At 41.7% G+C, this 72,089-nt stretch overlaps 1 protein-coding gene across 1 annotated transcript; it reads left to right on the forward strand.

Moving 5' to 3' along the window:
- The first annotated feature begins 2,388 nt into the window (after positions 1–2,388).
- On the forward strand, positions 2,389–38,621 carry CRABP1 (cellular retinoic acid binding protein 1). The gene is made up of 4 exons (XM_082252669.1): positions 2,389–2,599; positions 5,294–5,472; positions 17,905–18,018; positions 38,272–38,621. Exons 1-4 carry the CDS (start codon positions 2,530–2,532, stop codon positions 38,320–38,322), a joined length of 414 nt encoding a protein of 137 aa, XP_082108795.1. The 5' UTR covers positions 2,389–2,529; the 3' UTR covers positions 38,323–38,621.
- Positions 38,622–72,089: the final 33,468 nt, after the last annotated feature.

A 72,089-nucleotide genomic window follows, 5' to 3' on the forward strand; every position in this document is an offset into this window, starting at 1 on the left:
GCCTTGTCTCGTTCTTGGGGGGATTCACTGTATGCTGTTGGAGACTGATTGCTAGGAGAGTAAACTGATGTATGCTTTTCCTGTTCGTCTGCTAGCAGCTATTCGTGAGGTTCCAGGTTGGGGTGCTATTTTGTATCCAGTTCGGGAGTTTGGTGTCCTGCAAGTAGCTGTGCCTGTAGCTCAGAAAGGGGCATATCGCCTAAACGGATTTTAACCCCTTGTCTGCTGAAACGGTCCGTTACAGTGTGCACCCCACTTTCCAATGTGGAGGAACATCTGTCTGCCAACACTTTGACGACTAGCTTCTTGGGTGCAGGAGGTGGTTTCCAGAGGCTACAAGCTAGAATTTTACTTCCAGACAATTCCTAAGTTTATTATTTTTAACCTGTTTGACCGCACAGATTACCAGTTCTCCATTTGGCCCTAACAGATCATCTGGAGCAGGGGATTATTGCCCCAGTCCCTATGTTGGAGCTGTTCATGGGTTCTAATCAAACCACACCACAGTTCCCAAAGCAAAAGGAACACCTACTTCATCCTGGATCACAAGGCCCTAAATGTCTTTATTAAGGCCCAGAACTTTCACATGGAATACACCCGGTCTGTCATAGGGAGGCTTTCTGGCCTCTGTGAACTTCAAAAACATGCATCTGCTCAAGTCCCTTACATTTGTGACCCTTCCCTTCTCTGTGGGATGAATCCTGGCCTTTTTTCAAGTGGGCCTGGACCAGCATTTTCCCCATATCAAGGGCCATGTCTCTTTCCACTGGCTTCCATGCTTTCAAGAATTTTGCACAGGGTGTCTCCCATGTGGCTCAACCTGTGCACTCCTTGTGATAAAAATGCAGTTATCCTGGTGCTCCAGAAATCATTGTTTGGACCAGTCAGGAAAATTCCTGTCTACTCTCACGTTGTGTTCCTTGTTGCCACTGAGCTGGCAGTCCTATCCTCTTAACCATGGGTGCTCAATCTGTGGCCCTCAAGCTGTTGCGGAACTACAATTCCCATGAGGAATTTCAAACCGCTGACAGTTACATGACTCCCAAAGGCAGAGGCATAATGGGAATTGTAGTTCTGTAACAGCTGGAGGGCCACAGGTTGATCACCCATGCTATAAACAATCCTTTCTGGTCTTACATAAGAATAAGGTAGTGTCAATGCCCAGATCCTCCTTCCTTTCTAGGACAGTTTTAGCCTTGCAACTCAAACATCAAACCGCTCTTCTATCCTTCTGTCTGGCTCCAGTTGATTGGAAGGAGATGTCCATATATTGCCTGTGTGTACTTGGTGTTGTGGGGGTTTTCTTCACTATTAGAAAAATTGTTTTTCCCTTTGTCATTGCTGATGGTCTTTGTGGAGTGGGAATCAGCTTCATGTTCCACCATTTCTGAATGGCTCAGATAAACCATCAATTAAAGCTTATGGGTCCACCCCTTCCTGTCAAGGCACACTCTACTAGGCTTGTGAGTGCTTCTTAGTCTTTTTGGCATTAGACAAGGGTATTTCAGCATTGCAAATTTTTCACCTTGTCTTCTGTTCACATACCCTGGAAGTTATAATAGGTGGATGTTCAGAACACATTTTTTTTTTTTTTTCAAAATTCAGAACACATTTTAATCTGACTTTTGACATAAAGTCCTTTAGGTGTCCTTCAATGGACAAAAAGAAAATGGAATTTTTATACTTACTGTAAAATCAATTTTTTGAAGCCCATTGAGGGACACCTCCCACTGTGTTTATTAGCATGCTATCAGAACAGCATTTTACAAAATTAAGGCATACTGGGAGTATAATGGGTTATACCGGGCTGACCCACAATTTTTTTTCAATTGCCAGTGTGCAGTCCTCCCGTAGGCAGCAGTACAACCCAAAAGTCTCTAAATTCCTGTGTCCCTCAAGGGACAAAAATCCTATTTATTTAGGATGTCACTTGTCATAGGGGAACTTAATAGTTATATACAAGGTGCACATACTGTATGTGTATACCTTTTTATACAAATACATACAATTTTTTTGGTACATCTTTCACAGGGTTGTCTAAATGTCAAAGTTTTTCCCATTTGTAAAGGACAAAACAAATACAATAAGGCACAATCTGTGCAGCTGTAATGTTTTTTAAACTCTCTAGAAGCAATAAATATTCTTTGAAATATGTTTTTTTTTATATCCAGGAAGATACTTCCTCTCTCAAATGGGAATAAGTATCATCCATTACATTGTAGACCTATAGATAGACCTATAGATAAACAGAAATGTAGTAGTGTCCATTATTCATATAACAGGAATATATCCTGGTAAGGTACTTATGTTCCGAATGAAAAACTGACATTTCAGAAAGGGGGCAGAGGAGAGGGCAGAAGGAGGGGCACCCATTCTCTCCTCCATCAAGATGACACACATGAGAGAATAAGACAGGACTCATTTAGACGTCTGGCTGGAATCAGACCGTCCTCTCAGGGTGAGCCTTTCTGTTCCTTCAATCCTGCCCTTCTCACTGCCAACGCCTGCCAGGGAATTAGCACAGATACCATGCCGGATTTTGCAGGAATCTGGAAAATGAAAAGCAGTGAGAATTTTGATGAACTTCTGAAAACCCTTGGTAAGACTGGCAGACCACTAATTGTGTAGGAAATCAGCATCTTAATCTTATGCTTATGGTTTTGCACTCTAGCATTATATTAGTTATCCTTGTCTATTACCTGTCTTTAATTTTTACACTGTACTTGGGAAATTAATTGCTAACTTTTCAGAGGATTCCAAAGTTACTGCCTTTATTTTGTTTTTTTATGAGATTGCACTATAGCTACTCAGAAATATCGGTTTGCACCTTTTGTTGATAGATAGATAGATAGATAGATAGATAGATAGATAGATAGATAGATAGATAGATAGATAGATAGATAGATAGATAGATAAACAGAAATGTAGTAGTGTCCATTATCCATATAACAGGAAATGTTTAAGGGATGGATAGAGGCTCTGTAATTTCAAGAATCAGTTTGTGAATGGGGAAAGATAACGTTACTTATAGAAATGTACTTTCCTCTAACAGGCTAACATCTACAGGTTGGGGGCCTGGCAGGTTTAGTATTTTTGCAAAAGTGTTTTATGGGTTGGTTATTTGCCAAAAGAAAAGTAAACTATGGGAATTATATGAAAAGGATATAGGTTATATGTATAAAAAGCAGAGACATATATATATTATTTAGCAATCACTCATTGCAATTGTATCTTTTTGGTGCATGTGTTTTAAATGACAGTAATTGATTCACATGCAGTAAATATTTAGTTAATGTCACATTTACTGCTTATAAATATATACGTGTTAAAGGGATGCAATGTATAGTAACTCTAAGGAATTCCTCTGCCAGGCAGCATATGCGTTAAAATGTTACATAAAGTTTAAAGGAAGAAGGTATTTGGTAAATGAACTGCTTTTGCTCAAACAAAAGTTCCTGTTTCTTATTCCCCTGTGCAGGTGTAAAAGTTTAGAATACAGGCGCATTTCTCCAGCAGAAAAAAAAAAAACTCTTTGGCTATTTCAGTAATGTGATGTGAAAATGAGAAGAAACTGTATAATTTCACATGTGTAATATAGCAATGTCAGAAAAAATGAAAAAGACTCAACCAATAATGCTTTGATTCCTAAAATAGCAAAATCAGTATATTTTATGATTTACCCAAGATCCAATAAATATTGGTGATATTATGCTGAGTCAGAATATTTTAAACTCAAAATATAGACTGAATCAAAGTAATGTGATTAGAACATACATAATTCTTCATAAACACATAATATTATTAATAAAAATAAATCAGTGAAAACACTGATTTGGCTGTCATTCTGAACCTTTTGTAAACCACTGTATGTATAAGCAGCAATTTAAACATATGACTTTGATTAACAAGGCATACCAATGCGTTAAGATTGTTTCTTGTGTTTTATTTATATGGCACATTTATTGGCTATTAGATATGTTCCTGCATTATTTAAATTTTCACTAAGATAAAAACAATGCTTAAGATCAGTTTAAAAAAAATTACATCTCAATGATTTTTTGACATCAGCTAATTTGAGCTCTATATAAGTCAACAAAAAAAACATCTCTACAAGCCTATTTTTGGACGCAGGTCTCCTGGTATTGTGTCTCCAATGCTTTAAAATATTTATCAATAGCAGAAGATTGCAGTTTCACCCTCTCATGTAAATGTTGGGTGGTTAAGAAAAGGTATTTGGAGAGTCTGATTGTTTCTTATGTTAAAGAAAATTAGACCACAGGACACGAATTGGTATAGGCAACTACTATAATTACTGGATTTTTGCTAAAAATGTTCTACATTAATTCAACCCACCACAATTAGAGTTTTTTTTTTTTCAGCTTTTGGAATTTATTATTTATTGAATATCATCTTTCTAATGAATTACTCTGAGGTGGTTAATGTCTAAAATATACATTTAAAATTGGGTGTGTCAAACACAGAAATAAGCTTAATTGTATCTAAACCCCAAACCCTAAATTTTATATAATGCATGCCAGTCTTTAGATGTGGTTGCATTTGTTTTCTTTTTTCAGGCTTTTTTTTATTTCACTTTGTAACCCTACAAGTAACACTTATTAGCTATACCAACTCTTATGTCTATACTCATTTCTTTATTATATCTATGGCGGCAGCCATTGTTGTCATACAAGCTGTACTTCAAACATGTCTACCTTTCTTAATCTCATTACCTGATGGATTGATAGGACTAGTAGTTCACAAAATAAAATCTGCTTTCTTTTAAGCTCACAGGAATTGACAAGAACATTGCATTTCTGGCAAGATCAGTAGACATTTTCTGTACTTGCTGAAAGTATTCCTAGCCTAAGAAATAAAGCAAATGCAACCACCACATCTAAGGATTGTCAAGCTGCAGTAGATTCAACTTTTAATTTTAGGTTCAGATATACATTAAAGGAAGCCTTAACATGAATCTTACAAGTAAAGTTCAATATTTTCTGATTCACTGACCCAGAACCAAAAATGCTGTAGTCAAGTGCATTATGATGCATATATTCTACAGAACATAATTACATCATGTATGGCTATTACATTGTGTACTACTGAAACTAATATCTGTAGAGCAATTAAGGAGGGTTTGGCAATAGTATGGGAGGATCCTAGAAGAGCCTTGAACTAAACCAAACATTTAGGCTACTTCTAAAATAGGTCATTAGTTGCATAGGACCATTTAAATCTCAAAATGGATGATAATTATTTATTGGGTCTATTCTCAATTAATTCAACAACACAGGTGTGAATGCTATGCTCAGGAAAGTGGCAGTGGCCGCAGCTTCTAAACCTCATGTTGAGATCCGTCAGAATGGAGACCAGTTTTATATTAAGACATCTACCACGGTTAGAACTACAGAGATTCAGTTCACAGTTGGAGAAGAGTTTGATGAGGAGACTGTGGATGGCAGAAAATGCAAGGTAGTTATTCTTTATATATTAATATACCATGACACTCTGATACCATTTTTGTGAGAGATGGCTTAGCTAAATGTGTTTAGGACACTTCAATGTATCCTAAAGTCTTACTGATCAAGAGAAAGGTATAGTGTTAATGACTTTGGTTACAACTAGAAAGTGTTGCAATTTCACAACTCCAGTCCTTAAGTACATCACTTATGTGATAACTTTGATCAGTAATAAATACTAGTAATTCTCACTGAGAGACCTAATTGAGGTACCAGGGGAATGACGTTGAAAAACAACTTTTTAAATTTACATTCTCCTAAGGTGAACTTGCAGCCAAAACATTTTTCTTTAAATATTGGATAGCATGGGGAAGGGGTAAAGCCTTTATCAGGATTATACAGTTTTCTATGTCTCACTGAGAAAGTGGCCCTTACTTCCTGTCCCAGAACACAAGGTGCAGGAAATCCCCCCACAGAGACAGCCAATACATCCTGATAGAGCGTTCAATTATTCCACAATGTATATTAGTCCCACACCACATATTATTGTACATATCCCCTATTTTGCCCCCAGTGACTACCTGTCACCAGAATAGAAAGAGGGAGACAATCTTCTCTAAGGGGACACAAACAATAACCAATAACAGAGCTTGTAACATTTACCTCCTCTGTTTAAACCAAAAAGAAAATGTTTTGGTTGAAGTTTACTTTATAGATTACAGTTTGTTGCATGTTGAAAGAGAAGCGTTCAATATTTGATCTGTTAAGAGGCTAATGAAGGGTGGAATTCCTCTTTGAAAAATTGAACTGGTACACACAATCCAGTAATGAATATCATATAATTGATTTGTGCTTAGGTGTTTATCTGTGTCTGAATCTGTATATGCTTATTAAAAAAAAAAAATGCTGTGCTCATAAGGAGTTAGGATAGTAGCAGGAAATGAAGCACAACACCTCTACTTGCTTATAATGTGGTTATGAGTAAGCGATCCTCTGCATCACGAAACGCGTTAACCTGTCGCTTGTCCCGATGATGCACTGTCTGTATTGATCCTTCATGAGGAATAAAGGATACTTCTAATATCATTTACTCCTGAGTGCGGTCCATTTTCCTTTTGGTTTATCACCTCTACTTGCTTATACACATACAATAATTTGGTGCTGCTTGTGCCTTATTGGGGAAGCGGATGAATGAGATCGCATTTATGGTTCCCTCTTATACAACAAAAAAAATAACAGTTACTGTTCACAAATAGATATTAAAAATCTATTATGGAAGAAGTTGCAGATATGGTAGAAAACACTGTGGCAGAAATGCCTCCTGAGATATAGTACATGCTCAGGAGGCATTTCTATATGTGTCTATATGGAATTAGCTTTCGTAAAGATGAGCCAATGTTTAGATATTTCTCTGTTTTGTAAAGCTCTGCCAAGCATTCATAAATGTGTCCTAATTCTCCATATCCTGTTGTGTGATTTGTTTATAATTTCATAAAATTGCCCTTCACCAAGACTAATAATTTGACACTTGGTACACTATTACAAAAGAAACCACTGAGACCCTTATTAAAACAAAATTATGAAAAATATTCAAAGATATTTATTTTATGAAACTTGTTATCATCCTGAATTATTAAAGTAGTACTTCTACAATGCCCTGTGTTCTTTTCAGATTCCCAACCAGATTCAATGGAATAAAAAAAGATTGTGGTAAATGCGGGGAAAAATATTTCTTTAGTAAATGACCCCCAGGAGCTTACTTATTAAGGGAAAGAAGGGAAAGTTGTATGTATAAACCAATAATCATATCAGTGGAGTTCAGCTTTAAGGTACAGGAAAAGACCAAAGACAGTGAAGTCTGTGCATAATGGTAATCCTTGGCTATATGAGACACACTTTCCACCAACCAGCACACAGTGTCCATACTCACCATATCATAAGACATCATACGGTGAGGTCTATATACGCCTATTTTCATACCCAAGGCTAAAGAAGGGCAGTCTTCCTTTATATGGCTCTGAATTGACTCCGCTCCTAAAAACATGGTATTACTCTGTACTTCACTTTACAGGAGGAAAGACTTCAGTGCAATATCGTAAAAAACCTTATTAAAATCAAAGCAACTGAATAAAATCAGCCAGAGCTAATACAACTTACAGTGGAAGTTGCCAGGTGTCTCCTCAGCAGCGTGTAACATTAGTCCGTAAGCTTTGCCCAATGCATTTCATCCAATGGTACGCCTTTATCCCGATGAACTCAATGCCTAAAATTCCTCCATTAGTCTATTAATCTAAAACATTACTATCAAAACTACCAGAGCAAACGTGACATGGGATTTTTGTATTCGTCATAAAATCCATTGAGGGACACAAGAAACCTTGCTCTACCTTTCTAGACCAGCCCAAGGTAACACCTTCTACATGCCTCAATTTCTGCCCCTTATTGAATTTTAAGAAAAGGATTTTACACTGAGTACAATATCCTATTTTCTTTATCATTCATTGTGGGACACAGGAAGACTTTCTCCTTTGGGACGCCCAAAAGCAGTCCGTCTGATAGGCAGGCAACAAAAAAACACTAAGAGGCCTAAGAAACAACCACAGGGAATTGGAGGTTGCCTGTAACTTTAACGGCTACCTTAAGGGTCTCATGCCCAAAGATGACATCAGCTGAGTTGCTTGATGACAAAAGGCTCAAGAAGCATTCACAGAGCTAGTAGAGTGCACAGGAAAGGGTGGGACCTGATCCCTAAAACTATACGTTCGGTCTGTCTGAACCACCTATAAATGGTGGAAAGAGAAGCAGGAGCATCCTTTCAGGGTCCATCCAGGACGACTCTCACAGCTTGAACCACATCCAATGGAGGAAAATTCCCTTTGGGTTAACTGAAGCAGGACAGAAGAATGATCTTGTTTAGGTTTAAGTGAAAGGCAGAAACTAACTTAAGAAAGAACGAAGCCTCAGGCCTCAAAGCCACCTTATCCCTATGGAAAACTAGATAAGGTGTCTTTTAAGATAGGCCACCAGTTCAGATACTCACCTTGTTAAAGGGGGATAGCTACAAGGATGATATCTTGTAGGTAGGGTTAGAGAGAAGAATGTCTGTCAGGTTCTGAAGTGCAGACAGAACCAGATTAAAATCCTACGGTGTAACAGGGGAACAAACAAGGGGAACTACATGAGGGACTTCCTGTGCTAACTATCCTAATTAAAGAGTGAGAGGCCAATAGTCTCAGAAAAAAAATATAAAACAACAGAGACTGTGACGAAGAATGGTAAATCAGTTCTTGAAATCCTGATGATCTGAGCAATAGAGTGTTCACCAGAGGTTTTACCAGGTCAGTGTGCCAAATCTGAGAATCACCAGGATGCCCTCTATTTCAATCCTGTAACACAAACAAGGTAGGAGTTTTAAGGGAGGAAAGGCATAGATTAGGGTGTACTGATGCCACGGAATCCCCAGGGGATCCACTGCTAGTGATAGAGGTAGAGGATTCCTGTACCTAGAGATAAACCCGTCCAATATGTCAATTAAACTGGAAGCCAAGAGGTCCGCATTGTCTGGCTGAATACAGATCAGATGATCTTTCAGGATCAATGTCAGGACAATGAAAGCCATGTTGTCCAAAAGAGCATGTGCTGACTATTCTCCCAACAGAAGTATATCTACAGTAAAAACCTTAAAATGGGTATGCCTCGAGATTGCAGCTGAGCTAATACTAAGACCAGTACTTTGGGGAACAGGTCAAGGTGCAGACAAAAGACTGAAGGGCAGGGCTACTGATTGGTATTGTAGAGGCCCCAAACAAAGCATAGGAAACACATAGGTGCTGTAAAGATCAGGACATAGAGGTATGCATTCTAGATGTCCACTTAAGCTAGAGGGTGTCCATGGTGAAAAAAGGTGTAAACAGACTTAGTGGATTCCATACAGAATTTCTGAGCGTGAATAAAGACATTTAGTGCTTTTAGATCAAAGATGAGGTGAGTGCCCCTTTTGGATTTGGGAACAGTGAACAGGTTGGAGTAAATCCCCTGAAACTGTTCTGCCACAGGAACTAGAGCAACAACACCTTAATCTAGAAGACCTGGGAGGGCTCAATGGAGATCTGTTAATCTGTGCAGTGACAAAGGTTGGAAGTGAGAATTTCACCTTCCACACCCAGGCATCAGCGATGCAAGCACACCAAGTGTCTTAAAATGTTAACAAACGTCCCTCCACTCTGGAAAGTGGGGGTACACCTTTATGCTGAGGAAGGTTTGTCAAGCAATGGGATTCAAGCTTGAGGGGTTTAGACATGAATGGTGCAGGAGTATAGAAGCGAAGGGGATGTTTCTTAGCCAATTGAAAAGGAAAAATAAGTGTGTTCCTTAGGCTTCTTATGGAGGAAGAAGGGTTATTTTGGCACCCATAGCATCCTTGAAGATCAAAAGTGGATATGAAGAGAAATTGCCCCTTGAAGGCAATGCTGATCAAACAGTTCTTAGACGCGGGTTCCACGCTACAGCAATGTGTATAGACAGGACACCAGGAGATTCATGCAGGAGATGAAACAGGAAGCCTCTAGCAGTCCCTCAAACCAATATTTATATATATTGTGTGTGTATATATATATATATATATATATATATATATTTGTACACAAAGTTTTATAAACAAATATTAAAAACACATATGAAACCATATCCTATATTATAACAAAAAGGATTAACATACTGCTACTGTGAAAAGGTTTTAGATAAATAAAAAACCTATACAGTAAAAAAAAATGCTGTAAATTAAGAATGTTTTTGGAAATAGAAGTGTTAATAGTTCATTTTTAGTTTTATTTTTATCAATTAACAAAATGGAGAGTAAATGAACAGGAGATAAATCCAAGCCAAATCAATATTTGGTGTTACCACTCTTTGCCTTCAAAACACAATCAATTCTTCTAGGTACACTTTCACACAGTTTTTGAAGGAACCCAGCAGGTAGGTTGTTCCAAACATCTTGGAGAACTAACCACAGATCTTCTGTGGATATAGGATGCTTCAAATCCTTCTCTCTTATTATGTAATCCCAGACAGACTCGATAATGCTGAGATTAGGACTCTGTGGGAACCAAACCATCGTTTCCAGAATTCTTTGTTCTTCTTAATGCTGAAGATAGTTCCTAATGACATTGGCTTCATGTTTGGGGTAATTTTCCTGCTGCAAAATACATTTGGGGCCAATCACACTCCTCTCTGATGGTATAGCAGGATGGATAAGTATCTGTTTGTATTTCTCAGCATTAAGGACACCATTGATCCTGACCAAACTTCCAACTCCATTTGCAGAAATGCAGGCCCAAACTTGCAAGGAACCTCCACCACGCTTTACTGTTGCCTGCAGACACTCATTATTGTACTGCTCTCCAGCCCTTCCATGAACAAACTGCCTCCAGCTACAGCCAAATATTTCAAATTTTGACTTATCAGTCCAAAGCACCTGCTGCCATTTTTCTGCACCCCAGTTCCAATGTTTTTGTACATAGTTCAGTTGCTTAGCCCTGTTTCCATGTCAGAGGTTTTGGCTTTTTGGCCACAATTCTTCCATGAAGCACTTCTGGCCAGACTTCCCTGGACATTCAACTGGTATACCTGGGTCCTACTGGTTTCCACCAGTTTTGTGCTGATGGCTCCACTGGACATCTTCAGAAGTCGAAGGAAAGTCTACAGTCCTCAACATTTCTGATTACTTTGTGCTTCTTCAAAAGAGCTTGAACAGCACATCTTGAAACCTCAAATTGCTTTAAAATATTTCCCTGGAAGGGACCTTGCTGATGCGGTATTACTATCTTGTTGCTGTGCTCACTTTTGCCATGGTGTATGACCTGTGACATGAAACTGTCTTCCACAACCTCATCTTAGTAGCAGAGTTTGACTATTCCTCACTCAGCTTTAGGCCGTTTTTGTTTCAGGTAATGACTGTGTCTCAACCTATATATACTGTAAAATTGATTATCATTAGCCCCAGCTTGGTATAATTGGTTAATCATACACTCTAATCCTACAAAATCCCGAATTTGTTCAAGCGTACAAATTGTGCAAGTGTAAGAATTAATACTGGTTTGATGCCAACAGTAGTCACACCAAATATTGATTTGATTTTTCTTCTGTTTGCTCACTTTTCAATTTGCAAATTGATAAAAATAAACAATTAAAATATTTATTTTTGAAAACATTCTTACTTTACAGCATTTCTTCACATCTGCCTAAAACCTTTGCACACTATATGGTAGAGGACATCATGTGACATCTCAGCTGAACATGATTCGAATAATCAAATCTTCATCATGAAAAAATGTTAATGAAATCTGAAAAAAATATAACACATAATTATAAAGTACAGTATATAGCTACCTCTCAAAGTACAATGAATGATGATAGTACATATCCTATATCTATGTGGTACATTCTTTTAGATTTCATCCACATTTGCTCCTAATAAAGATCTGATTTTTTGAAACACATTGTGCTGAGATGTGGCATGATGTCCTCTTCCATATAGTTATGCAAAATATATATGTTAACCCTTTGGTACAATATTGGATATTGTTTCATATGTGTTTTTAATACTGTATATGAATAAAAAAACTTTGTATATTTTTATAAATTATTTTTTTTCTCTGTATAGTGCCATAAGGTATATGTCCTTTAAAGTCCTTTGCTACAAAAATTGTTAATCTTTAGTATGCTCTTTTAAGGAACTTTGAATAGTTAGTCAAAGTTTGGCAAAGTAAAGTCACAGCCAAGATGGAGTAAACTGTATGACCTGCAAGCGAAAACAGAACTCTAGAGAGGGCTTCCTACTGTTAATTGCCTAGGTTCTTAAAGACAAGTATGGTAGTCGCTTTGTTAGGGTGGACACTGCCGGATCCACAGTGGGGGCAGACCACTTTTTAACAGAGCCCTCTTCAAACAAGTCCAAGGCTAACAAGCACTTGGGGGAGGGGGAGCAAAACACTTTGTCAGGGTGTTTCCAATCTTCATAGAGGAAATCTTGTAACTGTGGACGCACTGTGAATGTCTTTGCAGTATTAGAGCTGTAACTGAACCAAGACTGGGAACAGTACTGACAAAGGAAACAAGCTGATCCTCTAGTTTCAGAGTAGTGCAATTGGGTCGGTCCATTAAAGAATACCATATGTGGTATTTCTATTATGGTCTAATATTTTTTTTTTTTTATTTCAAATAGTTTTTTATTTTTCCTTGTACATTTTCATGTACAAATTAGTTGAATTTGTAATATTGATTTTGTTTTATATGTAAAAGTTCATTCACAAAAACAACTGCATGTGTTTTCTTTCCTTATTAACTGCTAACTTCTGACTAGCGATAAATGTGAGGTTCTGTGGAGGGTCTATAGACGAGAGCAGAAAATGGAGTTAATAAGGGTGCAGGTAAAATAATGTTTTAGGGTTTAAAAAAAAATACTGATTCATAAAAAATAAAGGCTTGCAACGAATAAATAAGTATTTCATGGATAGGATGAATAATGATTGCACACATATGCAATATTTTTGTATGTGAAATAAAAACTTTGGAGAGGAAATAACTTTTATGAATGCAATGAAAAAAAAAAGAAAAAAAAAAAAAAAACAAGCAAAGATAAAGTAGTTCAAACTTCTTAGTGAAGTAATCATACTGTATTGTTATTTGAATTGGGAATCTCTAATAATGTATAAAGGATGATATGGTGACCTTTTTAATACGTAAAAAGCAAAACTGGTCAAATTGTTTGTGATTCAGAAATACTGTCCAAGTCCAGATTGGCATATAAATTTGCAAGCTTAAGTTAACCCTTTGTGTTTTATTTTTCTCCTATAAACATACAAGTATTATAGGCCTGTTTAGTTGATTGAACATCGTGTCAGGAACTCTGGATTCGGTCAGTAAACTGGTATTGCATCAGCTCCAAAGTACTAAAGGAAAACATGAAACTCAGTCATATTTATGCTAATTTAATAGTTATATATCTATGGCTCAATTTTTTATACATTTATAGGCCTGTAGTATGAAATTAAGAAGATTAGAGACAATTTCCAAATGACAGCCCTTCATTACAGGATCTACTGCTAATTGCTTAAAAAACAAAATGATCAATATAAAATAACATAGCACGTAACCAAGAATGCAGTGCAGTACCCAGAGCTATTTAAATGTGTAACCTACCATAAAGACAGAAACCTCATTTTAATTATAAAGATAAGCCACATAAAAATAACCATAAAATAATATATTCCCCACTTAAGTGCTGAAAGTGTAAGTGCTTTAATTTAACACAATGACGGCAGAGTGAGTGAAATAGCTGGACACGTTACAGCTGTCAGTGGAAGTACATTAGTGTAACAGATGATACGCATAATGGGCTACAATGCGCTATATATTTCTTTGGCTGTCACACTGAACGTGAATTGGCTACATGATTATATCCCAGACGTTACACAGACCACACGATGTACAGTTTATTAATCCTGACATGGCACAGCATGAAGCCATGATTTATATGGCCGCCTCACATCTGCCCTTTTATAGAGATCACACTAGAAAAATGGGGTGGGTTTACTAGCATATTCATCCTGCAAGAAGATTGGAACAATAAAAAATACAGCAGAACAAATTACTGAAGGACAGAATGTAAATAATTATTTAAAATTTCTATTTAGCTGTACCATGATGTAGCAACTTAATAATGTATAGTTTCATAGTTTTACACTTCACTTTTGCTTCTAAATGTAATTTCCCAGTAAACCCTGCACACCACCCCCCTTTCCCTTGTAATTGGAATCCAAAGCTCTCAATTTTGTTGGCAATTTAAACCATACAACTGTCCTATGATTTTCACAAAATGCATTATGTGATGATCTCTTTGAATATGGTCAATACTGATTTACATTATTCCAAACCAGTGGTCTCCAAACTGTGACCCTTTGCCTGCCTTTGTCTGGCCCTTAGGGTACTATTCCACCAACTGAGACCAATGATGGGCCACCATTCCCACTACTGACATCATCAATGGGGCACTATTCTTCCCATTGATACCAACAGTGGAGCACTATTTCTCCCACTAAAACCAATGATAGAGCACTTTTTTTAGGGCATTTTTTACTCCCACTGGTCACAGTATGGCCCCTTAAAGCCTGAAGGACAGTAAACTGGCTCTTTGCTTAGAAAAGTTGGAGACCCTTTTTTCAAATTGTTCTTGTTCGCAAAGTAGCTGCACCCCAATAGTTGTATCCCTTTCCCCTTAGAAAGATTTCAGAGCATAACTATTTTAGCCAAGTCACAGCACATTCCCAAATTCCTTTTTTTTTCTCAACAAAGACTGCAGAATCTGTTGTAAAAAAATACAGCATTTGATTAATAGACCCAGCAGGACTTTTTATTTTCCATGTGTGATATTGCACCATAGCTTCCTAAGAGACATTATTCATGTCAGTTCCTCTGTTCATTTAGCTTAGTAGGCTCTGGTTGCCATAATGCATACTGCTAGGCACATACCGAATTTAGAGTTGTAATGCAGTAAATTCTATTATGTTGAGTTATGACTTTTTGTCACTGTGAGTTATGCATTGACATACATCTGAACATTTATGAACATGTTTAAACTGTTCATGCTGATAGAAGGCAGAGGCGTTAGTTTATATACTGTATGTGTCCTAAAATTTGCCAGCAAGTGCCTTTTCATCATGCCCCTGTAGGTGTGGTGCCAGGAAAGAACTACTGGAAGTGAAGAAAGCTATTAAGTGGTCAGGAAACCACTGTGCACTATCTCTCTGAGATTATTTCCACAGAATGGCACCGTTCAATGCCTAGGAAGTGCTGTATACTGCTTAAATTTGCAGCACAGTAGCTTTGATGAAAATACAGGAGTATGCAGCTCACAGCTATGAAAGTCATGCCTGAGGTAGATGCAAATCATCAATCATAGCACATATATTAGCAAGCAGTGAAAGCTGTGAAATAAGTACACTTACAGTTATTGCCAAAATATTGGCACCCCTGCATATCTGTCAGATAATGCACCACTTCACCCAGAAAAATGTTGCAATTGCAAATGTTTAGGCATTCTCATGTTTATTTATTTTGCTTGTATTGGTATGACACAAAAAAGTGGAGAAACAAAAAGCCAAATCTGACACATTCCACTCAAAACTCCAAAAATAGACTGGAAAAAAATGATTGGCACCTTATCTAAATTGTAGGAAATAATTGTATTCCAAGGTTGTGATGCTCCTGTAATTTGTAGTTAAACTCACCCGGTGCTGACAATATAGATATCACACTGGCAACCAGTTAAAATGAAAAATTTACTCAACCTTTACACCTTTCTGTTGTGGGTTTCTCTGTGCCACATGGAGCACGGAGAAGAGAAAGAGCAGCAAATAATTGTCTGAGGATTTGAGAACAAAAATTGTGGAAAAGCATGGACAATCTCTAGGTTACAAGTCCATCTCCAGATATTTTAATGTTCCTCTGTGTCCAACATTGTCAAGAAGTTTACAGTCCATTGCACTGTAGCTAATCTTCCTGAATGTGGCGAAAGAGAAAAATTGATCAAAGAGTTTGCCAAAACTTACCTGACGAAGCCAAAATCTTTTTAGGAGAATGTACTGTGAACGGACGAAAACAAAATTATAGCTTTTTGGTAAAGACCATTATTGTACTGTTTTCAAAAAAGAAATGAGGCCTTTAAAGAAAAGAATACAGTCCCTACAGTCAAAAATGGTGCAGGTTCACTGATGTTTTGGGGATGCTGCTTCAGGTACTGGATGTCTTGACCGTGTGCATGGCATTATGAAATCTGAAGACTACCAAAGAATTCTGGGGTGCAATGTAGGGCCCAGTGTCAGAAAGTTGAGTCTCTGTCAGAGGACATGGGTCCTACAGAAGGACAATGACCCAAAGCACACATCAAAAAGTACCCAGAAATGGTTTAAGACAAAGTGCTGGAGAGTACTGAACTGGTCAGCAATGGGTCCAGATCTTAATACCATAGATCACCTGTGGAGAGATCTCAAAATAGCAGTTGGGAGAAGAAATCCTTCCAATCTGAGAGACCAGGAGCAGTTGGTGAGAGAAGAGTTGTCCAAAATTCCAGAGGTGTAAGAAAGGCATTGATGGTTACAGGAAGCCATTGGTTTCAGTTATTTTTCCAAGGTGTGTGCTACCAAATATTAAATTGAGGGTGCCAGTAATTTTGTCCAGTCCATTTTTGGAGTTTTGCGTGGAATTTGTGAGATTTGGCTTTTTGTTTTTCCACTTTTTTATGTCATACCAATACAAACAAAAGAAATAAACATGTGAATGCCTAAACATTTGTAATTGCAAAAATGTTCTGGGCGAAGTGGTGCAATATCTGACAGGAATGCAGGGGTGCCATTATTTTTGGCCATGACTGTATGTCAGTCTGAGATAGGGCTGAAAAAAAGTATCCACTACCAAAAAGAGGTACTGATTAGGATAAGGCTGTTGGGGCTGTCAATTCCTTAATTAAAGAGGCTCTTCTGAAGCCGTGTATATTTTCAGCAATTTAATGAGAACTTAATGATACTACTACACAAGTCATGTTCTAATGTACTCTTAATAAAACTGCCATGTTTCATCTAGTACCAGGGTATAGAGATCTGAAATAAAGCTAAAACACTTGCAATGTACTTATATGAAGTGAATGGGGATTTTTTACCTCAACAAATGTAAACTTCCACTTTATCTTTCAATGGAAAATTTTAAATAACAGTTATTCTATCAAATCAGGCCTGCATGGCATCTAGCCTGCAGGAAGGACCCTTTCCAGGACCCCAAGCAAAACTCAGTCAGTAAGCCACCTGGCCTATCTATAAAGCACAAACAAAGCATACTACTTGAGAATGCCCAGGCTGTTCTTGGCAGTAATGATGAGTGATTTCAGAAGACCGTGGGACTGACAAGTGGCAATGCACATTCATACTGGCTCACCCAGTTACTGCCTATTTATTATGTTTGCATCAGTTGCCTTCTTTCCACATTTCTTATTCTTCCTGGGTATGGCCTTGGATACAGCGAGTAAAAAAAGCTGACAACTTATAATGGTAGCAAGATTTTATACAACTTTCTTCAACTGCTTACTCTGACACAGTAGGCCAATTAGTATTATAAATCTGAAGCCTGAATGACTGACATCGAGAAACTAAATTCTGGAGAGCTACACATTTGAAATTCAGTGAGACCAAAGGGTATTATAGGTACAGTGGATCTCTCATTTTCATTTATAACACAAAAGGCACTGTTTTTGATTAGGATGCATGCTTTCCATTGTATAGACTGCTTAGTAGATACTCCTGGAGATGAGGTTTCATGTGCCTTTTTTGTTATGTTTTGCACTTTTTTTTCTGTATCCCTTTGTATTAGTTGTCTCCTTTGTATCCATTGCTTTTAGAGTTTTCCTGTCTGGGAGAAGGAAAATAAGATCTACTGTAAGCAGACTCTAGTGGATGGGACAGGGCCCAAGACTTACTGGACTCGGGAACTTTCAGGAGATGAACTAATTCTGGTAAGAAAATGTACATTGATTTGTAAATCCACATTGGTTTATGTAATGAAATGAACAGTTTTAGAAGGCTGAAATGAAAATATTTGAACACTTGGCCACCAGTGAAGCTGATCTAAAAACCATCTTCCAACCTGGTTTTCATTTCCACCTTTAAAGTAAACCTGTCATAGGATAAATACAGGGGTTGCATCTGACTACTTCCTTTAAAATTTTCAATTGTCTGAGTGTTATGTTGGTTCATTGCCTTAGTTACTAAGTCAGTGAACCCAGCACAATGACTTGGGTATACAGTAGAGCCAGAGCTACAGTAAGTCCTTAGCTGTATGATTGCTCCTGTCTCTTCTTCCTGGAGGCTGCCATTTAGCTGAATCCCAGAGCCCTTGAGCAGCAGTAAATCTTTAGGCTGTTAGCAGATTGGCCTCTTTAGGCACAGCTTTTAAAAGTATAGAGCAAATATGCATGTGCAGAGCAGGGTGAGACAGTGTATTAATGGCTTTCAAACAGTATAGGCACTTATTTTTAATTTTTTTTATAGCTATACCTTCAAAAGGGGCCAGCCTAAAGTGATCTATTAGGACTTCATTTTATTACTAAAGTTCCACCTTCAGTTCTTCTAACTATAAGCAGTGCTTGTTATTGTACACATAGGAATATATTGCTGCAAAGACCTGAATCCTAACTCTTAATTTCACTAAGTAAAAGAAAGAGGTGTCTAGCATGCTGCTTTTGTGCATCAGCAAAGTCACAAGGTGCAGTGGAAGGCTTGTGGACCAAGGGGGGATAAACTTGGTATATCTAATATACAGTATCTCACAAAAGTGAGTACACCCCTCACATTTTTGTAAATATTTTATTATATCTTTTCATGTGACAACACTGAAGAACTGACACTTTACTACAATGTAAAGTAGTGAGCGTACAGCTTGTATAACTGTAAATTTACTGTTCCCTCAAAATAACTCAACACAAAGCCATTACAGTCTAAACCACTGGCAACAACAGTGAGTACACCCCTCAGTGAAAATGTCCAAATTGGGCTCAATTAGACATTCCCCCCCCCCCCCCCGGTGTCATGTGACTCATTAGTGTTACAAGGTCTCAAGTGTGAATGGAGAGCAGGCGTGTTTAATTTGATGTTATTGCTCTCACTCTCTCATACTGGTCACTGGAAGTTCAACATGGCACCTCATGGCAAAGAACTCTCTGATGATCTGAAAAAAAGAATTGTTGCTCTACATAAAGATGGCCTAGGCTATACAAAGATTGCCAAGACCCTGAAACTGAGATGCAGCACGGTGGTCAAGACCATACAGTGGTTTAACAGGACATGTTCCACTCAGAACAGTCCATGCCATGGTTGACCAAAGGAGTTGAGTGCATGTGCTCAGCGTCATATCCAGAGGTTGTCTTTGGGAAATAGATGTATGAGTGCTGCCAGCATTGCTGCAGAGTTTGGAGGGGTGGGGAGTCAGCCTGTCAGTGCTCAGATATATAGTAAACAGGCTGAAGGGGAAATGAGGCTTTACCGGTGCTAGACTATTTCACTCAGTATAATAACACTAGCAAAATTTGATAAAATATTTACTTTATTACAGTGTGTCATTACAGTGTGTCTATGGGAGAGGTTAAGCTTGGGTTTGGAGGAAGGGTTATTAATTTTCCTATCTATTGCATTGTACTTCTGTATGATGATATATGAAAAAAATATGTGTTGGATTAAATTTCTAAATATTTTTGATATGAATAAAGTAAATATTTTATCAAATTTTGTTATTATACTGTTATTATACTGAGTGGAGTAGTCTAGCTTCAGGAAAGCCCCGTTTCCCCTTCTGTACACTATATATCAATCATTGGGGTGCTGGTGCTTGACATGATTGGTTAGGATGACTATTCTTTATACTGTCAGTGCTCAGACCATACGCTGCACACTGCATCAAACTGGTCTGCTTGGCTGTCATTCCAGAAGGGAGCCTCTTCTACAGATGATGCACAAGAAAGCCGGCAAACAGTTTGCTGAAGACAAGCAGACTAAGGACATGGATTACTGAACTCATGTCCTGTGGTCTGATGAGACCAAGCTAAACTTGTTTTTTGTTCAGATGGTGTCAAGCGTGTGTGGCGGCAACCAGGGGAGGAGTACAAAGACAAGTGTGCCTTGCCCACAGTCAAGCATGGTGGTGGGAGTGTCATGGTCTGGGGCTGCATGAGTGCTGCCAGCACTGGAGAGCTACAGTTCATTGAGGGAACCATGAATGCCAACATGTACTGTGACATACTGAAGCAGAGCATGATCCTATCAGAGACTGGGCCACAGGGCAGTATTCCAACATGATAATGACCCCAAACACACCTCCGAGATGACCACTGCCTTGCTAAAGAAGCTGAGGGTAAAAGTGATGGACTGGCCAAGCAAGTCTCCAGACCTAAACCCTATTGAGCATCTGTGGGGCATCCTCAAACGGAAGGTGGAGGAGAGCAAGGTCTCTAACATCCACCAGCTCTGTGATGTCATGGAGGAGTGGAAGAGGACTCCAGTGGCAACCTGTGAAGCTCTGGTGAACTCCATGCCCAAGAAGGTCAAGGCAGTGCTGGAAAAAAATGGTGGCCACAGGAAATGTTGACACTAATGGCTGTGTGTTGCATTATTTTGGGGGGACAGAAAATTTACACTGTTATACAAGCTGTACACTCGCTACTTTACATTGTAGCAAAGTGTAATTTCTTAAGTGTTGTTACATGAAAAGATATAATAAAATATTTACAAAAATGTGAGGGGTGTGCTCACTTTTGTGAGATACTGTATATATGATGTTGTTATTTCCCCTGATCCTGGGTCCTCATGTCTTTTGGTGGGCTGGGAACACGAATTTAATCAACCCCTCCCAGAAGCTAAGAGTAACATTTTGGATTATGTGCACTCCACCTCAATGGATATGAGGATAAAAAAATGAATTATAAACTGCTCACTAAGTGGTACTATGTTCCATCAAAATTACAAAAGATTAACCCAGATGTGTCATCCCTGTGCTGATGGGAGTGTGGGAGGCGATGGAACACATACCCATATATGGTGACATTTCCCATTGATTTATATATGTTGGAAAATTCTTGAAATTAATCAAGATGATCAGTAATGCTGAAGTTGGGAAAGACCCCTGGCAATGTGTGTTCAATGCTACAGGTGAACCAAAGAAAAAATATAGAGCGTCTATTATTCCATTCTTGTTGAATGCAGCAAAAATACTAATCCCGAAATATTGGAAATCAAAAACATCAACATTGATGGATTGGTTTAGAGAAGTAGATAGTACTAGATTAATGGAAGAATTAATACATCTGCAAAATGACTCTTATTTAAAATTCCACAGAACTTAGAGTAGTTGGTTTGATTTTAATCACTTTAGCTCCGGAAGGTTTACCCCCTTCATGACCATGTCATTTTTTGCGATATGGCAGTGCGTTACTTTAACCACTTCCCGCAAACCGACGTACCTGTACATCCGCTTGAAGAAGTGGTTGTACCTGGATGATGCCTGCAGCTGCAGGCATCAACCTGGTACTGTTTTTTTAGAGCTGGTGGTCGGCTTTCAGGAGATAACAACTGATGCAGCTCAGCACCTGCTCAGCTGTTATCCCAGCGAGCGGGAAGGGCCGTTCCCACCAGGAGACCCCGAGCAACCAGCGACACATCCGCCTGCTGGTTGAAGTCCCGAACGAAGCCAGATTCGGCTTTGATCAGGTCTCTGATCATGTAACCTGGAAGTGACGTCACTACGTCACTTCCGGTTTACTTGGCTGCCAATGGCGCTGATTTAAAAATAGTGACAGTATTCAAAAATTCAGTGGAGAGGTCTGGGGTCTTTTAGACCCCAGATCCCGCCACAAAGAGTACCTGGCACTGCCTATTACTGTCACAAGGGATGTTTACATTGCTTGTGACTGCAATAAAAGTGATAAGATTTTATTTTTTTTTTTAAAACAGTGTTAAAAATAAAATAAAAAATAAAACAAAATAAATAGGATTTTTTTTATTTTTAAAAAAATTATGTTCTTTTTTTCCTAGAAATAGAGCTTACTTATGTCTGATCACATCTGTTTTTTTTTTTTTTTTTGCGCTATAAACAAAAAAAGACTGACAATTTCCAGGACAATGTAAAACAATATAAAAACAATAATAAAATGTAAAAAAAAAATCGAAATTCTTCATCAATTTAAGCCAATATGTATTTTGCTACCTGTTGATGGTAAAAAAAATCCCAAAAAGCGTATATTAATTGGTTTGGGCAAAAGTTATACCGTGTACAAAATATGGCATATTTTTATAGAATTGTATTTATTTTTTACTGGTAATGGCGGCGATCAGTGACTTATAGTGGGACTGCAACATTGTGGCGTACAAATCGGACACGGGTAAGTGACACTTTTTTGGGGACCAGTGACACCAATATAGTGATCAGTGCTAAAAAATATGACACTGGCAGGGAATGGGTTAACATCAGGGGCGATCCAAGGGTTTAATGTGTCCCTAGGAAGTAGCAGAATTAGCTCATTAAATTAATATGTTATGTTTTCAGGTACCTCATCCCTAATCAGAATAGAGAGAGTATGGAGCACTGGGGCATAAATTGGGATTTTAAAGGGTACCGTTATATAACCAATACATACAAGGATAAAGTTTTTTCTTAAAAAGGTTTTTACTTTTATTATTCACATGTATTTCCCAACAAAGGGAGAACAAGGATAGACAATAATGTTACAGGACAAATCATATAGACATATACATAGGCGCAAATACATATACTGATAAAATATCAAAGCAAGATCACATCCTTTAATATGTGGGTGGACTCATCAGAGGTTACAGCGGGCCCGGGTAATCCAGTGCCAATGTGTATCTCTCTAATGGATCCAGACTCCACTACCCGACATGTTTCGCGGTAAGTACCGCTTCCTCAGGGGCACAAAGGATAGAGCTTTATGATAAGCAACTAAGAAAATGATAAGAAAAATACAGAATTAATAAACATGAATATCAAGGTTACACTTTTTCTTAATGACATTGTAATATTTCGAATATCAGTGTGTGTCAAGTATGGAGCAATAGGCCACAGCCCCTCCAACTTGTGACACATGTACGTCATGTATTCGATCACATCTTATAGGGTCACTTACATAGATATAAAAGAAGTTCATCTACATTGGAATACAGGCCAAGGCATATGTAGACATTCCCACCTGTGGGGCTGATGGAAAAAGTATCCAGGGTAAGTGTGCTGGATGCCAACTTACGTCCCCCTGGCGGGCATGGACGATCGCAAGGCAAAGAAGGTTTGGCCTAGATGGTAAAAAATGGTACTGGTAAAATATGTACTACATTCTTCAAATAAATATGAAGAGTTCCATAGATTATAATGTGGAACACATAATTATCTAAATTGTTGTAAAGTCATATCATAATTATTGGTTCTACATAAAGAAATTTTTATGTTGTTATTCAGCTGTCCACAACGTTATTTCTGTTATTGAGAATTGTATAAAGGTAATTACCTACCAGAATATATGCCAAAGCTTGCGTATTGGTCAGATGGTGGAGATGGACACATAAAACGCGGGTGTGTATTAATGCCAAAGGAGAAATGTAGATCTATATTCAGATCTCCAGACCGACATGCCAGTCTATATAAATATATATGTAAAAAAGACAATATAAACGAGAAAGAACAGCCAATCCATTAATAGGAATGTATTGGAACGCTATAGCAATGTGCAAAAGTATTGGACTTGACAACGTCCCCTTGGCAACAGTAGAGATATCAAAATGTTGCCCTAGGCTCACAAGCATAGGGGAAGTCCGTGGAGATATCGAAGGTTAAAAAATAAATTTTCAAAAAGAGATAAGTATTCGGCATATCCAATGTCTATAGCGCAATTACCTTGACCAGCTCCTGTGTCTTGCTTCCACCATCTGCACAACACTGGCGTGCTGCACGTGCCTATATGCGTCGTCAACTCCGTTGTCATCCGTGGGCGACGTGCCCGACGATGACATCACGGAGTCCGATGTACAACTGCGCATGCGCGTCGGTAGACGCAATGCGCAGCTGTTAAATGACACAGAGAACCACCTCCAATGCGGTTGCTATGCAACCTCATGACGCCGGAAGACAGCAACGAGGCTGTAGATGGAGACAGCGCTAATGAGGGAGGATCCATCTGTGTAAACAAAGGGACGTGGTGTAATGTATACCACACGGACCTCTGTACATCGCATGCCCGCCTATGGGACCTCATAAGCAATCCTACGCACAGAGCCCCTGAATGGCCCCTCATCACGGTGGGATGCCGTCCATGCCTTTTATCGAACTATATGCCAAAGTTTACAAGAGTAAGAATGTATAGTAAAAAAACATACCGTAAGTGTGATCACCATAATTACAGCATATTCATTACACCCAAAATTATTAAAAGAGCTTAGTGGTGAGCTGGCAAAACCATTAACAGATTTATTTAACCAATCATTAGTAACAGGAGTCGTCCCGGAAGATTGTAAATTGGCAAATGTCGTTCCCATTCACAAGAAGGGTAGTAGGGAGGAATCGAGCAACTATAGACCAGTGAGTCTGACATCAATAGTAGGCAAATTAATGGAAACCCTATTAAAGGATAGGATTGTGGAACATCTTCAATCCCATGGATTGCAAGATTGAAAAACAACATGGGTTTACTTCAGGGAGATCATGTCAAACAAATCTTATAGATTTTTTTGACTGGGTGACTAAAATAATAGACGGTGGAGGTGCAGTAGACATTGCATATTTAGATTTTAGTAAGGCTTTTGACACTGTCCCACATAGAAGACTTATAAATAAACTGCAGTCATTGAACATGGACTCCCATATTGTTGAGTGGATTAGGCAGTGGCTGAGTGACAGACAACAGAGGGTTGTAGTCAATGGAGAACATTCAGAACAAGGTCATGTTACCAGTGGGGTACCTCAGGGATCTGTACTGGGACCAATTTTGTTTAATATCTTCATAAGTGATATTGCAAAAGGCCTCGATGGTAAGGTTTGTCTTTTTGCTGATGACACAAAGATATGTAACAGGGTTGATGTTCCTGGAGGGAAACACCAAATGGAAAAGGATTTAGGAAAACTAGAAGAATGGTCAGAACTCTGGCAACTGAAATATAATGTGGATAAGTGCAAGATAATGCACCTGGGGCGTAAAAACCCAAGGGCAGAATATATATATATATATATATATATATATATATTCCCCTTTACTACTCTATTGTGGTAGGCTACACAATGTTGTAATGAATATCCTGTAATTATGGTGATCACACTTATGTTTTTTTACTATACATTCTTAGTCTTGTAAACTTTGGCATATAGTTCAATAAAAGGCATGGACGGCATCCCACCGTGATGAGGGGCCATTCAGGGGCTCTGTGCGTAGGATTGCCTATGAGGTCCCATAGGCGGGCATGCGATGTACAGAGGTCCATGTGGTATACATTACACCACATCCCTTTGTTTACACAGATGGATCCTCCCTCATTAGCGCTGTCTCCATCTACAGCCTCGTTGCTGTCTTCCGGCGTCATGAGGTTGCATAGCAACCGCATTGGAGGTGGTTCTCTGTGTCATTTAACAGCTGCGCATTGCGTCTACCGACACGCATGCGCAGTTGTACATCGGACTCCGTGATGTCATCGTCGGGCGTGTCGCCCACGGATGACAATGGAGTTGACGACGCATATAGGCACGTGCAGCACGCCAGTGTTGTGCAGATGGTGGAAGCAAGACACAGGAGCTGGTCAAGGTAATTGCGCTATAGACATTGGATATGCTGAATACTTATCTCTTTTTGAAAATTTATTTTTTAACCTTCGATATCTCCACGGACTTCCCCTATGCTTGTGAGCCTAGGGCAACATTTTGATATCTCTACTGTTGCCAAGGGGACGTTGTCAAGTCTAATACTTTTGCACATTGCTATAGCGTTCCAATACATTCCTATTAATGGATTGGCTGTTCTTTCTCGTTTATATTGTCTTTTTTACATATATATTTATATAGACTGGCATGTCGGTCTGGAGATCTGAATATAGATCTACATTTCTCCTTTGGCATTAATACACACCCGCGTTTTATGTGTCCATCTCCACCATCTGACCAATACGCAAGCTTTGGCATATATTCTGGTAGGTAATTACCTTTATACAATTCTCAATAACAGAAATAACGTTGTGGACAGCTGAATAACAACATAAAAATTTCTTTATGTAGAACCAATAATTATGATATGACTTTACAACAATTTAGATAATTATGTGTTCCACATTATAATCTATGGAACTCTTCATATTTATTTGAAGAATGTAGTACATATTTTACCAGTACCATTTTTTACCATCTAGGCCAAACCTTCTTTGCCTTGCGATCGTCCATGCCCGCCAGGGGGACGTAAGTTGGCATCCAGCACACTTACCCTGGATACTTTTTCCATCAGCCCCACAGGTGGGAATGTCTACATATGCCTCGGCCTGTATGCCAATGTGGATGAACTTCTTTTATATCTATGTAAGTGACCCTATAAGATGTGATCGAATACATGACGTATATGTGTCACAAGTTGGAGGGGCTGTGGCCTATTGCTCCATACTTGACACACACTGATATTCAAAATATTACAATGTCATTAAGAAAAAGTGTAACCTTGATATTCATGTTTATTAATTCTGTATTTTTCTTATCATTTCTTGGTTGCTTATCATAAAGCTCTATCCTTTGTGCCCCTGAGAAAGCGGTACTTACCGTGAAACATGTCAGGTAGTGGAGTCTGGATCCATTAGAGAGATACACATTGGCACTGGATTACCCGGGCCCGCTGTGACCTCTGATGAGTCCACCCACATATTCAAGGATGTGATCTTGCTTTAAAATTTTATCAGTATATGTATTTGCGCCTATGTATATGTCTATATGATTTGTCCTGTAACATTATTGTCTATCCTTGTTATCCCTTTGTTGGGAAATACATGTGAATAATAAAAGTAAAAACCTTTTTAAGAAAAAACTTTATCCTTGTATGTATTGGTTATATAACGGTACCCTTTAAAATCCCAATTTATGCCCCAGTTCTCCATACTCTCTCTGTCCCTAGGAAGTGATAACTATGTGGGGGGTACTTTAACTGTGAAAAGACAGAGATTTGTGTTCCTGCTTAGCAGAAACACAGGATGTCTGTCTTCCCTTGTCACAGAATGGCAATCTGCCTCTCTTGGGAATGGGAACGATCCATGGATCCCAGCAGACATCAGGTCCGCCAGACCCGGTGATTGGCTCCCGCTGTGTCTAATCACAGCGGGAGTGGGTCCCCAGTGGTACATGTGTGCCCCAGACCCGGAGGTGCAGAATCACTATGGGAAGGGATGGGTAGAATCAGGGAGGTAACCACTTATGGTTTTCTATGGCACTACCCTCCTAATTAATATTATTAGTCTACACACCTTTTCGGTTTTAGCTTTGTTTAGAGCTTTTTTTGTTTTTTGTTTTTTATTTTGGGATGACTAGATAGTGAGGCTGGGTAGACCGTACATCATAGTTGGGAGAAAGCCTGGAAAAGATACCTACAGTGGATATAAAATGCCTACACACCCCTGTTAAAATGTCAGGTTTCTGTGATGTATAAAAATGGGACAAAGATAAAGACAGTAAAAAAAATAAAATAAAATAATGTAGTTGCATAAGTGTGAATACCCTTTTATAACTGGGGATGTAGCTGTGTTCAGAATTAAAGGAGATGTACAGCCAAAGCTCGTTTGGCTGTTTATCTGTGGATCACAGGAGTGCAGTTTGTTCTGCACTCCTGTGACCCGTTTTCAGCAGAGAGTGGACTGAAGTCTGAAGAGAGTGGGCTGAGAGTGGACTGGCGTCAGTGAAGTAAGTCAAGGCACCGCATCATCACGACAATGGAAGTCGGGATCCAGCAGGTGCCTGGACCAACACCCGGCTCAGGCTCTCAGCGAGCCGCTGAGAGCCTGAGCCGGCCACTCTGCCTCCTCCACAGCTTAGTGCTCCAGTGAGCGAGGATGGGGCAGAACAGAGAGCTGTCAGAACCGAGTGATCAGTGGTGTTCAATCACTCGTTTCTCAGTACGGAGGCACCGGGGGACAGATGCCGCATTGGACTGATGCTGCATTCCCCTAGGTAAGTATAAATCTAAAAAAAAAACATTTCCATACATCTCTTTTAAGCGCTCACATTCAAACGCATGTTAAATAGGAGTCAGTACACCAGCCATCATTTAAAGTTCAGCTGTTCTAGTAGGTCTTTCCTGACATTTTCTTAGTCGCATCCTACAAGAAAAACCATGGTCCGCAGAGAGCTTCTAAAGCATCAGAGGAATCTCATTGTTAAAAGGTATCAGTCAGGAGAAGGGTACAAAATAATTTCCAAGGCATTAGATATACCATGGAACACAGTAAAAACAGCCATCATCAAGTGTAGAAAATATGGCACAACAGTGACATTAGCAAGAACTGGACATCCCTCCAAAATTGATGAAAAGACAAGAAGATAACTAGTCAGGGAGGCTGCCAAGAGGCCTACAGCAACATTAAAGGAGCTGCATGAATATCTAGTAAGTTCTGGCTGTGTGGTACATGTGACAACAATCTCCCGTATTTTGCATATGTCTGGGCTATGGGGTAGAGTGGCGAGACGGAAGCCTTTTCTTACAAAGAAAAACATCCAAGCCCGGCTAAATTTTTCAAAAACACATCTGAAGTCTCCCAAAAGCATGTGAGAAAATGTGTTATGGTCTGATAAAAGGTTAAACTTTTTGACCATCAAAAATTCCAAAAGATATGTTTGGCGCAAAAACAACACTGCACATCACCAAAAGAACACCATACAACAGGATGTGGAACAATATGGAACAGGGACCTTGTTCAAGGTAGAGGGAATTATGAACAGTTCCAAATACCAGTCAATATTGGCATAAAACCTTCAGGCTTCTGCTAGAAAGCTGAACATGAAGAGGAAATTTATCTTTCGGCATGACAAGACCCAAAGCATACATTCAAATCAACAAAGGAATGGCTTCACCAGAAAAAGAATAACGTTTTGGAATGGCCCAGCCAGAGCCCAGACCTGAATCCGATTGATAATCTGTGGGGTAATCAGGAGATGCCCTCGTAATCTGACAGATTTGGAGTGTTTTTGCAAAGAAGAGTGGGCAAATATTGCCAAGTCAAGATGTGCCATGCTGATAGACTCATACCCAAAAAGACTGAGTGCTGTAATAAAAATAAAAGGTGCTACAACAAAGTATTAGTATAAAAGGTGTGCACACGTATTCAACTATATTATTATTTTTTTTTTTTTACTTCCCTCCACCTAAAAGATTTCAGTTTGTTTTTCATCTGAGTTGTACAGTTTATTGGTCACATTAAAAGGTGGAAAAAGTTCTGAAAAGATCTATCTTTGTCTCTTTTTTTTACATTGCAGAAACCTGACATTTTAACAGGGGTGTGTAGACTTTTATATCCACTGTATGTTTCAAAGATAGCAACCCCCCCCCCCTTCTTGTCTTATGCCCCTTTCCTTTTTTTTTTTTTTTTTTAATTATTTATTGTATGCGGGTAATCATATGTATATAGAGGGGTACTGTAAATGGAATCCCTTGGGGCTTTTTAATTTTTTTGTTTTGTTTTTGTTGGCTGTACTGAACAGAGAGAGAGGGACTGACATTGTATCCCCCCCCCCCCCCCGAACCCCACCCCCCCACCCCTTCCCCCCGTGAGATCGGAAACTGGAAAACTGGAAGCGAAGAGAATTTTGTTACTCCCAGTTTTGGTTTGTTTATTTATAAACCGTTACTAGCTTGTACAGCATCTGATCAAACTAACCTCGGTTTGATCAGATGCTTTGGAGGCCAGAGGAAGGATATGGGGTCTAATAGACCCCAGATCTCTCCATGAAGAGGACCTGTCACGGCCCATGCTACCACAAGGGATGTTGTTCATCCTTTGTGATAGAAATAAATTTGAGAAAAAAAGTAAAGGGACATTGTAAAAAAATAAATAAATTAATTAAATTTAAAAAAAAAAGATTTTAAATTGCCCCCGACCCCTGTGCTCCTGCGCAAAGGGGAACGTGCAGGGCGGTCCCGCACACTTATATAAACGGTATTTACTCCACACATGTGAGGTATCACAACGTTATAGTGAGAGAAAAAATTTTAGGGCCAGACCTTCTGTGTAACTCTAAATTGGTAACCTGTTAAGGCTTTTAAACAATCACCTATGGATAATTTAATGAACCATAGTTTTTCGATGTTCGAGGGGCGTATGTAATTTTGAAGCAAGACACGTTTGGTATCTATTCACTCAGTGTAACATCATCTTATATATTTTCCCAGAAAATATAGGTATTATATTGTGTTCCATTAAAATTCATTAAAGTTAATTTTTCCCCAAAATTTGCCTAAATACCGCTGCACGAACACTGTGTAACAAAAAAATGCAACATGCACCATTTTATTTTCCAGGGCCCCTGCTTAAAAAATATTTTTATAATGTTGGGGGTTATAAATAATTTTCTAACAAAAAAAAAATACAGATTTTTACATGTATGTGAGAAAGGTCGGAATTGGCCTGGAGTAAAGTGGTTAACCATTATCACCAATCCTTGCTCCAGAGAGGATCTTGCAGTCTAGTACTACTTGCTCAGTTATATAAAAGAATACATGGTTTTGACAGGTACCTGCTCCAACTTTCCATCAGATTGCCATGGTGATCAACCAGAAGTTTTCCTTCCCCCCACTGCCTGCAACCTTCTGAGACATGTCCCAGGTCCCAGAAGGCTGGGGGACCATTAACAAAGTGCAGTGTGGCTTACACATGCAGTGGGCAGCTGGCTGTGAAACTGCAAGGAATCTGGCTGCCCACAGTAAACATGCTGCTGCTGGGCACCTAAAGGCTGCTGAAGAACCGCCACCGGTGAGGATGGTGCGGGACCCCTGGACAGGTAAGTGTCCTTGTATTAAAAGTCAGCAGCTACAGTATTTGTACCTGCTGACTTTTAATTTTCTCAATCAGAGCGAAGAACTGCTTTAACGTACCAGAATGTATTCGGGTTGTAGGAGGAAATGATTTGGCAATATAAAAAATGAGTTGAAAAACATACAAACTCCATGCAGCTTCTGTTTCTGCATTCTAGCGTTACAAATCAAGACTGTAACAGTCTATGCTGCATTTGCGTAGGGAGATGGTGTGAAACTCAAAATGTTTGGCGATGGCAAAGGTTACTGTTATTCTGCTAATGAGTTTGTGTAGCAGTGACAAAGAACACACTGCTGTTTCTCACCCCCACTGTGGCCAATGAAGGCAGCATCATTAAATCACATTGTACCCAGCCCCCATTTAAACTTAGCGATATTAATGCCTCTCATTAGTATATACAGATGAGTTGGCCAGACAGTCAGGTCAACAAAAACATGTTAACACAAGAAAGCCTTTGTTAGCTGACCAAAACGCTCGTTAACATTACACATATACAAAGAGGTTGTTGTGCTATTGCTCATTAAAACTGTGGCCTAAAAAAACTTTCCTGTTCGAAATTGCTTTTGATATTATTTTCAACCTTGTTTAAAAAAAATAAAATAATCACTTCCTGATCTTCGTTTCAGCTCCAAACCTGACTTGCTTGTCTTTCTGCCATGGGTCATACACCAGTCTGGCAGCAAAATACATTTCTGGTATATAGTGAGAAAATTGCTACTTTATTTGTAGTCTACGATTCTCTAGGGCAGGCATGTCCAACCTGCGGCCCGAGGAACGCATGCGGCCCTGGACCGCAGGCAATGTGGCCCACTTTTTTTTGCTGGGGAGGAAGGAACTCGGGTCGGGGGCATGGCCACAGCAGCTTCCAACTAACGGTAGGCAGAAAAGGTTGCCTCAGAGGGGAGGGGGGGAGCATGTGCAGTGTTTCTGACTCCTACCACCATGACCACTTCAAATCACTGAAGTGGTTAGAGTGTTCCTTTATTATCTCTCAGAAGAAGTATACCTCTGTATACTGATTCCATTTCATTTGATCATCCTCTAGTTGTGTTAAATTAGTGTGGGGGGGGCGCGGTGGCGCGGGAAGGGCGCGGCGGCATTTTATTACTTATATACCTTAACTATAGTGTATATTTTATATGCGGTCCGATGTGGCTCAGAGAAGCCAAAAGGTTGAACACCCATGCTCTAGGGATAATTAAAGAAAAACTGGATGGAAAGACAGTCTTCACAAAAGAATCAGGGGGCTACACAAACCTTGCTTGTAAGGCCGAACTAAACAACACACCGCAGGAAGTGCCGCCATGGCTAACAGAAGATAGACTTAGAACTAAACTAGAGAAACTTAACATAAATAAATCACCGGGACCGGATGGCTTGCACCCGCGGGTTCTTAAAGAGCTCAGCCAGGTGATTGCCAGACCATTAGTCTTGATCTTTAAGGATAGTTTACAGATGGGTATGGTGCTAGCTGATTGGAAAAAAGCCAACGTGGTACCAAAATTTAAAAAGGGGCCGAGGTATATCCCGGGGAACTATAGGCCGGTCAGCCTAACATCTGTAGTCTGCAAGATTTTGGAGGGGATGTTAAGGGACCACATACAAGACTTTAGTAATGAAAACAGTATAATTAGTAGTAATCAGCATGGATTTATGAAAAATCGTTCTTGCCAAACCAATCTATTAACCTTCTACGATGAAGTGAGCTGCCACCTAGATAAAGGAAAGCCTGTGGATGTGGTGTATCTGGACTTTGCAAAGGCCTTTGACACCGTTCCCCACAAACGCTTACTGTACAAACTAAGGAAGGTAGGTATGGACCATAAGGTGAGTACCTGGATAGAGAACTGGCTCCAGGGGAGAGTCCAGAGGGTGATGATTAATGGGGAGTACTCGGATTGGGCGGGTGTGGAAAGTGGGGTCCCCCAGGGTTCGGTCCTGGGACCAATCCTGTTTAATTTATTCATAAATGATCTAGAGGAGGGGATATCTAGTACAGTCTCAGTATTTGCAGATGACACCAAACTAGGCATGCCGATATCTTCTATGCAGGATGTAGAAACCTTGCAAACAGACCTGAACAAAATAACGGGGAGGGCAACTACATGGCAGATGAGGTTTAATGTTGATAAATGTAAAGTAATGCACTTGGGGGCCAAAAACCAGAAAGCAAGCTACTTACTAGGGGGGGAACCTCTGGGTGAGTCTAGGATGGAAAAGGACTTGGGGGTACTGGTAGACAACAGGCTTGGCAGTGGCATGCAATGCCAAGCCGCTGCAAGTAAAGCCAACAGAATACTGGGATGTATAAAAAAGGGGATTCACTCCAGAAATAAAGAGATTATTCTTCCACTCTACAAGACTCTGGTCCGGCCACATCTGGAGTATGCTGTCCAGTTCTGGGCACCGGTCCTCAGGAAGGATGTGCTGGAACTGGAAAGAGTCCAGAGAAGGGCAACAAAAATAATTAGGGGAATGGAGAACATCAGCTATGAGGAGAGGCTACAGGCACTGAACTTATTCTCTCTGGAGAAGAGAAGATTGAGGGGGGATATGATATCAATGTACAAATACTGTACTGGCGACCCTAGCATAAGGAACAAACTATTCAGAGTAAGGGAATACAATAAGACACGTGGCCACTCACTAAAACTAGAGGAAGGGCGGTTTAACCTTAAAATGCGTAAGGGGTTCTTCACTGTGAGAGCGGTAAGTATGTGGAATTCTCTTCCACAAGCAGTCGTATCAGCAGGGAGCATTGATAGTTTCAAAAAACTGTTAGATGGACACCTTAGAGACCACAACATACAGGGGTATACAATGTACGGTTAAAAGCAAACACACACACACATCATAGGTTGAACTGGATGGACTTTTGTCTTTTTTCAACCTCACTAACTATGTAACTATGTAATAGAGAATATGTTCATACTATACAGTTTTACTTTTGAAAAAAAATTTTTGCAGCTTATTTCTTACATAGTTAGTCAGGTTGAAAAAATACACAAGTCTATCTGGCTCAACCAAAAAAAACCAGTAAAGAAATGCACAATCCTATACCCGCAGTTAATCCAGAGGAAGGCGGAAAAAAAAAAACCCCATCAAAGCATGATCCAATTTGCTTCAGCAGGGGAAAAAAAATCCCTTCCTGATCCCCCGAAAGGCAATCAGATATTTCCTGGATCAACTTTACCTATTAATATTAGTACCCATCAATTATATACAACCAGGAAAGAATCCAGGCCTTTTTTTTAAAGCAATTTGGTGAGCTGGCCAGAACCACCTCTGGAGCTCTTACAGTGAAGAAACCTTTCCGTATTTGGAGACAAAATCGGTTTTCCTCTAGACGTAAAGAGTGCCCCCTTGTCCTCTGTGTTGACCTTAAAGTGAAAAACTCAACACCAAGTTCACTATATGGACCCCTTATGTATTTATACATGTTGATCATATTCCCCCTTAATCTCCTCTTCTCAAGAGAGAATAAATTCAGTTCCTCTAATCTTTTCTCATAGCTGAGGTCCTCCATGGCTCAGTTTGGTTGCCCTTCTCTGCAGTTTCTCCAGTTCCCCGACATCCTTTTTAAGAACTGGTGCCCAAAACTGAACTGCATATTCCAGATAAGGTATTACTAATGATTTGTACAGGGGCAAAATGATATCTCTCTCTCTGGAGTCCATGAATCTGTTAATACAAGAAAGGACTTTGCTTGCTTTGGAGCCGCAGCTTGGCATTGCATGCTATTATTAAGCTTAGGATCTACCAGAACACCCAGATCCTTCTCCGCTATGGATTCCCCCAGTTCTTTTCCCCCTAGTATGTATGATGCATGCATATTCTTAGCCCCAAAGTGCATAACTTTACATTATTAACATTAAACCTCATTTGCCACATAGTTGACCAATGAAACAGTGCATTGAGGTCAGCTTGTAAGTTGGAGACATCCTGTAAGGAAGTTTTTTCCACTGCAAAGCTTGGTGTCATTTGCAAAGACTATATAATATAATTCACTATTGTTCTGTGGGAGCTGGGGAATGTGCAAAAACAGGATTATGTTTTCTCATTAATGTCTTCTTAAAGTGGAATTTTAGTCAGAAAATGAAGCCCTGCTAGATCACTTCGGGTTGGCACTTTTTACAGGTATAGCAGAGTAAAGCATGAAATATAAGTGCTTATACTGTGTAAAATACAGTAATACGCTGTCTCACCCTGCTCTGCACATGCTCAGTTGCTCTCAATTTTTAGGCGCTGTGCCAATTTTGCAAAGGCTGATCTGCTGACAGCCTAAAGATTTACTGTTGTTCAGGGGCTCTGGGTTTCAGCAAAATGGCAGCCTCTGGCAAGAAGAAAAAGGAGCAATTGTGGAGGCAATTTACAGCACACACTAATTTTGGTAGCATAGTTATTAATGTGGAATGTATGTTCCTCCCTAAAAAACATTATTTTTTATCAAGTTGGAATGGGCAAAGTTCAATGTTATGGTGTACAGAGGAAAGTCCGTGCCACATTTTATTTTGACAGTTTGGACCAGGTTTTGCAGAAAACAGGCACTCTAATGAGCCAGGTGTGTGCTGGGGTTATATTGGGAACCAGGATTAGAGGTGAGTGGCCCCACCCTCCTGAGGGGGTCAGTCAGTAAAAGGGAGCTGCAGGAGAAACAGTCAGAGCTGATGGAAGTACAGCGTTTGGTGCACAAGCACAGGGACTGTGTGTTCGACGGTCTGGAGGAACAAGGCAGGAAGCCTAAGCAGAAATACTACAAAAAAGAGCCCCGAGGTTGAGTACTACTTGTCACATTGGTGGTGAGAACCCCTGCAAAACTATTCTAATGTTAACGTTTACTTTGTTTTCAATAAAAGTGGGCAGAAAATGTCGGTATTGGGGCTTTTTCTGCCCCATTTAATTGAAAACAAAGTAAAAGTTCACATTAGAATAGTTTCTCACCATCAGTATGACAAACAGGTTCCACTCAGAACAGGCCTCGCCATGGTCAACCTAAGAAGTTGAGTGCATGTGCTCAGCGTCATATCAAGAGGTTGTCTTTGGCAAATAGTTATATGAGTGCTGCCAGCATTGCTGCAGACGTTGAAGGGGTGGGGGGTCAGCCTGTCAGTGCTCAGACCATATGCCCCACACTGCATCAAATTGGTCTGCATGGCTGTCGTCCCAGAAGGAAGCCCCCTCTAAAGATGATGCACAAGAAAGCCCACAAACAATTTGCTGAAGACATGCAGACTAAGGACATGGATTACTGTGGTCTGATGAGACCAAGATAAACTTATTTGATTCAGATGGTGTCAAGCATGTGTGGCGGCAACCAGGTGAGGAGTACAAAGACAAGTCTGTCTTGCCTACAATCAAGCATGGTGGTGGGAGCGTCATGGTCTGGGGCTGCATGAGTGCTGCCGGCACTGGAGAGCTACAGTTCATTGAGGGAACCATGAATGCCAACATGTACTGTGACATACTAAAGGGCATGATCCCCTCCCTTCAGAGACTGGGCCACAGGGCAGTATTACAACATGACGACCCCAAACACACCTCTAAGACGACCACTGCCTTGCTAAAGAAGCTGAGAGTAAAGATGATGGACTGGCCAAGCACGTCTCCAGACCTAAACCCTATTAAGCATCTGTGGGGCATCCGCAAACGGAAGGTGGAAGAGCGCAAGGTCTCTAACATCCACCAGCTCCGTGATGTCGTCATGAAGGAGTGGAAGAGGACTCCAGTGGCAACCTGTGAAGCTCTGGTGAACTCCATGCCCAAGAGGGTTAAGGCAGTGCTGGAAAATAATGGTGGACACATAAAATATTGACCCTTTGGGCCCAATTTGGACATCTTCTTTTAGGGGTGTTCTCACTTTTGTTGCCAGCAGTTTAAACATTAACAGCTGTGTGTTGAGTTATTTTGTGGGGACAGCAAATTTACACTGTTATATAAACTGTACACTCACTACTTTACATTGTAGCAAAGTGTAATTTCTTTAGTGTTGTCACATGAAAAGATATAAAATATTTACAAAAATGTGAGGAGTGTACTCACTTTTGTGAGATAGTGTATATATATTTAGTGTATATACACATAAAGGCAGTCCGTGAGTGCCATTACATCTGACTTGCAAACGACTCCTACTTACAAACGGAGGCAGACAACAGGAAGTGAGAGGAAATCTCATATAATTTATATAGATGTGTTACACTCAGAGTGATACATTTTAAGCATTTCTTTATTTTAATTTGGATGATTATGGCTTAAAGCTAATGAAAACCCAAAATTCAGAATCCCAGAAAATTAGAATATTACACAAGATCAATAAAAAAAAAAAAAAAAGGATTTTTAATACAGGAATGTTGGCTTACAGAAAAGTATGTTCATGTACAGGATAGTATGCACTTAATACTTGGTCGGCGCTTCTTTTGCACGAATTACTGCATCAATGCACTGGGGCATGAACATGAAGGCAATCAGCCTGTGGCACTTCTGACCAGCTTTATGGAGATGCTGATTTCATTTTCCAGTAGGACTTGGCACCTGCCCACACTGCCAAAAGTACCAATACTTGGTTTAATGTGGTTTAATGATCATGGTATCACTGTGCTTGATTGGCTAGCAAACTCGCCTGACCTAAATCTCATAGAAAATCTGTGGGTTTTTGTCAAGAGGAAGATAAGAGACACCAGACCCAACAATACAGACGAGCTGAAGGCCGCTAAGCAACCTGGGCTTACATAACACCTCAACAGTGTCACAGGCTGATCGCCTCTATGCCATGCCGCATTGATGCAGTAATTCATGCAAAAGGAGCCCCAACCAAGTATTGAGTGCATACTATACTGTACATGGACATACTTTTCAGTAAGCCAACATTTCCGTATTAAAAATCCTTTTTATTTTTTATTGGTCTTATATAATACTCTCATTTTCTAAGATATTGAATTTTGGGTTTTCACTAGCTGTAAGCCACAATCATATTTGTGTATATTTGCTGTTTCTATATTTGTGTATATATATATATATATATATATATATATATATATAGATATAGATAGATATAGATAGATATAGATATATGCAAATATAATAATTCAATAAATCTATAATATCGGACGTTTGTAAAGGGTAGTGAAAATGTTAAAAAAAAATTTGTCCTGGTCCTAATTTTGCATACTTTTTTCCAGGTTTTTGGGGCAGATGATGTGGTCTGTACACGGATATATGTGAGAGCATGAATACAAGTCATACAGGCTCTCAGAACCGTTCTATACCCATCAGTTATGTAAGGATCCTGCTACACCAGCTCATCTGTTGTATACTTTAAGGTTGAAATAGTGTTGTCATTCACTAGTAGAATCAGACTGCGCTCTTACAAAATGCAGTGTTTTATAGTAGTAGTGCCCAAAGCTCACGCGGCATGAATTGCCAATGATGGTTATAAGCTCAGAGTGCATTGGTGCTATTTCAGTACATATTGCCATGCAACTATGTCACTACATTTTACTGCTGATCAAACAATAAATAGTCTACTGAACTTTGTGGACAGCCTTTTTCTTTAGTAGATTTCGTTAGAAACTCTAGAAATAACAGGCAACTAAATTGATACATTAATAAGTTAAACTATACATCCCCGACACCCAGAGCAAATTAACAAATTCCAAACAAAAATTTAGCACCTTTGAGATTGCACCAAACCTAAATTTGTTGTGCCAAGTAGAAAAGCAGCCATTTCTGCTGTTTACATAGTGACTTATGCCTTAATAATATATTTATGTGTGTCCAAACCTCCAGGTATAAAATAGCTTTTGGACTAATTCACAGCTCTGTCCTCTCTGTTGCAACAGGATTACGGGTTGTGGTATGGTGATAATTTAACATGTATTATGATTTCCCACTTTAGAGTATTTTTTTTAGATATGCATATTTTCATAATTGTAGGCATCTTTTCATATTGGCAAGGAAATATTCAAACTTTCCTCAGAAAAAGTAATTCTAATGCTACCATATTGGCAAAAGAATGAAGATACAGGAAACACACATATAGATAATTACATGCAAAGTCTACAAGATCTGTTTGGACTTTTTTCTATTTCTGGATTATGTTATAAAACAAGGTATTGTTTCATGTTATAGGAAAATATTTCACCAGAATCTGGATATGCATTTTATTCTTTTAAAATATGTTGCCTTGCATTTGCCCAGAAAGGTCTTTGGACAACCTTCACTATAGAGTGTATCCACAATTTTAGACGTGGCTGAAGTTTTTAAGGTTAATAATAAGTCAGGCACTCACATGAAGGGCTCACAATTAAACCTTTATTAAGGCTGAACTTCATGCTGATATAAACACCACTCATTACAATTATGTATTCAATAAAAATAGTTAAAGGTATTTTAAAATACAACTACTATAAGTGCCTGGATCTGTTTTCATGTCATTCTGTAATCCTCTGTACAACAGCACTTACATTGTTGGAGGAAGGTTCAGCACTAGAAGCCAATCATACTGACAGATGGAGAACAGGTAGGAAGAGGGATAACCTGTATGCTTAACTGGCAATCTTCAGCCAGGAGGACAGTGGTGGGAATAGTTTATTGTCTAAATGTGCTGTTGCAGTAAAGGTCAACTGGGTGCAAAGAAGTTAAAAAATCCAAAGACGTGTAACAAAGTTCATAGTGAAAAATGCCGGCAACTCAGTAAACTCCTCTATTGGAACTTTATTTGCTACATGTAAATGGACACAGAGTGTAAAATTCGAACGCGTTTCGGCTAATACCACCTTCTTCATATTAGTCGAAACACATTAGCATTTTAAACCCTGTGTCTATTTACATGTAACAAATACATTTCTAATAGAGAGGTATACCTAGTTGCTGGCATTTTTTAGTATGGACTGACAGAATTGGGAACAGAACATCCCAGCCTGTGCACCGGCCTCCAGCACAAAATCTTGGATTGAGCAGTAGACCTGAGATATGACCTATATTTCTACTTGTAGGTAACAAAGTTCCTCTATATGTATTTCAAATGTGTGTTTATCTGACAGCCTAGAGGTAGTTCACCCCATTTTCCAAGAGTCACATAAATTAATCAGTGTCCTATACTCACAACCAGACAGCTGGTGCAGTGGGAGATCTGTTTTTTTTTTTTTTTTTGTATCTCTGCGGTGCTTTATTAAGACTCAATGTTGAAATGATAGGCCTTTCAATGGGAATAATCAGATATGGATTCCAGGAGTTGGACTGGAGTGTTGGTTTAAGGAATAGACTCAATGGGGTTGATTTACTAACGCTGGGTAGTGCAAAATCTGGTGCATGTCTGTGAAAAAAAAAAAAAAACAATCATCCTCCAGGTTTCTTTGTCGAGGCCTAATTGAACACGCAGAAGTTAGAAGTTGATTGGCTACCATGCACAGCTGCACCAGATTTTTCAGTCTCCAGTTTTAGCAAATCAACCCCAATGGCTTACAAATTCTACTGTTTGGAGGCTTGCAGTTGGCACTGCTGCCCTGCAATGTATTCTGGGAAGTCCAAACATTGCAAATGTGTTAGCAATATACATGGCACCCTACAAGACTGGTGGCTGTAAATTCATCTGCTGGTTGACATTATCACACTGAACACAGAGATCACAGTGTGGGCTTACAAAATGCCAAGTTGTGCATTGCTTTTAAGAAATAGTTTTCACTACAATCTTCATAAATTTCACAGGAAACACTGTTGCTGTGAACAATCTTGTCTCTTGCAGTTTCTCTATTCAAAACTATTATTGGAGAAAAAAAAGTATGCATGTGGGGAAAACAAAATGTGCATGTAGCACTGCATTCTCCAACAAAGTGGTTTTCTTTGGAACAAGCCCACTATTAAGGAAGAATAACATACATATGGCACTATATTAAAAAAATAATGCATATCCAGAACCTGATGATCAGTTTGATGCCTATAGAGTATGGACAATATTCTTTTCTGGGTTTGAAAAAAACCCTAGCATAATTCCAAACATTTTTATAGTCTATTGCTTTTACCCTAAACTAAAATAAGCTCCAAGTGAAGGTAGTGAATGTTATGTTCAGTAATGAATAATGAAACCTTTACACAGGTATGCCAGTTTACCAACATTGTGGAGGTGATAAAGATGTCAGAACCATAAATAACAAAAATGCCTGTTACATGTGACGCGAGGAGTAAGATTATTATTTTTTTTTTTATATATATATACATTGGTGCAGCTCTAAAGTTGATAATAAATAAAAGTCATTCATTGCAATGTCAATACAGAATTGATAGAATAAATGAATGTCCATAAAAAAAGAAGTGAAATTAATCTTTATCCAAATCCTGTGTGGTAGGTACAGAGAAAATGATATTAATTGAAGAGGAAAGGTCTTCATCTGCTTACCAGATGTAATTGACCACTGAGTTACAGGTGGTCAAGTAGGGCACGAGGAAAGTAAGGTCTCCTTCAAACCGTATACATGATCTCTCCACTTATACTCCTCCTCTAATTACTCTTCTGTTCAGTCTCAAACAGTGTTGCCATAGTTCAGCCTTTATGGTCACCTCACCAGCTACAATATAAACGCTTATAAAGCCCACTTCCTTTTTCTTATCTGAAAGGGATGAGTCAATCCCTCCTCCCTTGCTGGCAAACTCTCAGGAGAGTTTGAGAGAGAGCTGTGCACAATGTCATTAGCTGTATAAGCATTTATATTGTAGCTGCTGAGGTGACCAATAAGGCTGAACTATGGCAACACTGTTTAAGACTGAACATAAGAGTAATTAGAGGAGGAGTATAAGGGTCCTTTCACATGGGCTTTCCACTCAGCGTACTCTGTTTTTCTCAGCGGGGGATCGATCCGCCAATCCTTGCTGAGCAGTGGCATGACAGGTCCGTCTCCGCTTACTTTGCAGAGACAGACCTGTCAGATCCTTGCTCTCCTCTATGGGGAGATCGGATGAAAACGGACCGCCTGTCCATTTTCATCTGATCCTATCCGATCCGATCCAATCCTCCAGACGGATGGAAAATAGGGTTTCATGTCACCGCTGACATCCACTGCTCCATAGGGATGCATGGAGCATCCGATCAGGTCCATCTGAAAAACTTACAGGCGGACCTGATCGGAAAGCCCGTGTGAAAGGGCCCAAAGTGGAGAGATTGTGTATACGGTTTGAGGGCGACCTTACTTTCCTCGCTCCCTACATGACCACCTGTAACTCAGTGGTCAAATACATTCGGTAAGCAGTTTGCAACAAACAATGCGGGTGTGGAGTTGGACCTTTCCTCTTAAATTTATATCACTTTCTTTGTACCTACTACACGGGATTTGGATAAAGATTCATTTCTTTTCACTCACTTCTTACTTTATGGACATCCATTTATTCTATCAATTCTGTATTGCCATTTCAATGAATGACTTTTATTTAGATTATCAACTTCAGCGCTGCACCAATGTATATATGATCTGTTTTGGAGTTTTGTATTTGACTTCTAGTGCTGGCTGCTTATTCCTACCTTTTTGACTTAAGCGCAGTGTTTTTTCTATTTTTTTGTTTAAGATTTTTTTTTTTTTTAATGGAACTTCTAAACCAAGGCTGCATTTCATAAGGACGCAGTCTGTCATTTATACCTTATTACTAAAGGGGACTGGAATACACTACAAAGCACCACTCCCTTCAATAATCATACCTTGAACAATGTTCTTTGTATTGTGTACTGTGCCTTTGATCAGTGTCTCATTATACATCTGCTCTTGTTACTCTGTGATTTAATAAAGTTATTTCAATAAAAAAAATATTTTGTTATATTTTCTAAGAAGCAACACATGTCTGCCCCATAAATTGGAAACTGACAAAAGGATTACAACCTTGTCATTCTAATACAGATGTTACCTAGATATATGCTACTATTTAAATGATCAAGGAGGAGAATTCATACAACTATGTTTAAAATAACACTGTAAATATGTTCAATTAGTATAAGACAAAACCATGTGTTTGCAACAGCTTTTTTTGTAAGTTTAGAATGAAATGTGGATGAGACATTTCTTTTGCTGTCTTTGTCCAGGTTGAGGAGACAGTACTATAGTATAAAAATATTTTCTAGCAAGTAGAGTTTTTTGTGAGAATAGACTTTGTACAGTGCCTTGCAAAAGTATTTGGCCCCCTTGAACTTTCAGGCTTCAAACATAAAGATATAAAACTGTAATTTTTAGTGAAAAATCAACAACAAGTGGGACACAATCATGAAGTGGAATGAAATTTATTGGATATTTCAAACTTTTTTAACAAATAAAAAACTGAAAAATTGGGCGTGCAAAATTATTCAGCCCCCTTAAGTTAATATTTTGTAGCGCCACCTTTTGCTGCGATTACAGCTGTAAGTCGCTTGGGGTATGTCTCTATCAGTTTTGCACATCGAGAGACTGAAATTTTTGCCCATTCCTCCTTGCAAAACAGCTTGAGCTCAGTGAGGTTGGATGAAGAGTGTTTGTGAACAGCAGTTTTCAGTTATTTCCACAGATTCTCGATTGGATTCAGGTCTGGACTTTGACTTGGCCATTTTAACACCTGGATATGTTTATTTGTGAACCATTCCATTGTAGATTTTGCATTATGTTTTGGATCATGTCTTGTTGGAAGACAAATCTCCGTCCCAGTCTCAGGTCTTTTGCAGACTCCATCAGGTTTTCTTCCAGAATAGTCCTGTATTTGGCTCCATCCATCTTCCCATCAATTTTAACCATCTTCCCTGTCCCTGCTGAAGAAAAGCAGGCCCAAACCATGATGCTGCCGCCACCATGTTTGACAGTGGGGATGGTGTGTTCAGGGTGATGAGCTGTGTTGCTTTTACGCCAAACATAACTTTTTGCATTGTTGCCAAAAAGTTCGATTTTGGTTTCATCTGACCAGAGCACCTTCTTCCACATGTTTGGTGTGTCTCCCAGGTGGCTTGTGGCAAACTTTAACCACTTGCCTACAGTGCACTTTCACCCCCTTCCTGCCCAGACCGATTTTCAGCTTTCAGCGCTCTCACACTTTGACTGAGAATTACTTAGTCATGCAACACTGTACCCATACAAAAATTGTGTCCTTTTTTTCACACAAATAGAGCTTTCTTTTGATGGTATTTGATCAATACTGGGTTTTTTATTTTTTGTGCTATAAATAAAAAAAGACTGAAAATATCGTGAAAAAACACATTTTTCTTTGTTTCTGTCATAAAATTTTGCAAATTAGTCATTTTTCTTCACAAATTTTGGCCAAAATGTATACTGCTACTTATCTTTGGTAAAAATAACCCAAGTAAGTGTATATTATTTGGTCTTTGTGAAAGTTATAGAGTCCACAAGCTATGGTGCGAATCATTGAAAATTGATCACACTTGATCACACCTGATGTACTGAAGGCCTATCTAATTTCTTGAGAAACTAAAAAGTCAGGAAAGTACAAATACCCCCCAAATGACCCCTTTTTGGAAAGTAGACATTCCAAGGTATTTAATAAGGGGCATGGTGAGTTTTTTGAAGTTGTAATTTTTACCCACAATGCTTTGCAAAATGAAGATTTTTTTTTTTTTTTTTTTTTTTACAAATTGCCGTATTAACAGGTTATTTCTCTCACACAGCACATGTATACTTGCAACTACACCCCAAAACACATTCTACCACTCCTCCTGAGTATGGCGATACCACATGTGTGAGACTTTTTCACAGCCTGGCCACATACAAGTAGCAGCGTCCGGCATTCTAGGAGCACAAATTACACATATAATTTCCTGACAACCTATCGTACTTTTGAAGGCCCTGGAACACCAGGACAATGGAAACTCCCATAAAATGACCCCATTTTGGAAAGCAAACAGCCCAACGTATAATTTTTGAGGCATAATGAGTCTTTTGAATATGTCATTTTTTCCACAAGTTTTTGGAAAATGTGGAAAGAAAATGAAAACACATTTTTTTTACACAAAGCTGTCCATTTATGCAATATTTCTAACACATAGCATGTACATAGCAAAAATTGCACCCCAAAATACATTCTGCTATTCCTCCTGACTATGGCGATACCACATGTGTAACACTTTTTCACAGCCTGGCCACATACATAGGCCTAACATCCAAGTAGCGCTTTACACAAAGTTGTCCATTTATCCACTTTAAGACTGGGCCTATTTTTGACACTTGGTGTTTACAAGCTAAAATCATTTTTTTTGCTAGAAAACTACTTGGAACCCCCAAACATTATATATTTTTTTTAGCAGAGACCCTAGAGAATAAAATGGAGATCGTTGCAATATTTTTTATCACACCATATTTGCGCAGCAGTCTTCCAAATGCGATTTTTTTGAAAAAAATTCACTTTTTTGAACTAAAAAATAAGAAAACAGTAAATTTAGCTCAATTTTTTTCCATAATGTGAAAGATAATGTTACGCCGAGTAATTAGATACCCAACATGTCATGCTTCAAAATTGCGCATGCTCACAGAATGGCGCCAAACATTGGTACTTAAAAATCCCCATAGGCAACATTTTAAAAATTTCTGCAGGTTACTAGCTTAGAGTTACAGAGGAGGTCTAGGGCTCAAATTATTGCTCTCGCTCTAAGGATCGCGGCGATACCTCACATGTATGGTTTGAACACCGTTTACATATGTGGGCGGGACTTGTGTATGCGTTTGCTTCTGCGCGCGAGCTAACGGGGACAGGGCGCTTTAATTTTTTTTTTTTTCCTATTTATTTTATTTATTATTTTTTTATTTTTACACAGTTTAAAAAAAAAAAATGTTTTGATCATTTTTATTCCTATTACAAGGAATGTAAACATCCCTTGTAATAGAAATAGGCATGAAAGGTCCTCTTTATTGTGAGATCTGGGGTCAAAAAGACCTCACACCTCACAACTACACTAAAAAATAAAAAAAATAAATTGTTGAAAGAGGAAAAGAAAAAAAGAAAAAAAAAAGCGGCCCTTTAAACCGGTTGCTAGGCAACGTCTTTTGACGTAGCTCCGGTCCTCCAAGACCATAGAGTCGAGTGAGGGCCATCTTGCCCTCATTCGACTTCCTGTCTCTGAGGATCCGGGACCGGATAGTTTTCCCCGCTGCCGGCGGGTCCGGTAAGCTGGGAAAACGTCTGGGACGCGGCAGGAGGGGGGGGGGCACCTCTTCCCCTGCACCGTAAGGGTAATTCCGTGGCGAATCCGCCACTGGGACCACCCTTATCTGAAAGCCGACCGCCCGCCGTTTCAAAAAATACCAGGGTTATGGGGGCTATCTGCTGCCATAACCCCAGTATTTAGCTTTTAATGCCCGACGCATATAGTCGTTAGGCGGTCAGTAAGTGATTGCATGTATATGGCAAACAGGTGACGATGACTGATGGGGTGACAGGTGACGATGACTGATGGGGTGACAGGTGACAATGACTGATGGGGTGACAGGTGACGATGACTGATGGGGTGACAGGTGACGATGACTGATGGGGTGACAGGTGAGGATGATTGATGAGGTGACAGGTGATGATGATTGATGAGGTGACAGGTGACGATGATTGATGAGGTGACAAGTGACGATGATTGATGGGGTGACAGATGACAATCACTGACGAGGTGACATGTGACAATGATTGATGGGGTGACAAGTGACGATCACTGATGGGGTGTCAAGTGACGATGATTGATAGGGTGACAGATGACAATGACTGATGGGGTGACAGGTGACGGTGATTGATGGGGTGACGGGCGATGGTCACTGATGGGTGACAGGTGACGGGCGATGGTGCACGGCGGTACTGATGGCAGTCTCTGGTGACCGGTGCACTTTAGGCTACGTTCACATGTGAGCGCAGCGATCATGGGCAGAATCACAGCGATTCTGCCCGAGATCCAGAAATCATTGCAAATCGCGGGGCGCATGTGCGTTGCCTGTGATTTGCAATAGCACCCCAAACGCTGTGCGATGTTGCTGCGATTTCCGCCCGCCGAATCGCGGTAACATCGCGCAAACAACGCATGACGCCCCAAAGAAACTCTTGTACCTTTTTTGGGCGTCATGCGATGTTTGCGCGATGTTACCGCGATTCGGCAGGCGGAAATGGCGGCAACATCGCACAGCGTTTGGGGTGCTATTGCAAATCAGGGGCAACGCACAGGCATCCCTCGATTTGCAATGATTTACGGATCGCGGGCAGAATCGCTGTGATTCTGCCCGCGATCGCTGCGCTCACATGTGAACGTTATGGGTGTCAATTTCTGGGCACTGATGAGGTGACTGTTGGGTGACAGGTGACATTGGGGGGGGCTAAGGACTGTGTGGGGACATTTATTTTTGTGATTTTACTTTGTTACATATGTACAGAGCAGTAACTCACTATTTCTAGCTCTTCTCCCCTCATACTGGAAACTGTATGAGGAGAGAAGAGCTAGTAACAGTGAGTTACTGCTCTTTGTTTACATTTTGTGATCGGCTGTGAATGGATTCACAGCCGATCACATAGTAAACAGTCACTGCCAGTGACTGTTTCCTACCGCCGGTGACAGCTGTGTTCCTACGGAACACAGTGCCACTGACATGACCGCGCTGCGCGCTCTCGATCGCGCATGCGCGGTCATCTCCCGGGTGCCTCCATTGTGATCGGCTGTGTCATTGGAACACAGCCGATCACGTGGGAAACAGCCACGCCCATTGGCTGTTTCCCCCCTGCCGGTGACGGGGGGTGTCCCGGGGACACCCCGACACCGGCAGTGCATCGCGCGCCTGCCCTGCTTAAAGTGCCGCCGTCATATGACGGCGGCCCAGGATAATGGTCGCACCGCTCCGCCGTCATATGACGGCGGGCGGGCGGCAAGCGGTTAAACAACACTTTTTATGGATATCTTTAAGAAATGGCTTTCTTCTTGCCACTCTTCCATAAAGGCCAGATTTGTGCAGTATGCGACTGATTGTTGTCCTATGGACAGAGTCTCCCACCTCAGCTGTAGATCTCTGCAGTTCATCCAGAGTGATCATGAGCCTCTTGGCTGCATCTCTGATCAGTCTTCTCCTTGTATGAGCTGAAAGTTTAGAGGGATGGCCAGGTCTTCGTAGATTTGCAGTGGTCTGATACTCCTTCCATTTCAATATTATCGCTTGCACAGTGCTCCTTGGGATGTTTAAAGCTTGGGAAATCTTTTTGTATCCAAATCCGGCTTTAAACTTCTCCACAACAGTATCTCGGACCTGCCTGGTATGTTCCTTGTTCTTCATGATGCTCTCTGCACTTTAAACGGACCTCTGAGACTATCACAGTGCAGGTGCATTTATACGGAGACTTGATTACACACAGGTGGATTCTATTTATCATCATTAGTCATTTAGGTCAACATTGGATCATTCAGAGATCCTCACTGAACTTCTGGAGAGAGTTTGCTTCACTGAAAGTAAAGGGGCTGAATAATTTTGCACGCCCAATTTTTCAGTTTTTTATTTGTTAACAAAGCTTGAAATATCCAATAAATTTAGTTCCACTTCATGACTGTGTCCCACTTGTTGTTGATTCTTCACAAAAAATTAAAATTTTATATCTTTATGTTTGAAGCCTGAAATATGGCAAAAGGTCGCAAAGTTCAAGGGGGCCGAATACTTTCGCAAGGCACTGTATGTTTCTTCTGCAAAGAAGAATGTTTCTTCTCTTTTTTTTTTTTTACTGCGGGGCATGCACAGTGAACATGCCCCGCAGTATCTGTAAAATGAACTTTGAGATTGAGCTAACAACTCTGCCACTGCTGCAGTGAAATTATATGCAGGGTTGTCAGCCCTGCCTAGAGAATACCTCCCCCTTAAGTTTTGGAGTTTGGGAGGTGTTCTGTAATCCTGAAGGTAGAACTTGTGGGGAGGTCTGACAACACTCCTTGGTCCCTGGTTTTAGTGCAGCAGAGGCACTGTGTAGTCAGCTCACTACAGGACGTTAGGTGCTCACTGGATTTTTGTCATTCTCATATTTTTATTTTAACCAGCTACCCCCCTTACGAAAAAAAGTAACCCAAAAAAGTCCAATAACAAAAAACTGCAAGCAGGTGGAGTTTTTTTTGGGCAAAAGACACATGCAAAGTCAGATATGCAAACTGAAGTGTACACCCCCAACAGATGCCAGGGTATGTAACTACAGAGCATATATGCAGGAGTTATGTCATCAGTTGCTGCTGAACTCAAAAGAAAACCAACAGAAGATGTCAGCAGTGGTGGTGGAGCAACAAGGGGGAGGCACAGACACTGCATTGCAGTGCAAGTATGCTGTACAATTAATCCTTACTAGTTTACTTTTAACATTATGAAAAAAAAAAAAATAAATGTGACATTTGAAAACAATGGGCAATCTTTCCATTTATTTAGTAGAAATAGTTTATATTCAAGTCAGATGGACACAATTCCAGAGTTAAAGCTTCAGACAGATTAAAAAGACCCACATTAATGCAGCTCTGAATTCATTTGACCTGGTATCTGCATCTTGCTATCCATGCACAGCCGAGCTCAGACTAGGAAAAGACACAGCACAAGAAACCTGTCAGATGTACTGCAGTTATCGTGTGCTAACAAGGAACATGCTGATAGGAGAAGAGAGCAAATTGAGCTCATTGGCAAGCTGCCTCTCCTTTAATTGTTCAGTCCGAGTTGGAGGAGGGACAGATTGCAAGTGTAATACCAAACCCATCTCCAGGCAAAGCTTTCACTCACTCAGCATGTTCTTTAAATACTTTATGGAGTGTATGTACTCACCAAAGACCACAGCCCAGGTCCTTCATTGGCACAGTTTTCAAGTACGGGGAACCAGTAACCATCACTGCAAATGTGCCCACACTGGCTGGTCCACAATAGTTCCTCATGCTGATGTCATTGTCTGCAGACTCTTATCTTGATCACTGGAGGACTGCGGCACTAGACAGCCAAAAAGAAGTGTCCACAATACAGCATGCAGCTGGTGACGTGGACACTGAATAATAGACCCTGCCTTCTGTGCAAAAAAAAAGAGAGAAGACTAGTGGATTTAGGTGAGTAAAAGTGTCAGGTCTACTGCCTTGCCAGACAGGTGAAATCTACTTAAAACACATGAATATAGATATGTCATCCCTTATTCTTTCTCTGTCCATACACCTCTCTTACCCTTCTACACATGCCACTTTTTGCACTGAACAGCCACAGAGCAAAATTCCAAAGACTCCAAGGTATAACATAAAGCCCTCAAAAATGTCCAAATTTCCAAAACTTTTTCTGAAAATGGAACTAAATGCAGTTTATACTTACCTATCCTCCAGTGGCCCTGTCCCTTGCTGGTGCTAGCACCTTTCGACATGGGATGATGTCACTCCTGCGCATGCACAGCAAGCAATCAATGGCTCCCGCTGCTATCAATGTCAAGAGGAAGAGGGTTGAGAGAGCCACGGCTCTCAAGAACATCGCTGGATCAAGATCTGGCTCAGGTAAGTATTTAGGGGGGTTGGGGGGGGAGTAACATTACAGAAGGTGGTTTGCCCAAATGCAGAGAATGCATTCAGGTGAAAAACCTTAAACCTTTACAACTACTTAAAAGGGAGTGAATAGGATTCTTAAGAGTGGTATTTTAACTATGAAGCAAAGATCAAGAATGTTGAAAAATAAGGTGTGCAAACAAAAAATTCTCCAGCAGCAACCGAAACTTTAACCTTGATAAAGTAAATGTGTGATGATCAATAAATGGGTGCACTAGATGTGAACAGTGAATGTTAAACCAAAAGGAAAAACACTGTATACACAATACCTAATACAGTATATGAATAGAGTTGAGCGGACATCTGGATGTCCGTGTTCGGCGGGTTCTGCCGAACTTTAAAAAAAAGTCCGGGTCCGTGTCCCGGACTTTTGCCGAACTTTTCCCGGACACCGAACCCCATTGAAGTCAATGGGGACCCGAACTTTCAGGCACTAAAATGGCTCTAAAACACCAATGGAAAGGGCTAGAGTGCTGCAGATGGCAGCAAAACGTTGTTAAGAGCATGGCAAGTGCTCTGCAAACAAATGTGGATAGGGAAATAACTTAAAACAACAAAAAAAAAAAACAGAAAAATAAAACAATGTTCTTCATCTCTGAAGGACGAGGCCCATATGGAGTAGGAGGGAGGTTGAGGTGGTGGTGGATGTGGCGGTCTCATAGGCGTGCGCACAGGGTGTGCCGGATGTGCCTGGGCACACCCTAATCACCTAGGGCACATAGCATTATCGCTCTGTTTGCCAGTGAGGAGATGGGAAAGATCTCCCTCGGACCTGCTCTGCTCTATTTCTCTTTGCCAGCAGGGAGAGTAATGTATCGGGGCCATGTACATATAGGCAAACACATGCATGTGTATTTCAGCTTTGGGGTGCACACCCTAATGCAATAGGCTGCGCACACCTATGGGCGGTGTAGGTGGTAGCGGCAGGGGAGGAGGACCAAGGCCGGATTAAGAGCATCATGGGCTTGGTGCTGAGGATTTTGAAGGGCCTTAAGGCCCGTGCCTTGGCATGCACCCAGAGGAGGAAGGGTGCAGCCATGCATGCCTAATTCAACATGGGATGCTGTCTCTGAAGCCCATAAACACATCCATGCATCGGCAACTGTCCCTCCTTGTCCGACCTTCGTGATGTGTGGGGAGGTTCTGAGGGAGCTGCCTGGGGAAGCGAGCATAGAAGCCAGACTTCTGTGTTTACAAGTGACAGAAGAGCGGTAACAGTGAATATGGCCAACCCGGGGCCTATATAAAGGTAGGGGCCTGGAGCTGCAGCTCCAATAGCCCCTACGTTAATCTGGCCCTGAGGAGGATGAGGTAGCCAACACTGCTTCTTTTCACAAATTTTAAATGAGGGTACACCCCAAAAGAGTGAGAAAGAGCAAAAATAGAACAATGGCTGGGTAAGGTCGGTATCCATCGCTATTCTGCACAAGGTACGGAAAAGTCCCGTGGGATCCATGCCTGGTTCATTTTAATGAACGTGAGCTTGTCCACATTGTCTCTGGACAGACGGCTGCGTTTGTCTGTGATAATGCCCCCAGCCGTGCTAAATACCCGTTCAGATAATACACTGGCTGCAGGGAACGCCAGCACCTCCAAGGCGTAAAGGGCAAGCTCAGGCCATGTGCCCAACTTGGAGACCCAGAAGTTGAAGGGGCAGACCCCTCATTCAGTATGTCTAGGCGTGTGCACACATACTGCTCCACCATGTTGGTGAAATGCTGCCTCCTGCTAAGACGTTCCATATGAGCTGCTGGTGCTGCTGTTTGTTGTGGCGTGCTGACAAAGCTTTTCCACATTTCGGCCATGCTAACCCTGCCTTCTGAGGTGCTGGCAGTGCCCTGGTTGCGTTGGCGACCTCTTCCTCCTCCTCCTCCTCTGCCTTGTGCTTCCACTGTGGCCCCGCTGTCAGGTGGGAATGCCAGCAGCATCTCATCTACCAGCGTGCGCTTGTACTCACGCATCTTGCGAGCGTGCTCCAGTGAGTGAATTAAGGGCGGTACATTGTCCTTGTAACGGGGATCCAGCAGCGTGGCCACCCAGTAATCAGCACAAGTTAGAATGTGGGCAACTCGGCGGTCGTTGTGGAGACACTGCAGCATGTAATCGCTCATGTGTGCCAGGCTGCCCAGAGGCAACGAAAGGCTGTCCTCTGTGGGAGGTGTATCGTCCCTGTCCTCTGTATCCCCCCAGCCACGCACCAGTGATGGCCATGAGCTGGCCTGGGTGCCACCCTGCTGTGAACATGGTTCCATCTCCTCCTCCGTCTCCTCCTCCTCATCCTCCAGAACTGTGCCCCTGCTGGACAATTGTGTCCCTGGCGTTTGTGTGTGCAGGAACCCACCCTCGGAGCCCCTTGTGAATGACTGCCCTGAAAGCCTTGGAAATGTTACCTCTTCATCCTCCTCCTCCTCCTCATCCTGTGCCACATCCTCTTCCATCATCGCCCGAATTGTTTTTTCAAGGAGGCATAGAAGTGGGATAGTTAAGCTGACAACGGTGTCATCGGCACTGGCCATGTTGGTGGAGTACTCAAAACAGCGCAACAAGGCACACAGGTCTCGCATGGAGGCCCAGTTATTGGTGGTGAAGTGGTGCTGTTCCGCAGAGCGACTCACGCGTGCGTGCTGCAGCTGAAACTCCACTATGGCCTGCTGCTGCTCGCACAGTCTTTGCAGCATGTGCAAGGTGGAGTTCCACCTTGTGGGCACGTCACATATGAGGCGGTGAGCGGGAAGGCCGAAGTTACGCTGCAGCGCTGACAGGCGAGCAGCAGCAGGGTGAGAACGCCGAAAGTGCGCACAGACGGCCCGCACTTTCTGCAGCAGCTCTGACATATCGGGGTAGTTTTTAAGGAACCTCTGCACCACCAAATTCAGCACATGCGCCAGGCAAGGGATGTGCGTCAAACCGGCTAGGCCCAGAGCTGCTATGAGATTTCGCCCGTTATCGCACACCACCAAGCCGGGCTTGAGGCTCGCTGGCAGCAACCACTCATTTGTCTGCTGTTCCATGCTCCTCCACAACTCCTGCGCGGTGTGTTGTTTTTCCCCCAAACAGGCAAGTTTTAAAACTGCCTGCTGTCGTTTACCCCTGGCCGTGCTGAAGTTGGTGGTGAAGGTGTTACGCTGTCTGGATGAGGAGGCGGTAGAGGATGAGGAAGCGGAGTAGGAGGAGTTAGGAACAGGAGGCAAACTGAAGCGCCCTGCAATCCTCGGTGGTGGAAGGACATGCGCCAAATTGCTATCCGCCTCAGGTCCATCCGCCACTGCATTTACCCAGTGTGCCGTTAGGGAGATATAACGCCCCTGACCGTGCTTACTGGTCCATGTATCGGTAGTTAGGTGGACCTTGCCACAGTGCACACCTGATTTTTTCCCCCACTTGGTTGTGCAGGGAAGGGATGGCTTGCCTGGAAAAGTAGTGGCGGCTGGGCACGACGTACTGTGGGACAGCCACCGACATAAGGTTTTTAAAACTGTGCATCTCCACCAGACGGAATGACAGCATTTCAAAGGCCAAGAATTTTGAAATGCTGGCATTCAGGGCCAGGGATCGCGGGTGGGTAGGGGGGTACTTCCTCTTCCTCTCAAGTGTTTGGGAGATGGAAAGCTGAACGCTTCCACGGGACATTGTGGAGATGGTTGGTGACCCAGCTGGTGGTGTTGCTGACAGATCCTCTGTTTGCGGGGTGGCAGGTGCCAGTATCACTACAGATGTGGCTGGAGCGGCCGAGACTGCAGCAGAAGAGGAAGCAGGATGAGCCAGAGCCGTTTCTTGGTTTTGAAGGTGTCTACTCCACTGCAGCTCGTGCTTTGCACTTAGATGCCTGATCATGCAGGTTGTGCTCAGGTTGAGAAGGTTTATGCCTCGCTTCAGGCTCTGATTGCACAGGGTGCAAACCACTTGTGTCCTGTCATCAGCACATTTTCTAAAGAACTTCCACGCTAGAGAACTCCTTTGAGCTGACTTTGGTGCGCTCGTTCCCTTGCTGCGTTGGGCAGTAGCGGGCGTAGTGTATAGGGCACGGCCGCTCCGCTTCTGCACCATGCTCCCTCTTCTGCTGTGCTGGTGGCTCTGTGCGACCACCGCCTCTTCCTCCAAACTACTCAGGTCACCTGCATGACGTTCATTCCATGTGGGGTCGAGGACCTCATCGTCCTCCACATCATCTTCCACCCAGTCTTCACCCCTGCCCTCCTTGTCGGTCTCCACAATTCTGAACGCCGCAGCAGTTGGCACCTGCGTTTCGTCATCATCGGAGATGTGCTGCAATGGTCCTTGCATGTACTCATCTTGAGAAATAAGTGGTTGGGCATCGCTGCACTCAATCTCTTCCACTTCTGGGGCAGGGCTAGGTGGATGGCCCTGGGAAACCCTGCTAACAGAGTCCTCAAAAAGAAGAAGAGACTGCTGTATGGCTTGGGGCTCAGACTGCTTGCCTGATTTCCAAGGGGTTGAGGTGAAAGACGGTTGGACATTGGCTGCAGGTGCCAACTCTGACCTTTCTGCAGTAGACTGGGTGGGAGACAATGTGAAGGAACTGGAGGCACTGTCAGCAACCCAATCTACTATCGCCTGTACTTCTTCAGGCCTCATCACGTCTAGAGGCGCATTATGCCCTACCAAATACTGCTGCAGGTTCTGTCGCCTACTCACACTTGAGGAAGGTGTTTCACTTGTGCGTGTAGCTGGCACAGATCGACCACGTCCTCTCCTTGCAACAGGAGCTCTACCAGCAGCACCACGACCCAGGCCACGGCCCCTATTTGACGGTCTCCTCATATTTCTGTAATTTATGATCTTGCCCTAGAAAGGTGTTTATTGAATAGCGGAACAAAACAACAACAGTATCGCACGGGTGTATCTGACAGTCAAATATGCAAACTATGCCGCAATTTAATGTTTTTTACCCCAAAAGGGTGTATATTGAATAGCGGAATAGGAAAAAGGATAAAAAAACGGTGTATCTCAAACGTACAAATACAGGATGAGGAAGAGGAGTAGGAGGAGTTGGGAACAGGAGGCAAACTGAAGCGCCCTGCAATCCTTGGCGGTGGAAGGAGATGCGCCAAACAAATTTAAAAGGTGTATCTCACACGTACCGATACAGACTATGCCGTAATTTAATTTTCTTACACTCCAAAAGGGTGTATATTGAATAGCGAAATAGGAAAAATGTTATAATACGGTGTATCTCACACGTACAAACACAGACTAGGCCCCGATTACAATTTTTTGTACCCTAAAGGCAGGATGAGGAAGAGGAGTAGGAGGAGTTGGGAACAGGAGGCAAACTGAAGGGCCCTGCAATCCTCGGCGGTAGAAGGAGATGCGCCAAACAAATTAAAAAAGGTGTATCTCACAGGTACAGATACAGACTATCCCGCAATTTATTTTTTACACTCAAACAGGGTGTATATTGAATAGCGGAATAGGACAAATTTTACAAAACGGTGTATCTCACACGTACAAACACAATCTAGGCCCCGATTACAATTTTTTGTACCCTAAAGGCAGGATGAGGAGTATGAGGAGTTCGGAACAGGCAGGAGGCAGACTGAAGCACCCTCAAATCCTCGGCAGTATGAGATGCGCCCCAAAAATTGGAAAGGTGTATCTCACACGTACCGACACAGACTATCCCGCAATTTAATTGTTTATACCCAAAGGTTTTGATTAAATAGCGGAATAGAAAATATGATCAAAAAAAGTGTATGTATCTCACACGTACAGAACCACACTAGGCCCCAATTACTATTGTTTGTACCCCTAAAGGCAGGATGAGGAGTAGGAGGAGTTTGGAACAGGCAGCACCCTCAAATCTTCAGAAGTATGAGATGAACCCCAAAAACTTGGAAAGGTGTATCTCACACGTACCAACACAGACTATCCCACAATTTAATTGATACCCAAAGGTTTTTATTGAATAGCGGAATAGAAAATATGATCAAAAAAAGTGTATGTATCTCACACGTACAGAACCACACTAGGCCCCAATTACTATTGTTTGTACCCCTAAAGGCAGGATGAGGAGTAGGAGGAGTTTGGAACAGGCAGCACCCTCAAATCTTCAGAAGTATGAGATGAACCCCAAAAACTTGGAAAGGTGTATCGCACACGTACCAACACAGACTATCCCGCAATTTAATTGATACCCAAAGGTTTTTATTGAATAGCGGAATAGAAAATATGATCAAAAAAAGTGTATGTATCTCACACGTACAAAACCACACTAGGCCCCAATTACTATTGTTTGTACCCCTAAAAGGCTGGATGAGGAGTAGGAGGAGTTTGGAACAGGCAGCACCCTCAAATCTTCAGAAGTATGAGATGAACCCCAAAAACTTGGAAAGGTGGATCTCACACCTACCAACACAGACTATCCCGCAATTTAACTGTTCCCCAAAGGTTTTTATTGAATAGCGGAATAGAAAATATGATCAAAAAAAGTGTATGTATCTCACACGTACAGAACCACACTAGGCCCCAATTACTATTGTTTGTACCCCTAAAAGGCTGGATGAGGAGTAGGAGGAGTTTGGAACAGGCAGCACCCTCAAATCTTCAGAAGTATGAGATGAACCCCAAAAACTTGGAAAGGTGGATCTCACACCTACCAACACAGACTATCCCGCAATTTAACTGTTCCCCAAAGGTTTTTATTGAATAGCGGAATAGAAAATATGATCAAAAAAAGTGTATCTATCTCACACGTACAAAACCACGCTAGGCCCCAATTACTATTGTTTGTACCTCTAAAAGGCTGGATGAGGAGTAGGAGGAGTTTGGAACAGGCAGCACCCTCAAATCTTCAGAAGTATGAGATGAACCCCAAAAACTTGGAAAGGTGGAACTCACACCTACCAACACAGACTATCCCGCAATTTAACTGTTCCCCAAAGGTTTTTATTGAATAGCGGAATAGAAAATATGATCAAAAAAAGTGTATGTATCTCACACGTACAAAACCACACTAGGCCCTAATTACTATTGTTTGTACCCCTAAAAGGCTGGATGAGGAGTAGGAGGAGTTTGGAACAGGCAGCACCCTCAAATCTTCAAAAGTATGAGATGAACCCCAAAAACTTGGAAAGGTGTATCGCACACGTACCAACACAGACTATCCCGCAATTTAATTGATACCCAAAGGTTTTTATTGAATAGCGGAATAGAAAATATGATCAAAAAAAGTGTATGTATCTCACACGTACAGAACCACACTAGGCCCCAATTACTATTGTTTGTACCCCTAAAAGGCTGGATGAGGAGTAGGAGGAGTCTGGAACAGGCAGCACCCTCAAATATTCAGAAGTATGAGATGAACCCCAAAAACTTGGAAAGGTGGATCTCACACCTACCAACACAGACTATCCCGCAATTTAACTGTTCCCCAAAGGTTTTTATTGAATAGCGGAATAGAAAATATGATCAAAAAAAGTGTATGCATCTCACACGTACAGAACCACACTAGGCCCCAATTACTATTGTTTGTACCCCTAAAAGGCTGGATGAGGAGTAGGAGGAGTTTGGAACAGGCAGAACCCTCAAATCTTCAGAAGTATGAGATGAACCCCAAAAACTTGAAAAGGTGGATCTCACACCTACCAACACAGACTATCCCTCAATTTAACTGTTCCCCAAAGGTTTTTTTGAATAGCGGAATAGAAAATATGATCAAAAAAAGTGTATGTATCTCACACGTACAAAACCACACTAGGCCCCAATTACTATTGTTTGTACCCCTAAAAGGCTGGATGAGGAGTAGGAGGAGTTTGGAACAGGCAGCACCCTCAAATCTTCAGAAGTATGAGATGAACCCCAAAAACTTGGAAAGGTGGAACTCACACCTACCAACACAGACTATCCCGCAATTTAACTGTTCCCCAAAGGTTTTTATTGAATAGCGGAATAGAAAATATGATCAAAAAAAGTGTATGTATCTCACACGTACAGAACCACACTAGGCCCCAATTACTATTGTTTGTACCCCTAAAGGCAGGATGAGGAGTAGGAGGAGTTTGGAACAGGCAGCACCCTCAAATCTTCAGAAGTATGAGATGAACCCCAAAAACTTGGAAAGGTGTATCTCACACGTACCAACACAGACTATTCCGCAATTTAATTGATACCCAAAGGTTTTTATTGAATAGCGGAATAGAAAATATGATCAAAAAAAGTGTATGTATCTCACACGTACAGAACCACACTAGGCCCCAATTACTATTGTTTGTACCCCTAAAGGCAGGATGAGGAGTAGGAGGAGTTTGGAACAGGCAGCACCCTCAAATCTTCAGAAGTATGAGATGAACCCCAAAAACTTGGAAAGGTTTATCTTACACGTACCAACACAGACTATCCCGCAATTTAATTGATACCCAAAGGTTTTTATTGAATAGCGGAATAGAAAATATGATCAAAAAAAGTGTATGTATCTCACACGTACAGAACCACACTAGGCCCCAATTACTATTGTTTGTACCCCTAAAAGGCTGGATGAGGAGTAGGAGGAGTTTGGAACAGGCAGCACCCTCAAATCTTCAGAAGTATGAGATGAACCCCAAAAACTTGGAAAGGTGTATCGCACACGTACCAACACAGACTATCCCGCAATTTAATTGATACCCAAAGGTTTTTATTGAATAGCGGAATAGAAAATATGATCAAAAAAAGTGTATGTATCTCACACGTACAAAACCACACAAGGCCCCAATTACTATTGTTTGTACCCCTAAAAGGCTGGATGAGGAGTAGGAGGAGTTTGGAACAGGCAGCACCCTCAAATCTTCAGAAGTATGAGATGAACCCCAAAAACTTGGAAAGGTGGATCTCACACCTACCAACACAGACTATCCCGCAATTTAACTGTTCCCCAAAGGTTTTTATTGAATAGCGGAATAGAAAATATGATCAAAAAAAGTGTATGTATCTCACACGTACAAAACCACACTAGGCCCCAATTACTATTGTTTGTACCCCTAAAAGGCTGGATGAGGAGTAGGAGGAGTTTGGAACAGGCAGCACCCTCAAATCTTCAGAAGTATGAGATGAACCCCAAAAACTTGGAAAGGTGGATCTCACACCTACCAACACAGACTATCCCGCAATTTAACTGTTCCCCAAAGGTTTTTATTGAATAGCGGAATAGAAAATATGATCAAAAAAAGTGTATGTATCTCACACGTACAAAACCACACTAGGCACCAATTACTATTGTTTGTACCCCTAAAAGGCTGGATGAGGAGTAGGAGGAGTTTGGAACAGGCAGCACCCTCAAATCTTCAGAAGTATGAGATGAACCCCAAAAACTTGGAAAGGTGGATCTCACACCTACCAACACAGACTATCCCGCAATTTAACTGTTCCCCAAAGGTTTTTATTGAATAGCGGAATAGAAAATATGATCAAAAAAAGTGTATGCATCTCACACGTACAAAACCACACTAGGCCCCAATTACTATTGTTTGTACCCCTAAAAGGCGAGGAGTTTGGAACAGGCAGCACCCTCAAATCTTCAGAAGTATGAGATGAACCCCAAAAACCCCAAATATCATTCAGCTCTGCTGCAGGCCACAATTTTTTTTTTAACCCAAGGCTGTATATTGAATAGTGGAATAGAAAAAAGTGTATGATTTTTGAAACCACTCAATAATAGCACATGTGAACTGAACACAGCAGTGTATGATCAGTCAGCACAGCACAGCTGAAGGAAAAATGCTGCACACAGTGACTGATAGAAAAATACTTTTCTCCCTCCTCCTCAGTGGGCAAAAAAAATTGTGTTCACTGCACCCCACACACAGCAAAATCGATGTGGACCACTGACACCTGCCTATCTCCAGCCTCTCCCTAAATGGATTGATAAGATCGTAGATCGGTCACTGAAAACCCCTCCCACACAGCAAAATCGATCGTTGAAAACTGACCCTAAAAATCAGCAGCAGCCTCTCCCTAAAAGGATTGATAAGATCGTAGATCGGTCACTGAAAACCCCTCCCACACAGCAAAATCGATCGTAGAGAACTGACCCTAAAAATCAGCAGCAGCCTCTCCCTAAAAGGATTGATAAGATCGTAGATCGGTCACTGAAAACCCCTCCCACACAGCAAAATCGATCTTAGAAAACTGACCCAAAAAAATCAGCAGCCTCGCCCTAAAATGCCTACAACTCGCCCTGCCTAACACACTCCGACCTGTCCCTCAATTCTATCCGGACACAAATGTTTTTTTTTTCCTGTCTGTCCCTAATCAGCAACCAGCACGTATGATGTGTGCTCTGTCCCTGAACTAACACAGCAGAATGACGCAGCGGCGCTGCCTCGGACTTATAAAGACTTGGTCACATGCTTCAGATGGCCAATCACAGCTACTAATACATTTGTAGGCATGGCTGGGATGGCTTAAGGCACACCAGTTAAACGCTTGTTGATTGGCTGTTGAAAGCCCGCCATGAAAAGCGCGCCAATGCATGCAAAACCCGGAAATAAAACGACCGAACACGGATTTTTACCCGAACATACAGTAAAGTTTTCGGGTCCGTGTTCGGGTAACAAAAATCCAATTATTCGGTACGAACACAAATAATACAGTCCGTGTTCGCTCAACCCTATATATGAATACACAGGTAATGATATATGGAACACTAAGTGAACATAAACGTGCTATGGAAAATTATTCAGTCCAAATAAAGTCCAAATTAAAAAAGGCTGTGATCTTCTTAAAAGTGAAAAAAAGGTGAAGAAGAGGATGTGCAGAACACCGAATCCCTCTTAGCACTCACGAGTGAAGAAGAGAGAGGTAATGCCCTTACCAGCTCAACATAATAAAACACTTGAAGAGATGACACCAGCCAGTGTGATAGATAAGGGATCCCAACTAGTGTTGAGCGAACACGGACTGTATTATTCGTGTTCGTACCGAATAATTGGATTTTTGTTACCCGAACACGAACACGGACACTTTACTGTATATTCGGGTAAAAATCCGTGTTCGGTCGTTTTATTTCCGGGTTTTGCATGCTTTGGCGCTCTTTTCATGGCGGGCTTTCAACAGCCAATCAACAATCGTTTAACTGGTGTGCCTTAAGCCATCCCAGCCATGCCTGCAAATGTCTCAGTAGCTGTGATTGGCCGTCTGAAGCATGTGACCAAGTCTTTATAAGTTCGAGGCAGCCGCAGCGGCGTCATTATGCTGCTTAGATCAGGGACAGAGCACACATCAACGTGCTGGCTGCTGATTAGGGAAAGATAGGCAGGAAAAAACCATTTGTGTCCGGATAGAATTGAGGGACAGGTCGGAGTGTTTAGGCAGGGCGAGTTGTAGGCATTTTAGGGATAGAGTCTGCTGAATTATAGGGTCAGTGTCTTCTGCAAACTACAATCGATATTGCTGTGTGGGGGGTGGGGTCTGCACTCAATCCTGATCTACGATCTCTTCTCAATCCTGTTAGGGAGAGGCTGCTGCTGAATTTTAGGGTCAGAGTGTTCTACAAACTACAATCGATATTGCTGTGTGGGGTGGGGTCTGCACTTAGTTCTCCTGATCTACGATCTCTTCTCAATCCTGTTAGGGACAGAGTCTGCTGAATTTTAGGGAAACTGTGTTCTACAAACTACAATCGATATTGCTGTGTGGTGTGGGATAGGAGATAGGCAGGTGTCAGTGATCCACATCCATTTTTCTGTGTGTGGGCTGCAGTGAACACAATCTTTTTGGGGTGCAGTGAACACAATCCTTTTGGAGTGCAGTGAACAAAATCTTTGTTGGGTGCAGTGAACAAAACCTTTGTGGGGGTACAGTGAACACAATCTTTGTGGGGTGCAGTGAAGACAATCCTTTTGGAGTGCAGTGAACACAATCTTTGTGGGGTGCAGTGAAGACAATCCTTTTGGAGTGCAGTGAACACAATCTTTGTGGGGTACAGTGAACACAATCTTTGTGGGGTGCAGTGAACAAAACCTTTGTGGGGTACAGTGAACACAATCTTTGTGGGGTGCAGCGAACACAATCTTTGTGGGGTGCAGTGAACAAAACCTTTGTGGGGTGCAGTGAACACAACCTTTGTGGGGTACAGTGAACACAATCTTTGTGGGGTGCAGTGAACAAAACCTTTGTGGGGTACAGTGAACACAATCTTTGTGGGGTACAGTGAACACAATCTTTGTGGGGTGCAGTGAACAAAACCTTTGTGGGGTACAGTGAACACAATCTTTGTGGGGTGCAGTGAACACAATCTTTGTGGGGTGCAGTGAACAAAACCTTTGTGGGGTGCAGTGAACACAACCTTTGTGGGGTACAGTGAACACAATCTTTGTGGGGTGCAGTGAACAAAACCTTTGTGGGGTACAGTGAACACAATCTTTGTGGGGTACAGTGAACACAATCTTTGTGGGGTGCAGTGAACAAAACCTTTGTGGGGTACAGTGAACACAATCTTTGTGGGGTGCAGTGAACAAAACCTTTGTGGGGTACAGTGAACACAATCTTTGTGGGGTGCAGTGAAGACAATCCTTTTGGAGTGCAGTGAACAAAATCTTTGTGGGGTACAGTGAACACAATCTTTGTGGGGTGCAGTGAACAAAATCTTTGTGGGGTACAGTGAACACAATCTTTGTGGGGTGCAGTGAAGACAATCCTTGTGGGGTGCAGTGAAGACAATCCTTGTGGGGTGCAGTGAACAAAACCTTTGTGGGGTACAGTGAACACAATCTTTGTGGGGTACAGTGAACACAATCTTTGTGGGGTGCAGTGAACAAAACCTTTGTGGGGTACAGTGAACACAATCTTTGTGGGGTGCAGTGAACAAAACCTTTATGGGGTACAGTGAAGACAATCTTTGTGGGGTGCAGTGAAGACAATCCTTTTGGAGTGCAGTGAACAAAATCTTTGTGGGGTACAGTGAACACAATCTTTGTGGGGTGCAGTGAACAAAATCTTTGTGGGGTACAGTGAACACAATCTTTGTGGGGTGCAGTGAAGACAATCCTTGTGGGGTGCAGTGAAGACAATCCTTGTGGGGTGCAGTGAACAAAATCTTTGGGGGGTACAGTGAACACAATCTTTGTGGGGTGCAGTGAACAAAACCTTTGTGGGGTGCAGTGAACACAACCTTTGTGGGGTACAGTGAACACAATCTTTGTGGGGTGCAGTGAACAAAACCTTTGTGGGGTACAGTGAACACAATCTTTGTGGGGTACAGTGAACACAATCTTTGTGGGGTGCAGTGAACAAAACCTTTGTGGGGTACAGTGAACACAATCTTTGTGGGGTGCAGTGAACAAAACCTTTGTGGGGTACAGTGAACACAATCTTTGTGGGGTGCAGTGAAGACAATCCTTTTGGAGTGCAGTGAACAAAATCTTTGTGGGGTACAGTGAACACAATCTTTGTGGGGTGCAGTGAAGACAATCCTTTTGGAGTGCAGTGAACACAATCTTTGTGGGGTACAGTGAACACAATCTTTGTGGGGTGCAGTGAACAAAACCTTTGTGGGGTACAGTGAACACAATCTTTGTGGGGTGCAGTGAACACAATCTTTGTGGGGTGCAGTGAACAAAACCTTTGTGGGGTACAGTGAACACAATCTTTGTGGGGTACAGTGAACACAATCTCATACTTCTGAAGCTTTGAGGGTGCTGCCTGTTCTATACTCCTCCTCCTCCTCATCCATCCTTTTAGGTGTACAAACAATAGTAATTGGGGCCTAGTGTGCTTCTGTACGTGTGAAAAACATACACTTTTTTTTGATCATATTTCCTATTCCGCTATTCAATAAAAACCTTTGGGGCTCAATTAAATTGCGGAATAGTCTGTGTCGGTACGTGTGAGATCCACCTTTCCAAGTTTTTGGGGTTCATCTCATACTTCTGAAGCTTTGAGGGTGCTGCCTGTTCTATACTCCTCCTCCTCCTCCTCCTCATCCATCCTTTTAGGTGTACAAACAATAGTAATTGAGGCCTAGTGTGCTTCTGTACGTGTGAAAAACATACACTTTTTTTGATCATATTTCCTATTCCGCTATTCAATAAAAACCTTTGGGGCTCAATTAAATTGCGGAATAGTCTGTGTCGGTACGTGTGAGATCCACCTTTCCAAGTTTTTGGGGTTCATCTCATACTTCTGAAGCTTTGAGGGTGCTGCCTGTTCTATACTCCTCCTCCTCCTCTTCCTCATCCATCCTTTTAGGTGTACAAACAATAGTAATTGGGGCCTAGTGTGCTTCTGTACGTGTGAAAAACATACACTTTTTTTTGATCATATTTCCTATTCCGCTATTCAATAAAAACCTTTGGGGCTCAATTAAATTGCGGAATAGTCTGTGTCGGTACGTGTGAGATCCACCTTTCCAAGTTTTTGGGGTTCATCTCATACTTCTGAAGCTTTGAGGGTGCTGCCTGTTCTATACTCCTCCTCCTCCTCTTCCTCATCCATCCTTTTAGGTGTACAAACAATAGTAATTGGGGCCTAGTGTGCTTCTGTACGTGTGAAAAACATACACTTTTTTTTGATCATATTTCCTATTCCGCTATTCAATAAAAACCTTTGGGGCTCAATTAAATTGCGGAATAGTCTGTGTCGGTACGTGTGAGATCCACCTTTCCAAGTTTTTGGGGTTCATCTCATACTTCTGAAGCTTTGAGGGTGCTGCCTGTTCTATACTCCTCCTCCTCCTCCTCCTCATCCATCCTTTTAGGTGTACAAACAATAGTAATTGGGGCCTAGTGTGCTTCTGTACGTGTGAAAAACATACACTTTTTTTTGATCATATTTCCTATTCCGCTATTCTATAAAAACCTTTGGGGCTCAATTAAATTGCGGAATAGTCTGTGTCAGTACGTGTGAGATCCACCTTTCCAAGTTTTTGGGGTTCATCTCATACTTCTGAAGCTTTGAGGGTGCTGCCTGTTCTATACTCCTCCTCCTCCTCCTCCTCATCCATCCTTTTAGGTGTACAAACAATAGTAATTGGGGCCTAGTGTGCTTCTGTACGTGTGAAAAACATACACTTTTTTTTTATCATATTTCCTATTCCGCTATTCAATAAAAACCTTTGGGGCTCAATTAAATTGCGGAATAGTCTGTGTCGGTACGTGTGAGATCCACCTTTCCAAGTTTTTGGGGTTCATCTCATACTTCTGAAGCTTTGAGGGTGCTGCCTGTTCTATACTCCTCCTCCTCCTCCTCCTCATCCATCCTTTTAGGTGTACAAACAATAGTAATTGGGGCCTAGTGTGCTTCTGTACGTGTGAAAAACATACACTTTTTTTTGATCATATTTCCTATTCCGCTATTCAATAAAAACCTTTGGGGCTCAATTAAATTGCGGAATAGTCTGTGTCGGTACGTGTGAGATCCACCTTTCCAAGTTTTTGGGGTTCATCTCATACTTCTGAAGCTTTGAGGGTGCTGCCTGTTCTATACTCCTCCTCCTCCTCTTCCTCATCCATCCTTTTAGGTGTACAAACAATAGTAATTGGGGCCTAGTGTGCTTCTGTACGTGTGAAAAACATACACTTTTTTTTGATCATATTTCCTATTCCGCTATTCAATAAAAACCTTTGGGGCTCAATTAAATTGCGGAATAGTCTGTGTCGGTACGTGTGAGATCCACCTTTCCAAGTTTTTGGGGTTCATCTCATACTTCTGAAGATTTGAGGGTGCTGCCTGTTCCATACTCCTCTTCCTCATCCTCCCTTTAGGGTAGGAAAAAATTTAATCGGGCCTAGTCTGTGTTTGTACGTGTGAGATACACAGTTTTTTATCCTATTCCGCTATTCAATACACACCCTTTTGGTGTAAAAAACATTAAATTGCGGCATAGTTTGCATATTTGACTGTGAGATACACCCGTGCGATACTGTTGTTCTTTTGTTCCGCTATTCAATAAAGACCTTTCTAGGGCAAGATCTTAAATTTCAGAAATATGAGGAGAGCGTCAAATAGGGGCCGTGGCCTGGGTCGTGGTGGTGCTGCTGCTAGAGCTCCTGTTGCAAGGAGAGGACGTGGTCGATCTGTGCCAGCTACACGCACAAGTGAAACACCTTCCTCAAGTGTGAGTAGGCGACAGAACCTGCATCAGTATTTGGTAGGGCATCAAACGCCCCTAGAAGTGATGAGGCCAGAACAAGTGGAGGCGATAGTAGATTGGTTTGCTGCTGACAGTGCCTCCAGTTCCTTCACATTGTCTCTCACCCAGTCTACTGCAGAAAGGTCACAGTTGGCACCTGCAGCCGATGTCCAACCGTCTTTCACCTCACCCCCTTGCAAATCAGGCAAGCAGTCTGAGCCCCAAGCCATACAGCAGTCTCTTCTTCTTTTTGATGACTCTGTCAGCAGGGTTTCCCAGGGCCATCCACCTAGCCCTGCCCCAGAAGTGGAAGAGATTGAGTGCAGCGATGCCCAACCACTTATTTCTCAAGATGAGTACATGCAAGGATCATCGCAGCACGTCTCCGATGATGACGAAACGCAGGTGCCAACTGCTGCGGCGTTCAGCATTGTGGAGACCGACAAGGAGGGCAGGGGTGAAGACTGGATGGAAGATGATGTGGAGGACGATGAGGTCCTCGACCCCACATGGAATGAACGTCATGCAGGTGACCTGAGTAGTTTGGAGGAAGAGGCGGTGGTCGCACAGAGCCACCAGCACAGCAGAAGAGGGAGCAGGGTGCAGAAGCGGAGCGGCCGTGCCCTAGACACTACGCCCGCTACTGCCCAACGCAGCAAGGGAACGAGCGCACCAAAGTCAGCTCAAAGGAGTTCTCTAGCGTGGAAGTTCTTTAGAAAATGTGCTGATGACAGGACACGAGTGGTTTGCACCCTGTGCAATCAGAGCTTGAAGCGAGGCATAAACCTTCTCAACCTGAGCACAACCTGCATGATCAGGCATCTAAGTGCAAAGCACGAGCTGCAGTGGAGTACACACCTTCAAAACCAAGAAACGTCTCTGGCTCATCCTGCTTCCTCTTCTGCTGCAGTCTCGGCCGCTCCAGCCACATCTGTAGTGATACCGGCACCTGCCACCCCGCAAACAGACGATCTGTCAGCAACACCACCACCTGGGTCACCAACAACCATCTCCACAATGTCCCGTGGAAGCGTTCAGATTTCCATCTCCCAAACACTTGAGAGGAAGAGGAAGTACCACCCTACCCACCCGCGATCCCTGGCCCTGAATGCCAGCATTTCAAAATTATTGGCCTTTGAAATGCTGTCATTCCGTCTGGTGGAGACGCACAGTTTTAAAAACCTTATGTCGGTGGCTGTCCCACAGTACGTCGTGCCCAGCCGCCACTACTTTTCCAGGCAAGCCATCCCTTCCCTACACAACCAAGTGGGGGAAAAAATCAGGTGTGCACTGCGCAACGCCATCTGTGCCAAGGTCCACCTAACTACCGATATGTGGACAAGTAAGCACGGTCAGGGGCGTTATATCTCCCTAACGGCACACTGGGTAAATGCAGTGGCAGATGGGCCTGAGGCGGATAGCAATTTGGCGCATGTCCTTCCACCACCGAGGATTGCAGGGCGCTTCAGTTTGCCTCCTGTTCCTAACTCCTCCTACTCCGCTTCCTCATCCTCTACCGCCTCCTCATCCGGACAGCATAACACCTTCACCACCAACTTCAGCACGGCCAGGGGTAAACGACAGCAGGCAGTTTTACAACTTGCCTGTTTGGGGGACAAACCACACACCGCGCAGGAGTTGTGGAGGAGCATGGAACAGCAAACAAGCCCGGCCTGGTGGTGTGCGATAACGGGAGAAATCTCATAGCAGCTCTGGGCCTAGCCGGTTTGACGCACATCCCTTGCCTGGCGCATGTGCTGAATTTGGTGGTGCAGAGGTTCCTTAAAAACTACCCCGATATGTCAGAGCTGCTGCAGAAAGTGCGGGCCGTTTGTGCGCACTTTCGGCGTTCTCACCCTGCTGCTGCTCGCCTGGCAGCGCTGCAGCGTAACTTCGGCCTTCCCGCTCACCGCCTCATATGTGACGTGCCCACAAGGTGGAACTCCACCTTGCACATGCTGGAAAGACTGTGCGAGCAGCAGCAGGCCATAGTGGAGTTTCAGCTGCAGCACGCACGCGTGAGTCGCTCTGCGGAACAGCACCACTTCACCACCAATAACTGGGCCTCCATGCGAGACCTGTGTGCCTTGTTGCGCTGTTTTGAGTACTCCACCAACATGGCCAGTGGCAATGACGCCGTTCTCAGCTTAACTATCCCACTTCTATGCCTCCTTGAAAAAACAATTCGGGCGATGATGGAAGAGGATGTGGCACAGGATGAGGAGGAGGAGGAGGAGGATGAAGAGGTAACATTTCAAAGGCTTTCAGGGCAGTCATTCGCAAGGGGCTCCGAGGGTGGGTTCCTGCACACACAAACGCCAGGGACACAATTGTCCAGCAGGGGCACAGTTCTGGAGGATGAGCAGGATGAGGAGGAGGAGGAGCTGGAGGAGGAGATGGAACCATGTTCACAGCAGGGTGGCACCCAGGCCAGCTCATGGCCATCACTGGTGCGTGGCTGGGGGGATACAGAGGACACGGACGATACACCTCCCACAGAGGACAGCCTTTCGTCGCCTCTGGGCAGCCTGGCACACATGAGCGATTACATGCTGCAGTGTCTCCACAACGACCGCCGAGTTGCCCACATTCTAACTTGTGCTGATTACTGGGTGGCCACGCTGCTGGATCCCCGTTACAAGGACAACGTACCGTCCTTAATTCACTCACTGGAGCGCGATCGCAAGATGCGCGAGTACAAGTGCACGCTGGTAGACGCGATGCTGCTGGCATTCCCATCTGACAGCGGGGCCACAGTGGAAGCACAAGGCAGAGGAGGAGGAGGAGGAGGTCGCCAACTCAACCAGGGCACCGCCAGCACCTCAGAAGGCAGGGTTAGCATGGCCGAAATGTGGAAAAGCTTTGTCAGCACGCCACAACAAACAGCAGCACCAGCAGCTCAGATGGAACGTCTTAGCAGGAGGCAGCATTTTACCAACATGGTGGAGCAGTATGTGTGCACACGCCTACATGTAGTGAATGAGGGGTCTGCCCCCTTCAACTTCTGGGTCTCCAAATTGGGCACATGGCCTGAGCTTGCCCTTTACGCCTTGGAAGTGCTGGCGTGCCCTGCAGCCAGTGTATTATCTGAACGGGTATTTAGCACGGCTGGGGGTGTTATAACAGACAAGCGCAGCCGCCTGTCCAGAGACAATGTGGACAAGCTCACGTTCATTAAAATGAACCAGGCATGGATCCCACGGGACTTTTCCGTACCTTGTGCAGAATAGCAATGGATACCGACCTTACCCAGCCATTGTTCCATTTTTCAGAAAAAAAGGGGGGTTTGGTGCAAACCAAAAACCGCGCAAGTGGTTCAACCGTGTATATATGTATAAATATGTAAATATATAATCAATAAATATAAACATAAAATTATATGTGAATATAGATATTAATAATTAATAAATATTAATTATTTACAGGAATTGCTTCCTTATAGTGAGCGGCAACAAAAAAAGCAAGGTGCTGAACAATTGTTTAAAAGAATGGGTAGTGTCGCGCTCAAACATAAAGTGCTTGTGCAGATATTTAAACCTTAATTCAAAAATTAAAAATACATGATAGGTGACAATCTAAAAAATCAATCAATCTGTGCTCAATATTATAAAGTGCAAACAGTCCATATGCAGCATCAAACAGTCCACATCTCTTTGGTGTCACACAAATTAGCAGAGACTTGATGTTAGTGCAGATTAACCTTCACCTCCACACTTCACCCAGTGATCTAGTAAGGTACTCCTTACCGGAAATATATGACCCCTTAATTATAGGGGGTCACATAGGCAATATCTCCACTCAGTACACACGATCCTCAGCTCCTCTGTTACACAGTGGGTAATCCAGCATCAAGCCCTTATAGTGTAGCTCGGATCAGGTGGCAAACATGGGTGGGACAAAAAGGAGACTCTCATGGTGCAGTACATCTAAACATATCGCTTTATTTAAAAAGTATTGCACTTACTCGAATCACCATAAAACAATCGCCTTTCTCATAAAAACATCCAGCGAGGGTTGTGAGCACTGCCGATCGCACAGCGCTCCTCTAACCCGGAAATGGCTACGGTCTCACGTTTCCCTTCCCGACGTACGTTTCGTCAGTACGACCTGACGTCATCAGGGGATCATGTGACCGTATGTTTACTTCTCATATTTATTGAGAATACACCGCTTGGCATCCAATCAGAAACTCCTTAATTTGTAACCCCGCCCGCATGACTCGGATCAGAATCATTAAGGGAGCCTGCTTAGAACAAAAAGGATAATATCATAGTATTGCAGCAATGACGCCGCAATTTATTTCTTTTTAATATATACCCAAAGCAAAATTGCTTAGTTTAAAACCTTGGACCGCAACTGTGCTTACTGGGTTTGTGGTGGAATGCCTCACGTTACATTATTGAAATTCCATCAATAGCGGTATTGATACAAATGCATAACCTAGTGAATTCATTAACCATTTCAGTACTAAATAAATTAAACAACATTTTGCAAATTAATTGAGTTTATATCATGAAATTTTCATATACTACCTCAATTTTGTTATTATTAGAGACAAGTTAAAATTAATTTTAATTTTATTTTTGGTTAAAAAGATTAAAATTTTAAAATTTTTAAAAAATTAAAGATTAAAATTATTATTAAAAGTTGGATATAAAGCAATTCAAATCTATCTCAATGTTCATACCTAAAGGTTGCAATGTGTTCATTTTATATATCCATTGGGTTTCATTAATGGATATTTTTTGAGTCATGTTTCCTCCTCTCCAATGGTTTATTACTCTATCAATACCACAAAAAGTCATTTTTGAAGGATCCTTATTGTGGTACAAGCGGAAATGATTGGAGAGGCTATGTTTTGGAAATCCCTTCCTCACGTTTTTAACGTGTTCGTTAATACGCACCGATAATTGTCTTGTGGTCCTTCCAATATACTGGAGGCCACAAGGACAAGTTATCAGGTAGGTAACGTGGGTGGACCTACATGAAATGAATTTTTTGATATTGAATTGCTGACCGGTAACATTAGATTGGAAGGTGGTGGTTTTCCTTGGATTTTTCTTTGTTTTCTTGCACGCATTGCACCTCCCACAACGAAAAAAACCATTTACATCTAAGAAAGTTGGTTTATTGGTGGGCGGGTCTGGTATATTTGGAGCAATGCTGTGTCTAAGATTAGGGGCTTTTCGATAAATGAAAATTGGTTTTTCCGGTAATATTTTGTTCAAGGTCTTATCTTTTTTCAAAATTGGCCAATGTTTTCTCATAATGGCTTCAACTTTTTTATAATCCCTATTAAAGTTGGTTAGGAACGCTGTTTCTCCATTGCTGTTCTTATTCTTCTTTTTCGTTTTCAGCAGATCTTTCCTCGGCATTTGTCGCACAAGTTCTCTTGTTTTCAAAACTTCTTCCAATTTGTACCCTTTTTCAACAAA

This window comes from Pelophylax lessonae (assembly GCF_965119305.1).
Source record: "Pelophylax lessonae genome assembly, chromosome: 4".
Lineage (NCBI taxonomy): Eukaryota > Metazoa > Chordata > Amphibia > Anura > Ranidae > Pelophylax > Pelophylax lessonae.

Coding starts and splice junctions, on each gene's coding strand:
- CRABP1 (XM_082252669.1), top strand. CDS start 2,530: ATGCCGGATTTTGCAGGAATCTGGAAAATGAAAAGCAGTGAGAATTTT. Junction 2,600..5,293: donor TGAACTTCTGAAAACCCTTG/GTAAGACTGGCA, acceptor TCAACAACACAG/GTGTGAATGCTATGCTCAGG. Junction 5,473..17,904: donor TGGATGGCAGAAAATGCAAG/GTAGTTATTCTT, acceptor CATTGCTTTTAG/AGTTTTCCTGTCTGGGAGAA.